At 38.2% G+C, this 72089-nt stretch overlaps 1 protein-coding gene across 2 annotated transcripts; it reads left to right on the top strand.

Annotated features, from left to right (window-relative positions):
* Positions 1–16562: 16562 nt before the first annotated feature.
* Positions 16563–48085, top strand: ZPLD1 (zona pellucida like domain containing 1). 2 transcript variants are annotated; one of them, XM_010720487.4, is made up of 12 exons: positions 16563–17797; positions 17888–18003; positions 27947–28060; positions 33030–33250; positions 35511–35692; positions 36341–36413; positions 38985–39082; positions 39359–39439; positions 40278–40449; positions 41813–41921; positions 45249–45278; positions 46406–48085. In XM_010720487.4, exons 3-12 carry the CDS (start codon positions 27955–27957, stop codon positions 46576–46578), a joined length of 1245 nt encoding a protein of 414 aa, XP_010718789.1. In that variant the 5' UTR covers positions 16563–17797; positions 17888–18003; positions 27947–27954; the 3' UTR covers positions 46579–48085. The 2 variants fall into 2 exon arrangements, with proteins under 2 accessions (XP_010718789.1, XP_085095094.1); XM_085238968.1 differs by having other exon boundaries at positions 17891–18003.
* The last annotated feature ends 24004 nt before the right edge of the window (positions 48086–72089 follow it).

The raw sequence follows: 72089 nt of genomic DNA on the forward strand, positions 1-72089 counted from the left end.
GTAATAATTGTGTGTGGAGTTAGTGCTGTTTATGGCACATGCAGTATTGTGTTTGCAGCACTGATGGCATTTTCAGATACTGCTTTACAAAACCGGATTAAGTATCTGTCTTCTCTTGTGAGCTGTCTAATGGAAACTGCTGTATTTTCATCATGTGGGAGTATTTTAAATCTCGTTTTACAAACTGAGATTTGTAAATGAGGTGTGTTTATGTAACTCCCTTAGGATTTACAGAGTTAATTGTGAGCCTTAGGGGGAGGGATTTATTTTACATATTTTTTTTATATGTACACTTTTCTTGTAGCCTGCCTGGTTGAGGGCACAATTGTTCCTAGAAGATAATGAGGTTCAAGCAGTAACAAATGCAGAACGATTTTTTGTTCATTTTCAGATGGTATTCTTGGATAAAGGAAACTATATCAGAATTTAAGATACTCATTCTTAACCTATGTATGTCATCTGAGCCTAAAAGAGCTTGGTATTGTCTAATGAAATACAAAGATTTGTTTGTTTGTTTGTTTTTAAAGAAAAAACCTGCCTCTACATCCAAAATTTTTTTTTTTTATCTTGGCTCCTTGATCTCTAATTTCCTGATACATTTTTTTCCTATCTCTTCTGTGGTCCAAACAGGACATGGCATTTTTAAAACAGCAAATATTGTTAAACTGAGTTTTGTTGCACTAACTGCGGTGCTTTACACTGTATGTTCCTATCTCCCTGCTACTGGATGCAAACTAGTTTTAGACTTTGGCCAGCATGATGCTCAGTTCCACCAAAATAGTTTTTCTGTGATTGTTGTTCTACCACTGTGTCTTCTGTTATGCTCAGCTGCTCTTCTGTTGCTCCAGTTGCTGCTTTGGTTCTTGCACCAGAGAAGTACTTAAACCACTAATAACGTGACTAAGTGTCGAGTCTGTCAGTGTTCATCTAATTACAAATTCTACATTGATCACTGGAGTGTTGGTATCAGCATTATACTGATTGAGAGAGCTATTTTGGGAGACTGTAGTTACAATTGAAAGTGGGTTGTGGAAGACTTTTATGCATCATGGACACTTGTTTTAGTATACGCGCCACGTAGATAATGTGAATAAATTCCTAAACATTATAGAAAATGTGTAGATCAGTGCAATTTTTTGACCATTGGTCCAGGTCTCTAATTATGGATTTTTTTTCAACCAGCACAAAGATCTTGTTTTTTTCATTGAAAATAACCTAAGATTCCTCAGGAAGTATTTTACTGTTATTTTTTTAAAACCTGTCTTTTATCTGTGCTGTCTTTTCCAACCACACAGCATACATTTTTGTCTGCTTTTATTTCTTCAGTTTATTTTCAATTCTATTTTACTACCCTGAGTTGGCAGTATTCAGTCTTGTGTTACTGACAAGCCCAGTCATGGCTGATTGATCAGGATTAGAAGCAGCATCCTTTTATTGCTTTCAAATCAAGACTAGATATGTTTCTAAACAAAATAAATAAAAGTAATACTGCTCAAGCAGGATTTGAAGCCTGATATAGAAAGAGATGGGGAAGATTTTTGGTCTGTCTTACAGAAGGTCAGGCTAGCCTTCTGGGCTTCAGTATTGATTTGAAGTTAAAAATAAGATTTATGCTTTTCTAGGGCTGAATCACAGCACAGAGATGGAGTACATAAATGTTGTTCCTGATTGGGGTGGAGATGCAAGTAATTGAATTCATACCATGGAATATGATATTGAGAACTCGCATCGTGGGTTTCTTTTGTGGCATTCATAAAAAACTTACAGTGGGTATGTGTTGCTGCCCTTTGGTACTTTTAAAAATTTTGAACAATGTAGATTTTCTTGTAAGATTTTGTTTCCCACCCCATTACCTGTGCTTCGCCTGTGTTGGCTCTTTCCTAAAAGCGTTTAATGATTCTTCCAGGGAAAAGACTTCCTGGCAGGAATGCTTGACACAGGCATAGCACAATGTCCCTGATTTCTGTAGAGGCATTTTCAGGACTCTGATATGGGCGACCAGCAGCTGGAAAGAGTGAGTGATGGGATAGGGGTCTTTAGTGGTAACTAGAGTAATCAATCAGCATGGCAAGGGATCCCTGGCATAAGAAGTTTATATCATTCCATAACAAGAAGTAGGAATTTTCCTGATTATTAAGTAATCTTAAGAGTAGCTAATTCTTTCTTAAGCAGAACTTTTGCATAATCGATGAATCAAACATGAATCTCAATCTGAAGGTGGCACACCTTCCATTTCTGCCTGCTGAGGGAAACAGCTTAATTACGGGATCCTGCAAGCTTCTGTGTTGTTCTCTGCCAGCAAGAAGGTGTACATGTAAATCTTCGTTGCTGGCAGGCTGAGCATCGCAGGGCTGCTGCGAACACTGGTAGGAAACTGGACTGCTACTTTCCTGGGCGTTGCTGGCATTGCTGGAAAGGGAGGTCTGGACTGACAGGAGGAAAACTTATGTCCTGCTTCCAAATGTCAGGGTCTTGGGCACACTGATCACTCTGACTGTCCCTGCCTAGCTTTCCTCAACTAACGAGTTCTTAATAAACCATAAATGCGTTAATGGTGTGGTAAACTTGACTACAAATCTTGGTCCCAAATATGATTAATTTAGATTCCATCAAGGCAAACCAGCAAAGGTGTGTGGAATAGTGCTACACGTGGAAACCCTCAAAACTTGTCCATTGCTTTTCTATGTGACAGGATGAGAGAAAGTGTCTGTGTGAATTAGCTTGGATCATCATGCTGCACGGTTATTTCAGATCTGAAAGAAGGCTGGGAATGGATTCATTTTTTTGGCAGTGTGAAAGCCTAAAGAAACTATGGCCTTGAAAAATAGGTTTCAGCTTGTGAAAAGCTTTTTTTTTTCTTTTTTTTTTTTCTTTCTGTGGCAATTTTATGCTTAGAAATAAACTGCAGGAATTAATTTTATTGATGTTGCTCACATTAATCTATCACTTAGACTTCACTGAAGTCTCCTTTATGCATCTCTCTAGTGCAGGACTAATACTTATAGGAGGTATATTGCTGAGGAAAGGGAAACTATGCTGATGGATGTCAACTACTATAGGCTTTTTTTGTGGTAGGAGGGACCAAGTAGTGGCGTAAAAGCAGTGTCAGCTTTGCTAACAACTCAACTTGCTTCCTAGCTGATTGTTCTTTGTGGAATCTAATTTTTGTCTTCATTTGTTTTAATTCTGTATTATTTTGCTCAGAATTCTGTGGGAGTTTATCAGACATATACCCAGTGCAGAAGCTCATGCTTCTGATTGAGAAGTGCGAGTGATGTTACACAGGAAAACAGAGGGTTGGAGTGATGCAATGTTCAGATGAAAGGGATGTAAGCAGGGACTTAACATTGAAGTTCTTGGGTATGGAACATAGTAGTATTGATGTGGGTCGGTCATGTTTGGTTGGAAGAGGAGGGGAACTTGTCCTTGGTGCATGTAATATTAAAGAAGACCATCTGCGTTGCTTTACACATTTAAGTTGAATTAGTCAGACAAGAATAGCACTGAAAGTTATGGAAATGCAGTCGAGTGGCTATGGTAGAGAGCGACTAGCAGAAAGGAGTAGATGGTGTGCATTGGGTGTAACGTCATGGATTGAGGAGGCTCCTAAAAATTTAATACTGTAACTGCAAGGAAGGTGGTAATGTGGATTTTACTTTTCTTGCAGAAAATAAAAACAAGTATTTGTTGGTAGTATGTTTACTTTCTGATTTTCTGGGCTTCGTTACCATCCAGAGTTCTTTGAGGCACTACGAAGTTTGTTGGGAAGTCTGTTTATTCAAAGGCAAGTCTCAGGTTGTGAAACACAAACTATTAAAAGTGTTGAGAAATTTGAATTTTTGAAGAAAGTAATCATGATATTGCTTAGCCAATTACACTCTATTTCTTTTCTACTCCCCACACTGTCAGGATATTGACTCGTCTTGCCAACTTCTCTGCATTATTGCTGCTTGCAGATACACACATTTTTTTTGTCCCTCATATGTTTGCTTCCAAACACCCATCTTTCTCTCCTGGTCTGTGGAATACTGTCATATGGGCACAAAGTAGGAACACCACAGTAGCTCGGATGTGCTGAAAAGGCCTTAGGCTGGATCTAAGACAAGATAATTTTTGTCCCAAATAGCTTAAAAGTAAAGGTGATAGTGTCCAAATATAATGTACCGTAATTTAGTAGAGCCACTAACTTGACTTATCAACTAATTACTGAAGAGCTTGAATACGAATATATGCACATACTTAGAAATAGACTGAAGTCCTGTCTCATTTTTCCCAGCATAAATATTTAGGCTTAGAAGCTAAATCATCTGAAAAGCTAAGATGGTTGGCAGGCTTTTTTTTTTTTTCCCTTATCTTTAGGGCATGCAAAAACTGTTTGGCTCAATTACTACCCAATTACTACTAACACTAGAGGTGTATCTTAGCTCCAATAGTTCTTAAATTTACCATGCTAACTTAAGTCGATAAATGAATTACCATGAAACTGCTATTGAAAGTTAAGTCTGCCTGCATCATTAACTGCATGCTGTCTCATATCCTTGAAACTACCATCTCTACTGTGAAAAGAATTTGCCCACAAGGTCAGCTGTCCTTCCAAAGTTACTGTGTGTAAATCAGACCTGGATAGTTTTGCAGATAGTCAGTTTTGTTCTCCTTTGGCTCTGCATAGTTCATAGGCTTTCCCGAGTTAACAAATCTCACTGAAGCTCAATATAAGCAGCATTTACTAGCTGAGGATCCTCTTCTAGTTCTATTTAATGTAGATTTTTGAAGTACAGTGGTGAAACAAATTACAGTGTATGTGGAAAAAAAACCCCAATAAAATAATACCATGTAGAGATGAATGAATACTGGGAGTAACAACTTCCAAACATACATACCCAGATGTACTGATCTGGGTTCATGTGATTATCTCCAGGCAGGGTGTAAGTACTGCAGATCCTTTCTGTGAAATCTCTGTGCTTTTCCTAGCTGTGCATGTGGATGAGCCTGTTCTTGTCCTTCACTCGGAGTAGTTGTTCAGAGGTGGAAGCTGCATCATTTTCTGTCTGCTTGCTGAGTGCACTGCATATCCCTAGGGTGCTAAGAACATGATTTTAACAGGGAGTACGGGGTTGCTTGTTTCCTTATTGGCTCACTGCTGCCTTCTCTTGTGCGCTGACTTTGTGTTTTTTGCTAAGGTCATTCACAGCCTTACTTTTTGTAGCTTATTCCTTTCTCATTCAGTGTGGAGATTATAATATTTTCTATAGTATCTTGTTTCTTTAGTCAGTGACTTGTCGTGATTAAATCTTCAAAAATTATCTCCTTCCTTTTGCTTCCTCTTATGCCAGGAAAAATTAGCAAACCTCTAAAGCCATTTCACTGCTCTTCTGTTCAGCTCTCTTTTGCCTTGAAGCCCAAATAAATATTTGCTGGACTGTTCATGGTCTAAGATCTTTCTTTTGCCAACAGGCCAATGTAGGTAGTCTGCAGAAAAGCATGTCAGTTTTAAAAATAACCCAGAGAGAAATCCTTGAAGATGTAGATCCACAGAGCAGGGAGGGCTGGGAGAAAAGAGATGGAGCTAGGTCTGGGAAGAGTTGAAATCAGCTTGTTTTCGCCCAGCTCCCCATGAGAACAGCCTCTGGTAGCACAGCCAAAAAAACCTGCAGTGTCTCACTCAGTCTGTGCAGTAGACTATTGCTTTTCCAGCTGTCCTCATGCTCACGTATACTTCAGATATGATTGTGAAGTCTGAGATCAGGCTATCTTTATGGTGTTTATGTAGTATGTGTTACATATGTGGCATTATTAGGGTGGGAATGACGCATAATAGTGGATTTTATATAGGAAGCTTTAACTAGACTATTTTAGCTGAAAGAGAATAGAAATAAGCTTAAAGAGAAGACTGGAAATGTTAAAATTTAAGAAAAGAATTTAAATCTCCTAGGAAAACTTGTGCATACTGTTGGATATTCCTTCTATATATTATTTTTATCTCCACTTGTAGTGTCTAGTATTAAATGAGACATTAAGTTCCAAAGCACAGTTGTTTTTCCAAATGTACTTACGTTGCAAGTAGCATGCCTTGATCGAGAGAGAGGAGCTTCTTGCATACAATAATGAAAAGCAATAATAATTACTCCTGCTTGGAAGTCATGTTGAAAACTATTTGGACAATACGGAAAAAATATTTTCTTGCAGGAATTGTAAAACCAGTAGGTCTTGTGTACGGCATGCTCGCTGGAGTTTGTGGGCACATGGACTTAAAAACTGACACAAGATCACATCCTAATACCTTTGTTCAGAAATAATGGTAATGAATGGGGATTAGAGTTGTACTGTATTTTACCAAGAAATCTTACTTTTTCTAGATTCCTTGAGTTTACACCTAATAGGTGATTTTTTTTTATCCTTTATGAGACCCACTCTCAGAGGATGTATGCAAGTCTTGTTGAGGAAAGAACAATATATTCTTACTTAGATTTATTATACAAGGATTAGGCACTGGAATGGGCTGCCCAGGGAGGTGGTGGAGTCGCCGTTCCTAGCAGTGTTCAAGAGGCGTCTGGATGAGGAGCTACGAGATGTGGTTTAGTTCGTGGTAGCAGTGGTAATGGGAGGATGGTTGGACTAAATGATCTTCCAGGTCCTTTCCAACCTTGTGATTCTATGAAATTCTGTTTTAGAGAAACTTTATGCAAGAATGGTGCATTTCTAAAACACATGATTTTCAGCTTCAGTGCCTATGCAATCTGGTGACAGGAGGTCTCTAGCTCCAGTATTTAATCTCAGCATAGATCTGCAGCATTCCTTTGCTAAAGGATGCTTTTGAAGCAGACACGTATTTTATTTAGGAGTAACACTGCTAAAGTTCTTGCTGCTTCTCTGTTTTGTGACCATTGTTATTCACGTGTTCTTTTCTTTGTTCTAATTTTAAATCTTCCGTATTCTAATTTAGCTGGAGAGTTCAATTATTTTGCTTTTTATGTCCCTTATGTGATTTTTCATATCTCTTAGTGGCTTGATGGCAGAGAGATATCTGCTACAACCAGTAGCTGAGAAATGGATTTCTCCTTTTCACAGGAAAAAAACCAAATTCTTATTTTAGGAAAGTGATTTCTTTTTCTCCCTGATTTTAAACAGAAACAAGACTGAACACTTTATGGAATTCAGATTCTGAAAAAAAAACTTTCATATGTATCTAGAAGTTTAAAAAAAAAATAAAAATCTGTGGTGCACTTGGCTTATTTAATTAACATTTTATGATATTCTCAATGTTCATTTTAATACAGTGATCCTCTTTAATCGAAATTTATTTTTCCGCATCAAGTATTGAGAAGGGAGAAAGAGAATAGGTACGTTCAGATGCAATAAAAGAAATTATCCCATCAAAATATGAGTACATGTAGAGCAAGAAATAAAACTTGTGCTGAGCATGGCTTTGGTAACACTTTTCCTTTTGATTTAAACTTAAATTTTAGATAATGCTAATAACGTCATGAAAAGGCAATAAAAACACACATCCTGCAATATTTCTTTCAGCCAAGTAGATTTAGAAAACAATGTTGTTGTCTTTTCTGTGTGAAGAAAGAGTTATTGATTTAAAGACCATTTTGAACAATGTATAACCTCACTACTTCTGACATGGTACTGTGCTTAGTCTTCATTGTGCATGTTATGATGATAACTCGTGCTTTATAAGGAATATAATACTACTGTTCACTGTAGCATCCAGGCAGCTCTCAAATCCAGGAGTTTGCCTAAGAAGCCTTGTTTTGAAAAGACCTGTAATGCTCCAGTGGCTGTAATGATGGTGGGAGCCAGGGGCTAGCCCTGCATTATGCAGCCACCTCTGCTCTGTACTTGGACAGCAGCAGCTCGCGTCCCCACAAGTAGGCCTGCATGCTTGAAATGTAAATTCAGTAGGATTGCGTTTTGTGGAGCACACCTTCTGATTGTGGTGGCTGATGCAGCGTGGCTCTCATGAATCCTGAGATCAGGCATAAAGGAGGAGGCTGTCTGTTGCAACACACAGAAGAAAAAAGGCATTTGTTTTTTATATCGTAAAATGACTTTCTCAGCTGTAACCATGTAATGTGTCCTCAATCCAGCAAGCTTTTTATGCTGCTGTACATCACCATGGGCTGCAAATTGCTGTTATCTCTTACTGCTACATTGAGCAGTGCACTCTTATTTAAAATGACTTCTGAGCAGTTGTCTTGATTAGAGCACTTAAACGAATAAATAATGCAGTGGACTTCACAGTGAGGAAAGAAATAGATCAACTGGAGCTGTAATTCTTGAGAGGATACATTTTTCCCACTTTCTGATTTTATGGATTATTTAAAAGAAGTAGCTCTGATCACAATGGTTCTTGTAATGTTTTCATTTGGTATAGTAGCATTGACTTTGATCTGTTGCTATTGTATGTAGCAGGCAGTCCTGATATTTGGCCTATAATATCTTTCATAATGTACAGACTAACAAAGGCTTGCAGGCATTCATTCCCTGCTTTTTTTTTTTTTTCCCCTCCAGAAAATGAATGTAAAGTTCAGAACTTTGTAGCTCTTTGTATTAGTTCTGCGTGGAGAAAAAGAAAAGTAAATGAATAAGAAGCAGATCTGCGGTGTAGTATCAGCAGTATGTTTTCCTCGTCAGACCTGAGATAGCGTTTTAAACATCTGGAACAACTATGATGACAAAATCATCAGTATTTCTGAGAATGGCATTTCAAAGGGGCAAGAAGTCATACCAGCTCAGTCATACTTGCTGAGGTCTGGGGATGGCATGTTCATCTAACAAAGAAAAGAAGCTACAGTTTCTCTGAGTTTTCTTATTGTATAAGTTGGATAAGGTCATTTCTTGTTGTGTGGGGTACTTTACTATTAAAAATGCATGTTCAAACACAGAGCAAGTAAGTAGCAGGATTCATTGCAGACAGCCTTTTTCCCTGTTCATGTCCTGCATCTCCGGTCTTATTTTACAAACTACTGAGATAAGGGTCATCTTTACTCTAACTTTTAGTCTCAGGAAAGAATGTCTGATTTTTTGCAGAATGGATGGAGGAAAAGTTGCACACGAATCCCAGAACCCCTATCCCTATGAAACAAGATTATTATTTTTTTTTAAGTAATGAACTTTTCAACCCCCTCCTCCCCCTCCCCCCCCCAAAAAAAAAAAAAATAAATAAATCACAACAAAAAATAACAAACAACTCCCCTATCTGTTCAGCTGTCCCAACCTGCCAGAAGGAGTTAGCATTAAGCTTTGTACATTTTGGTGCAAACTGCAAATAAGATATTAAAAAAATGAAAAGAAGAGCTAGGGGCTTGAGATGACACAAATGTTGTCTCTGATTCCAAACTTTCAACTGAAAAATCCCTTCTGTACACTCAGCATAACACTTATTGGTGGATGATGGTGGAGAGAGAAACAAAGCTGACTCAGTGTGGCAAGACTGTAAGTGGCTCTTCCCTACGTGCTGTGATGAGAGAAATCAAATGTGAATTTGAATGGGAAGACTCTTCTATGTCTGTGATGTCACTCCTGTGTTGCAATATGTAGTGAGTTTTAGATGCCGTGATAGAACTTGCCTCTGCAATGGCCCCTCCTGTTGGTCCAGTGGTCTGACTACTTGACTAAGATGCAGAAGACCAAGTTTAATGTATTTCTTATTCTGAGGGATTTTAACTTATTTCTCAGGGCAGTGATTTAGGCACTGATCTACAGCTAAGCTGGATTGTTCTCTCTTAGTTGTCACAACTGATGTTGCACGGTCTGTGTAAATATTTCAGATGGGGTGGGGACACCAACTTGTCACTAACTCAGGAATAAGTTTTGATCTTTGACCTAATAGAGCTGTCCCCAAGGGAATATGCTCCCTTGAGCTAGAGGAGAAACCTTCAGCCTACTCTCTCATGTACTAGATAAATGCCCTAGTGGTTACCAGGGTGAGGAATAGCAAGGTAGTGACTGCAGGGTTGGTAGAACCTGCAGTGGTGGCAGCATGGTTGCTTCTGCGATTGAACTGTTAAGATTAGCCCTTTGCTACCTCTGAAAATGCCTCAAAGGGGAAGCAGAAGGTTTATTCAGTATGCAATGAAAACATTTTTTTTTTTTTTTCTCAGCTTCAGCAAAGACCACAAAATATCCGTCTTGAGTAGATCCAAAACTGATGACCTTTCTGTACCTCACACAGCCATTAAACTTGTAAATCCTACTTGCGTAGGTGGTGTCTCACTGACTCATGCCTCTGCCTGGTGGGAGCCTGGGGCAGAAAGGTGCTCTTGTGCTGGATGCTCATAAATGATCTGAAGACCAGTGAAATCGATGCACCCTTGGCAAATTATGATTTGGGAGCTCATTATCTCTTTGTGAAACTCATTTTCCAGCCTACTGATTAAGCTTATAAAAGCACAGTTTTAATATGCCTCTTGCTCTGTTTTTAATTCCCAGGCTGACAGTAAAGAATATTCTAAGCAACTCTCAGGACAGTTTATACCATTCTTTTATCTCAATGGCATATTGATCCTCTTGAACATCCCCTCTGCAACATAATGAACATGCATCTTAAATCTGGTTCACAGAGGTCATGTAGTGAGCTTTGTTTCTTCCTAGGGGGGCAGTTTGCAGTTCTGTATTCTGGTACGGAGTACTGCCTAGGAGGAATGGTCAAGACTCTTACGTGTAAAAATCCTTCAGATCTCTTCTCACTTGTTCTTTCTCCTTGATTAGTTTCCTGGCGCTTGATGCTGTTGGGTTTTGAAGTTATTTCACACTAAATGATAGAAAATCATCCTAGTAAATAAAACGGGGACTGTATTGACCTAGGAAAAAGCTCATGGAAGGTAGTTTTAGAAATCTATTTGTGGCCTGAACAAACATGAGAAGCTCTGTATTTACTATGCTATTGAACTTGCATTGTTTTAAATAAAAGTAGCTCTAAAAAAGCATCAAAACAACATAAATGCTTATGCATTAAAAAACAAGCAGAAAAACAACTTAAAGGAAGCTCCTAGCGCAATGTGAACCATGCTTCAAAAAAGAAAAACCATCTCGCAGCAGAGGAAGGGTTCGCCCGAAGGACATGGGGAGTTTTGCTGGTATGCTAAAGTACATTAAACTCACATCCTACCTTATGCTGAGATCGTTTTCCTCCTTTGAGAAGCCCAAGCGTGTAGGTGTGCATGCAGTCAGCAGCAGCATACACTTGGGCAGATAGCCCCATTTGCTTTGGTTCCATTCAGACTTTTATTGAACATGAGCAGTGACTTGGGACTATCTCTGTAATTTTCCACCATTGTGAGTATGGACTATGCTTCTGAAAAGGAAATAAGCTTCAGGATTTGTCCTTGGAATAATGAAAAACTCAGGCATGTTTCTTTGCAATGCAGGCAAAACTACCTGTGTTTTTCAAACAAATAATTATTGCCTCACTCACCCGATGCTCTGGAGCCTAACAGTCTCCCAATCATATGAATGAGGTGATCTTTCAGCAACTTAGCGCTAAACTTGAGAACAAGTGAAAGAAGAAAACCACTTAGAGGAAAATAACCTCTCTGTGATAGTCCTTTCTCAGAAATACAAGATTTGCTGTTCAGCACCAGCAAGTGTGTAGGAACGAGCTGAATGGGAGAATCTGTCCTCTAAGTACTTAATGGGACGTTTACTTTCTTTTTCTAAAGAAAGGCTGGTGACATCTGCATTTAGTTTAAGAAACTAATGGCAGAGAAACAAGGAAGGGCTCTGCTGTAAAGCAAGACAGCTGGATTGATGTTGCTTTCAGATTGAAAATAGCCTTTCTCATTTGAAAATGTGCAAGCCTCTCTGGAGGATAAATGTTTAAAGTAATGAGAAATATTAGATATAATCTCGTTGTTAAAGGAAAGGAATATTGGCTGTAGATTTAGCTAAAATTTGGTAACGGGTTCAAAAATGAGCGTCTTGCAGTCAGATGTAGAACAGTATGATGTTCAGAGTTAATATAAGAGTAAGAAAGTGTGTGTATATTTAGAAATGCTGTTGAAACTACTATGGTTTTAAACTTTTTAAATTGTTTGGATAGAACATCGGTGACTCTGAAAGTAATACCTTCTACTTATTTTCATGGAAATTGCAAAATACACAAAGAACACAACAGTATTTGGTAGAGCAAGTTCTCAGCTACAAAATAATATTTTTCAGCACAGTCATCACCATTAGCTCTGCTTTTTCATCAGCAGTGCTCTAGAGTTTGCATGCCTAGCTCGTCAAAATCTGCACCTGTGCGGGCAACTCACTTTTGCTACTGCTGAAACACCACCCACCACCTCACTGTGCTCACATTTACTGTTTGGCCTCCATCAGCATTCAGCAAATCTTTATGAATGTCACTGGGTGCCATTTCTTCCCCATGGAGGAATTCAGTGACACACCTTTGCTTCATGTGCACTCCCATGTCAGACACCGTTCTGTCAGACTGCCCCTCTGCTGCCATCTGTCACACAGATAAGGGAATATTGGTGGGAAGATTCTACCTCTACTGCCATGCTGCCAACATTTGCCTCTGGAGTTGTGGGCCAATATAATAAAATAGGAAACATTGCTTTTGGAGCAATCCTTGTATAAATTTTTGTGATTTAAGTGGAAATAGAATGATTTTTACTTTTATTCGATTTGAGGAAAAACCAAAATAACGGATCTAAATCCAAAGCAAAGTGTAATTCCAGGTTTATTTTTAGATCTGATATGGTCAACATGAAAATTATTTTCCTGAGCATCCCTGGTAAACTGAAGCTCACATGCGTAGTATCCTACGGATCTAAAACAAAGAAACCAAAAAAAATCAGACAAGCTGTGAAACAAAATATTTTAATGCAAGAAGCTGACTGTTTTTAATGCTTTTTATACAATACTGTGAGAAATATTTGTTGCTGCAAATCAGGTTGTTTTCAATAAAGCTGGAGAAGCTGAATGTAGTCTCATGGGTGGTTGTATGTTGTTTTTTCTTTAGTCCCAATTCACAATATGTTACCACAACCATTTCTTTTGTAAATTTACCTCTGCTGTTATTGAAACATGTCAGTCCTTTGATGTATGTTGTTATGCACTGCTATGACTAACAGGGATTTATGTATCCTAGTTCTGTGGTCTTTCTGCAGATAAGACTGGTGCCAGGGTTATTTACAATCTGTTCAGGTTGCATTTTTTGCCTTTAGTAAAGATCTGCGTAAACTGGATTTGGGTTCTGTGTGATGTTTCATTACAAACATAATTTCATGATCATTTTTCTCACGTGCTCTCTGTTTTTCTAACAGTTTACATTAGGGAGATTTAAATTACCATTACTTTGGCAGGATAGGAATTGGTTGGTTCCGAGGCAGAATACTCTTCAGTTATTTAAAACTGGTACACGCTCTCTAGATGCCCATAGTATAAATAGTGATGACAGTTTTTAAGCTATGTGTTTGTGTGAGTGATTTGACTACTGCTAGGGAAGAATATCTCCTGCAGTACTGGTTCTTTTCAAACCTCTTTCCTTGCAGCTACAGCAGGTATTGACTGCATATTGTAAGAACAGTATGAGATGCTACACTGTGTTAACTGGATTCTGAAATACACCCGATCTTTTAGGAAAGAATCATAGAATAAATAAGGTTGGAAAGACCTCTAAAATTATCTAGTCCAACCATCAACCCATCCCTGCCATACCTATTAACCATGTCCTTCAGTGCTATGTCTACACAGTTCTTGAACACTAATGGATGGTGACTCCACCACCTCCCTGGGCAACCTGTTCCAATACCTCACATTCTTTCTGAGAAGAGACTTTTTCTAATATCCAACCTGCACTTCCCCTGGCACAACTTGAGGCCCTTTCTCTTGCCATATCAATAGAAAAGGGGTAGTAGTGCAAATCTTTTATGTGAAGGGGCTTAATATGGACATAATTCTGAGGAGTGGTTAGAAAAGTGAAAGCGTGAAGTTTTTAAAAAGCAAATAAATTAAATATGAGAGAAAAAGCAGTAGGGGAAGAGGCAGGAGATGTTTGTAGGGCTCTGCAACTTAGTCATAAGGAGAGCAGGAAGTAACATTGTAGATATGTTTGGAAAAGAGGCAGATAAGAGGGGATGTAATATATAATGGTTATTTGTTGAGAAGAATTCCATCAAAACACCTCCAAATGTAGGTCTATGTATGCCAATACATATCCCAAATATAAGCCAATTTGTATTTTTTGTTGTCTTTTGTTTCTCCTGTTTAACAAATTAACTATCTAGTTGGGCTTTGTGGAAATTCTTATTAATGTTGAAGTTGATATTGATGTAAATCTGTCAAAAGAAAATCTAGGATATCTCCAAAACTCTACAGAAGGGAATAATTGTGGTACAAGTAGCGGAGGAGAAGATTCTTCCTTTGGCTGATTAGGAATAATATTCTTATTTACTTTTCTAAGAGAAATGTAAGTCTAGCAGACTCAGTATTTATATCATGGGCCAAAAGCAGTTTAGCTTGCATATAAGCTGGTTAAGAATCTTTGGATTTCCCCTTCTGATTTGATTTTTTTTTCTTTTGAGTTATTTTTTCCATTCATTTGTATCCATTCTGTCTCCCTGTGTGTATTTAGGTATCAGCAACAAATTCTGGGTGAGTGGGAACTTTCTGCATCCTGAAGGAGAGGGTGGGAGAAATGGCTTTACTTATTTGTTGTATCTGTCTACATGAAAAGAGAAAGCTCCTGAGATGCTTTAGTCCTTCAGATCCTTTACTTGAGTCACTAAAACTTGCAATCAGATTGTGTCCTGAAATTCTCTAAAATCATTGCTTAGAAAAAACAGCTGTTATAATCTAAAAAAAAAAAACAAAAAACAAAAAAACAAACTCAGATAGCGTGACAGGCAAAGGAATTTATGGAAAGAAGACAGATTTTGAATTTTTAAAATAATATGTTTGGATAGTTATTCTTTGTTTTTCACTTGATATATTCATACTGCTGTTGTCTTATATCTGTTCTGACCAGAATGACTGTTTGAAATCATGCTGAAAAAAAAAACTTGTAAAATTGTTAAATATTTTACAGAGCAAAAGCCATTTTTCTACAAATAAATTGTGTAAGTTCAGAGAATTGAATGGTTTGGGGCACATCCTTTCGCATCCCTAATGGTGAATTACTTAGGCTTGTTTTATTTTGCTTCATGTTAATGAATACAAGGATTTCTTTTTATTTTTAAAGAGTAGAGAACATTATGTAGCAGTGGAATTACTAAATGCCATTATTTATAGAAAATTTGAAACAACTTGGGATTTTATGTGTACATGTAGCATATCCTTCAAATTGCTTATGGTATTGTGTGATAGCAGTGAAGTGCTATTTCTAGAAAGCACAGAGATTTGTTCTCTGCTTCCTTTAAATATGTGTCAACTAATTACTGTCTGAACACATTGTAGCTGTGTTCCTTCTTACCTGTTCTAATGGATTGAGGGTAAAGCTACTGCAATCCTAAACTGTGTGAGCTGTCTGGGAATGAGATAACACAGATAACTGTACTTTCATCTCACCATATGCTTCTCAGTCAGCAGTAACTTTAGTAGAGGTGTAAAATGATGGACTGCCTAGCTGACAGACCTTAGAAGACTTACGACCTGCCAGGATGAAGGCTGGTCTTGCAGGCTTTCCTGAACTGTGTTGCCCAGACAACTTTCAACCTATTTCTGCTTGGAGGGGGATGTGTTTGCTCCAGCCAAGCTGCTCCTGCAGCTGATGGGGAGAATTAAGTCTCCCGAAAGTGTGTAGCCATGATTCCTCAGAGTGCATAGCTGCTGAAATGGCTAGTTTTTGGTGTGAGCTAAAGTTGTAAGGACCTATCTTGCTGCTTAGTGCATTCAAACTAGAAGAGCTAACAGTGAGATTGGATATAAGGAAGAGGTTTTTTACAATAAGGGTGACGAGGCTCTGGACCAGATTGCCCAGAGAGATGGTGAATGCCCCATCCCTGGAGACATTCATGGTCAGGCTGGATGGGGCTCTAAGCAACCTGATCTAGCTGTAGGTGTCCCTGTTAGTTGTGGAGAAGTTGGGCTAGATGGCCTTTAAGGGTCCCTTCCAACTCAAATGGTTATATGATTCTATGAAAAACATACTCTGCAGCAAGAGAAAGGAGAGGTGAGAGCTGTGATGTTGAGGAAGGACTTGATTATGTGCGTGTCTGTATGGAAGGAAGCAGTACAAACTTTGCAGAAGTTGTACTTGCTGCCACTGGAAATGGAGGGAAATTGCCTACAATGTCTTAACATGATTTGATGTTTTTTAATAAACTCATCTGAAGGCTATAAGGCAGGGGATAACTTTTGATTTTATAGGCGTCTTTAACTGAGATTCCTGCTTTGGAAACCTACTCAAGGGTAAGACCATGCTTTAACACTCTTGTTTGTGAAATTGATATTATATTGAGATATTTCAATGTGTTCTTGTGATTTGAGGTATCAAACCTGTCTAAACACTTAATATGAAGTAAAGGTCTTGTCATTGCTTCATTTCCCTTTGTTTATCTTTTTATTAATCCAAGGCAACCCTAGTCCTTGTATTATTATAATCCTATAGTATTGTACTATTCATATTGAAGGGCTGGATTTAGTTTCTTGAGCCCCCACCCAACCATTAATGTCATAGGATACGTGTCTGAAAATAGGATTAGAAACTTACAAGTATAAAAAGCCTTTTGATGTCTGATGACTTCAGAGTATATTATAAATGATTGTTTCTGGAGCAAAACTGCTGGAAGAGGCAAAAGCTCTGTATGCCTGCATCTGGAGCAGCCAGGGATGATCCACCATTCCCATGGGTACAGAACACATGGCTTATATATGTGGGAGCTTGTTGTTGAAACCTGCTTTGCTGCTTTCCTTTTTCGTTTACTTGATAGAGCAAGCCTATGAGGTGGGAAGGTCAGCATTTTGGGCCACCAGGTTGCTGCTCATCCAGACTGGCCGGGGTCGCTGTGGATGTACTTAGCAGCACTGATTTCTATGAGCAGCTAGTGTAAGTGAAGACATGGCAAAGGCCAGGCTTCACTGTTCGTGCTCTGCCCCAACAAATCCAGGCACCTCAAAGCTTTCTCTGGGATGCCAAAGCCTACAGACTACAGTTTTACCTGCCCCAAGGCATACTGAAAGTTTACAGGCATAGATGGCTGTCACAAAAACTAAAGGGAGAAGGTGAAAAGAGGCAGGAGAGAGAAAAAATCTAATGCAACAAAAGGGAGTGAAACATCTCCCCTCTGCCCCCTCTAAGGCCCGAGGATCAGGGAGTAGATGTTATGAAGCAGGTTTAGTTTCTAGCAGCTTGATCTTGCCTTTGTATGCAGTTGGCTTTGTGTGCATTGATGTCCTGTTGGTAATTATCATTCTGTTGTCACCTGTATTCACAGTGACACCCCCATATCACATTTTCATCACAGCGTGAAATGTCGCTCTTTTTGCTTTTGTTTTGTGGGTACTATGAATTTAGCCCAGAACTGAAAAAACTAGACACTTCTCACAACACACAACGGGGCATTGATAACCATGCAGCTTAGTTACTGATCCTATCTCAGTGCTTCCATCTGTCTCCTTCCTCCCACCCCTCTTTTTAAGCAAACAAGGTTTTCCCTCAACAAGCTGATGACAGAATAATTTCTTCACATTGATTGTTTGCCCCACTTGGACCTCTGGAGATCTTCGTACAAGTAGAGAGAAGTAGATCAAAAGGCTGCAAGAAAAAAGAGGCAGAGGATTGAAAAAAGGCACCATAAAGATCCTGCTCAGATTTCAGCGTGGTGATGAACAGACTTGTAAGGTATTCTGAGACCTGTCAAATTTTCCCATCTAAAATCCAGACCTATTTTTAAAAGAATTTTCATAATGAGTGTCTCTTTTCCCCCTCCAGCAGGCTCAGAATGCTTTCTGAAAAGTTCTGCAGGATAGAGAAGTTGAACACTTGATCACATGCAGGAGTACAGGATAGATGGAGTACAGCTGACTCAACAGCTTCAGGGGATTTGGGTAAGTGCCCACTATGTCAGCCAACTAGAACTTGCTAAAATATTGCAAAATTTCAGATTATTTTTTATTTTAAAAAGTTATCATTTTAACACTTGTTTAACAAATTTAAACTCACTAGAAAATTTCAGAGGGAGTTGGTTGGGGAAGAACTATGTAGGGAATGGATAATGAAAACAGAAAGGCAAATTATCATCCAGCTGGGAAAAGAGGTGTTATTTTTTTTTTTTCTCAACTTAGATTTTAACTAAAGGTACCCAGACCAGACCCACATCATTAATATGAGGGGAGGAAGGTTATACGCCTTTGAGTTACCAATGTGTGTCAAACCCATTCGTTTTGCTTTCAGGAGGAAAACAATAAATTTCTTGAGGGAGATGATGTTATCCAACTTGTGGTGTCAGTCTGCCTGTTCCCACAATCATTGCATTGATGGAAGAAAATTTTGATAAGCGAGACTTCTTATCTGTCTCCCTCCACAGTATAATGACATGGGTTTGCTGATTGGAAATGACATTGTCTGCAGTAACAAAGCTGGCTGGATGTGATAATTGCACCACCTTTCATTATTTTTTTTTAAAAAGTATTAATAATGACAATATACTCATGAGTGAAGATAGTGGGGATTTGAAATCAAGTCTTTAGTTAAGCTGATGAACTGATACAGTCCAAATTGACATAGTTATTCTAATTGCTGTGTGCACTGTGAGAGGAAATTCTAGTATCATCCTAGAGCAGCAGCAGAAGAAACTGTTTAACCTACTTGTGGTCTTTTGATCAAAGAATGTTTTTTTTATCAGTGCGTGATGTTTTGTTTTCTTTTAGCTCGGTCTTGAGCAATATCCCTCAGGCTTGTTTTAGAGGCTGGCTTAAAAATTACTTCAAGCCGTGCAATAAGTCCAAAATGGCTATAAGAGAGACTTGAAACATGGTAAAAGAAATATTCATAAGCACATCTTTTTTTATTTCATAGTAAAATAAAATAGCTTCTCTCTTTCTGTTTAAATGTAATACTTGGAACATTGCGAGCGCTCTCTGATTTCACACATTTATGAAGCCTGTGGGTTTTTGTACTTGTTTAGGCCAAGATATCAACAGTGTTATTTACCCCATATTTGTTTAACTTTTAAGGATTAGATAAGATTGTCCAATTCTACAGTGGCATTCTATAACTTTACTGCTTAATTTCTATTCCTAAAAGTCAGGAAATTGAAGTCAATTTGATAGCATAAACTGTTGGTGCTTTTTGTCAGTGAAGTCTTATTTTAATGGTAACTTTTCAAACTGCAAACAGATGGCTGCACTATAATCTACTTGCCAGTGACATCAAGCATTATTTACTGAAGATTTATATTTATATTGCTCTCTTCAAAAGCGTAAAAAGAGTAATTAAGGAGAATGATACTCATTTAGATCTTCATCTGCCCACGTGACTGCAAGGCTCTAGGGGCATGCTATAGGATTAGAACTGTCTCATCGCTGTATTGGTGTTTTTGAATCCAGACGATAGTTAGAGGCAACTGAAGGCCATTACCATGTGACGAGTCTTTAGTGGCCTATATCAAATGATTTGATAGTCTCTGTAAATTTGCTTGCTGATGGAATCCTCATAATGATCAGTGATGTGAAAAAGAAATCAGTAGGTTGAATGTGCTTGTGCTGAATATCTTTAAACATAGAAACAACCTATTCATTCCAGGCTTTAGGGATGGTCCCTGTCTGCCCATATAGAGGACTACATAACCATTGCTTTTGTTTGTCTAAGATGATCCTGGACTTGCTTTAGTCTCTTACTGTTTTTCAAATTGCAATATCTCTACTAAAAGTGAAAGACGAACACAATGTGGAACAGGTGCAAGAGAACAAAATCAAACCATTTTTCTACGTAGTCAGTGTAGTTAGCCAATGACTCAAAATTCTGTTCTCATTGCATTCATCGCAGATACTTCTGCATGTTGTAGTCAGTCCATAGGTAGGTGCTATTAGTTATGTGATTAAAACTTGTTTTGTAAGTTCCCAGTTTTCAAAAAAGACAGGGATCTCTTGGAAAGAGTCCAGCGGAGGGCCACAAAGATGGTGAAGGGCCTGGAGCATCTCCCCTGAGAAGAAAGGCTAAGTGAACTGGGTCTGTTTAGCCTTGAGAAAAGAAGACTGAGAGGGGACCTGATCCAGGTTTATAAATATCTGAGGAGTGGCGGCCATAGTGGTGAGGCCAGTCTCTTTTCAGTGGTACGTGGAGACAGGACGAGGGGAAACGGACATCAGCTGCAGCACAGGAAGTTTCGCACGAATGTGCGTAAGAACTTCTTCACGGTGAGGGTGACGGAGCACTGGAACAGGCTGCCCAGGGAGGTTGTGGAGTCTCCTTCTCTGGAGATATTCAAGTCTCGCTTGGACGCCTACCTGTGCGACCTGGTGTAGGGAACCTGCTTTGGCAGGGGGGTTGGTCTCGATGATCTCTAGAGGTCCCTTCCAACCCCTACAATTCTGTGATTCTGTAATCAGTTTTAACTGTTAACTATAGAGTTCTTCTTCTCTTTACTATAATATTCTGTGACCAAGCTGAGAAATACAAAATGATTTTCACTTTATGATGCAAGTCAGATATGCAGTGACTATAATAGGAAGTCTGTTTTCAGTTGGTTTAAATTCTTGGCTTTTTGTGTTGAACCCACCAAATTTGCATGAAGAATCTAAGCTCTAACTTCAGATTAATGAAATACACAGCAAAACATCAAATTATAAATTTAAATAATGAAAAGGAGATCTTGCTTTGTCAAGGATTTCCAGATTTGGAATAAAATGATCTTTTCAGTTCACTACAATAGTCTATTCTGAATTCTATTCTGAATTTACTTTTTTTTTTTTCTCAGTCTGACCCATTTTTCTGGTTATGTAGTAGACAATGTGAAATCAGAGAAGAATTTTTCCAAAACTCTTTAATTCTAGTCCAAAGATTTGACAATAGATCACTTCCTTCAGTCCTGTTTTCTTCTAAAATCTGAGCTCAGTGCCAACATTGCACAATTCATAGCCCATAGAAAACCATAGTAATTCCTGTAAGTTGGAAGGGCAGCACAGAAATCTGTCTTTCTTGTGTGACTGAGAGATGCAGTTGATTTTGGTGGTTTTTTGTTTGTTGGTTGGTTTGGGTTTTTTTTTTGTATTTTTTTATCTGAAATTTAAATTCATTTATGTTCTTACATTTTATTGAATCAAACATTTCAAACAGAAATTTGAATAATTTTATTGGCTTATCTATCTGGTACATAATGTTTTGATACTTTCTTTGTATGATATAATACATATGATTATTGCTATAACACTAATGTTCTCAAATGCCTTAGGATGTCAATATAAATATGTGGGAGAGGTTTAGCAATGTTTTCTGTGAAATGCAGCAAGTTCTAAATCACTTATTCGGATCATTTCCGTGGGAGGAAAAAAAAAACACCAAATATTCTGTCAATACTTAAATAAAATTGAACTGATCACTAAGTATAACTACAGTAAAAATAATATAGAATGGCATGAAGGAAAGGTAGCCATTCCATTTGAGGAATATCAGTATTTCAGTCATGGATTTAGGAAACAACTAGAATAACTGTTGTACTGTTGTTTAGCACAGAGTAACAGGTAAACTGCTTGCATCATGATTTTAACTATCTTAAGCGGAGAGTTTAAATATATATAGACTGTCAGGATCTATGACTTGTTCAAACATATCTTTTTAAAGTGCTTTAAAGATTGTTTCACTTCTAGTTTGTTATCTCCTTGGAAGGTATTGTGTTATTTTGTACAAATGCATTGGAAATATTTCATATGGTTGTACTATTCATTTGATCACTATTTCTCTTTTTACTTTGTAAATAAGCAGTCAATTTCTTTTCAGAACAGAATAATAATAAAAAAACCTCAGTGCATTCAAGGATTTGTCATAACAGCAAGTTCACAAAAGATAATCTGAGCTGTGTCTTTAGGAACCAGATCTAGATTTTCAGCCTCTTGGTGTTCAGAAGGGCTTAGAATGGTTATATCACTTCAGTTCAGAAGAAAGCTATGTATTACTTCTTCATTAATACTTAATGGTCTTGAATTTCCATTGCCTATGTAGCATGCTGGTCCAAATTTGATAGCTTTCTGAAATGACCATCTTCCAGATTAAATTCTAGGAATTTTGGTATGGATTACTTTTGTGGAAAATAATGTCTATCTCTTTAAAAAAAAAAACAACCAAAAACATTATTAGTTTAAGTGAAAGAAGTTGTTGTAGAGGGACTAGTTAAAAAAACAAACAAACAAACAAACAAACAAACCAAAAAGTTTAGAATAAAACCAAAAATTTGATTTATTTTTCTTTATTAAGAAAAAAAGGTCCCTCTCAAATTTGTTTCCAGTCTCACTTTCTTTGGACACCTTAGGCAACTGATTAATTCTGCAAATATCTTGGCATTTGAGATTTTGTCTATGATTTGTTCTTTATCAAGTACAGTTCTTGTTTGGTTTAGTTGGTGCTCTGAGCTTTGACCCAATATTAATTACAAAGCTCATATAGTATAGAGACAATCCAGGATTTCTGTTTTATATCTCAAGAATAGAGTCTAAACGTATGACTAGAAAATGTGCATAAATCATTTTTGGGGCCAAATAATTGACACTGAAAGTAACTATATGCCTAAGTACACCTGTACATTTCATGCATCGTCTTTCCTGCATAGTCCACCACTGCTGTTTGTATTCTGAATAGTCAGTAGAGAGATCAGCTTGCCTATTTAAAACAAAATTATTTTCCCATTCTGTTGAGAAAAGAAAAATCAGATGCATTTTTTTTACATTCTGATGAAGCGATTTCTAGTGTTCTTAGTTTTATTATTTCCTTGTATGTGTTGTCATTATTATGCTTGTATTCCTGTGCTCAGTACCTTTAAATGCTATAATTTTGGGAACATCCAATCTCTTTTGCAGGTTTATGACTGTCATCAGCTTTGTTTTGAATAGAAGATACTAATCAGTGTGTGTGTGTGTGTGTGTGTGTGTGTATATGTTACGTATGTGTGCATCTCTGTACATGTATTTTCACCTTCGCAGCTTTTGCATGATGTCAGAAATAGCATGGTAATGGGATCTGAAGTCTGAAGCATTCATAAGAAAAGAAACTGTGTTTTTCAAAGTCTTGACACCAAAGATTATTCGCTAGCAGACGGAAATATTAAAGATGAAACCTGTTCCTAAAAAGTTTCTTGCATCTCAGGCGCCCATTTTTTTTCTGTTACTATTAGGAAGAAAACAAACAAAAACAAATAAAAAAACACAAAACCCAGGAATTACACCATTTGGTACCCTTGTCTTCAAAACAGATACTGTAAAGATCCAAGTCCTGTTTTATCTGCATCAGAAGAGCCAAAGATGCAAAGAAGGTGATGACAGAGGTTGCATGGTCTGGATAATCTGTCACAATGGGATGTAGGAACTGAATGAGAAAGTTCAGCTGAAGGGCTGGGTGCAGAGAGTTATTATTCTGGATTTGTTTATCACATTGCTTTTAAGTGCAAATGGTCTGGTGTATGTCTGGAAGGAAAGCAGTTCTGAAAGCTCCGATGGAGGTACAGCTAACACACAACTCCAGCACAGATGCAGAAGCAAGGTAAACAGTGACACAGACATGAACCAAAAGGAGCTATTTTGTCATGAAATTACTGTAAGAAGTAGCATTCACTGAACAATATCATGATTACTTCAAAACATTTTAAAGTAAAACCTACATTTTTCTATTCTATTACTTGCAGAGACCTAATGTATGTTGCTAGAGAGCCTTTAGTCTGTTAATAGATCTATATGAAAACACTTGTAAATGGAACACTTATTCTGCTAGTTTTATTATGCACAAGTCAAGATACATAAATATCACTGTATTATTTTGTAGCATTGCCACTCCACAAATGGAAAATGAAGAACAAGCATCAGATTATAAGCAGTTCTTATAAAATATAGGATGAATATTTGAAATGAAAATTAAGCTCAAAAGTCAAAATTAGCTCACAAGTGAATTTAAATAAAAACGAAGGACTGAGCCAGTAGTGAATGCTGCTCAAAATGGAAAATTATTGAAGATCATTTAAAAATGAGAGGATGAGAGAACGAGCAAATTGAGTGTCAGGTAATAAAAGAAGGAATTTAGGTTAGTCACTTCTGTTCCACAGTATTTCTAAGCTGAGTACAGAATGGCTTTCATTTAAATTGCAAACATCTTTACTTTGAAATTTGGTGTGGGTTTTCTGACATGGCAACATTTGTGAAATCAGGGACAAGGGCTTTGTAGAATAATAACAATTAAGTTGAGGGATGCATGTTGCAACTGTTACCTCTTTGTACTCTTCAATGACATGCAGCACAGAACAGCAAAACCTGCAGATATGACTTGGTGCTGGATATACAAACAAATTCAGTTGCACAGAAATTCATACCCTGTCTACTTCAGCATTCTGAAAATTTGGTGGATTGGAACCCAAGTATATTGAGCTGTTTTTCCACTGAGTTGGTTGTTTTAGAAATCTAAATGACGTACAGTCTCTGAAATGATTAATTAACCATGTTTGATAGGTCTTCAAATCTCTGTCTCTTTGTCTGTACTCATCCTTTAGATCTGTTCTACTATGAATGCTTGAGATGGCTGCCGTGTGAACTTCTTTGGTATACGTGGAAGTCCTGTACACAGAGCTTTCCTCCATCTCCAAATTAATGGAAAGAACTGTTCGCTTGATAAATAGAATATATGAAATCTTGTTTGGAAGATATCCTTTGGTATAGGAGCAGAAACTAAATTAAATTATTTGCGTGACTTTGAAAGTATTTTTTTCCCTTGATTTGGGCATTTCAGTGAGTCCAAACACTACATTGAGTGTCATAAACAAACAGTAAATCATGTAAACATCAAAAGATTTTCAAAGATGCTCAGCAGAGAAAATGGAGAATGAAGGTTGAAGAAAACAAAAGAGTACTTTATTTACATTGGTGAAACCTGGAGTGAAGGAAGACATTTCTTGTGCAGTTTATGTCTATGGAATCATGAAAATGTCTTTTAAGAGACAAATATATTTGTTTCTGGACCACAAAGCACTTTTTTTTTTTTTTTGGAAAACCATGAAATGCTGTAATCTTCAAAAATGGCCAAAGGAACTCCATTCCATGTTAAAGAGCAAGGGGGGAAAAAAGCAAATGTATATCTTTACTATCTTTCTTATGAGCATGTTGATTTCTGGGTTATAAATCACCTACTCCTGAGGCTTGAATTTTACCTTCCTTTTGTTCTATGTGGATATTTCATCATATTTATGTGGATATTTCATTTTATAGGCATATACAGACAAGTGCCATTTTGATGACATAACTGGATGAAATATTAAGCAGTGTCTGTATGGTTGGTGGTTGGAACTTGATGATCGGGGTCCTTTCCAACCCAAGCCATTCAATGATTCTGTGGTACAAATCTTTTAGATTGGATGACTTGTACAATTGTTTGGCTAAGATTTTAGCATTTTTTAATGAGAAGTTGCTGGAAATATTTTAAAAGCAAGTTGGGAAGGAGTGGTTGCCTTGATCCTTACAATGGTAAATGAATAGATGAAGTTGGCCTCTCAGGGTATTTTCTAGCCCTGCAAATCTCTTGCAAGATATAATAAAATAATGCACATTCTTAACTTATTTAACTGAGAGCAGGAGTCATCCCAATTGTGCTGCAGATCTGCATGCTAATCCATATGCAGATCAGTCAGTAGTTGGAGAGCAAGAAGAACATTATTGGTTGTGTTAAAATCTGACTTGCTCTGAATGCGGCTAGAGAACTAATGCTATAAATACTTAATGTCTTAATTCAGTTTTGGTCTTTAGCAATCATCTCTCCTCCCTCTGAAGCACAGCAACAGAAATTAAGTTTAATAATTAACATTTTAGAATTTATCTGAAGGTCTGCTTTTCATCTAAAATAATAGTTACAGCTTTGCCAGTGTGATTTCTCATTAAATTCTTTTCAAACTTTTTTTTTTTTGGTAGCAAAAAAATATTGTAGTAGTTAGGAAATTGAAGTCAGACTTAGATCTTTGTAAATTGCCCTTGATTTATCAGAAACTAGCTCAATTACAAGGCAACAGAAAGAGACATTTTATCCAAATCACAGTTGTACAAGCAGAAGTAAGGCTCCAATATACTGGAGAAAAGTCAGTTTTCCACAGTAAAAAATGTTCACAAAATAAAGGTTGAATTTTCTTGATGCCAAAAAAAAAACCAACCACCATCAAAACCCGAAACACCCTATTTCTCACGGAGAGTAACGGATAAGGTAAGGAGATCATGAAACTGTAAAGGTTTCATAGCAACCCAGTTAAGAATTTTATTTTCTTTGTTCTCACTTTTTTTTTTTTGTTGTCAGCCTTAGCTGTAAGTGCTGTCAACTTCCATAGGAGTCTAATTGAAAAAAAGATGAAAGGATCAAAGAATTGTTTTATTTAGAATTTTTATCCACTTGAGACTAAAGGAAGGTTGCATTGTTGCTATAGGTGACACTTGGATCAGGAAGATGAGCAGAAGACACACAGCACAGCTGCTTTTGGAGAGGATGGCAAAAGTTGAATCTGACTTATTAAGAATAGAATAGCTTCAGTTGGCTGGGAACTACAAAGATAAAGTCCAAGTATCAATATGGGTGCCTAGCAGGAACTTGGTGCTGCCAATTCTGTTTTAATCCCAGGTACTTACAGGCAGAATTGAGTAGGAGTGAATGACTGGACTCATCTGGTGTCACTGGGATATTCCTTTATTTTCTTCATGTAGTGCGTGGCTCATGCTTTGTTCTAGTTGGCTTGTTTGCTGCCGAGGAGCATTTGGGAATGCTCTGTGAGGGTCCCCATCTCTCAACACAAGGCTTTAAACCCCACACTCCTGTACATTCATGACTGATCTTGATAAAAAAAGCAGGAGTTTGTCCCAAACGTTCTCCCCATGTGCTGTAGCTAGCTTCTTCCAAGGCTGCATGAAAGTGTGCTGTGTTTGTGAATATTGCTTCTCTTCTCAGAGAAATGTGATGATCAGCATCTTTTGCTGTCATGTTAGAGGTAGCAAACCACCTAAATCTCTCAGAATTGCCTAGTCCCTTTGTGGGAAAACAGAGTATTGCTTCAGATTAGCAGAGGTTTTTCTGTTCATAAAATAAATAAAAGAAAAAGTAAAGCAATTCATGGACAAATCCCTGGTATTCTGAGATATTTTTGATGAATATGTGAATCAGATATTTATTGATTGTTCTAAATATTGTAAGTATGACACCTTGGAGAATTCTTCCTAGGAAGAATAATTATTCAAGACATTAAAAATTTATGTGTTCTGACCTTCTAGACTGGTTGCCAGGTATGATTCAAGTAGATGTAATTTCTATGCCAACTCCTTACCTGAGCTCAATTCAATTGCATGCATGCTTCAAAGAACAGATTTTTGGCAATTAGATGTGGACTGATTTTATTCCAGGGCCTTGAGCCTGAGAACTGCTCAAAAAGACATTTATCTGTATAGTTTTCAAGGACGTGGCTGAAATAAAACGTTGTTCTGCTTAATTCATCTTTCTCAATGGACTTTTACACTGAAATTTAAAAAAAAAAAAAAGCTGCTAATGTTCAATTGCATAAGCACTCTCCTAGTCTATCAATAAATTTTAGGGGACTTTTTCCCCTTTTCTTTCTTTTATACCTTCCATGAGCATTTCTTTGCTGCAAGTTGTGATTAAAAGCTCAGAAACAGAAATGGGCCCAGCTGCCCGTGGCCTCTTTCTCATATGGTTGTGAGCTTTATCCACGATTCCTTTGCTGGAGGCCATCACCTCCCGAGTGGTAAGTGTCTGCAGTAAGCATCTTCAACGCAACGAGCAGATGTGTGTAATAACCACCTAATGTTTTGCTAGGTTTTGCAATGGAACAGGTATGGTTACTGCTCCTGCTGACGATTAAAGTGCTTTCGGTGACTGCTCAGTTCAACGGCTACAACTGTGATGCTAACCTCCATAGCAGGTTTCCTGGTAAGTGTTTAATAGACTTTTTTTTCTAAATGGCTTCTTTACTGTCTTGGTTCAAAGCAGCGCTTATTTTTAAATACAGAGCTTTAAATCTGTCTGGGACCTACGGGTAGGGCTTCACATTAAGTGAATATTAACTACCTCAATGACAATGAAACTCCTATAATGTTACACTTTACACTCTTCTTAATTGCACGCTGGGTCAAATCCAGCCTAGTATTAATGAATACAACTACCTTCACATCAGTGGGGTTTGACCTGCTTTTGCCAGAGCTCTGTCCCGTTCAAGAAATTCACCAGAAGTCATGTTGTTTGAAATGCTCTTTACAGGTTTAAGAGTCTGAAACTTCTAACTGGGTTTTCTTTCAAGTTTTATCCAAGTGAGGCAATTATGTCCTTTTAATGAAATACAGAAATAGATACGTATTTTTCAGCAAAAATGAAGTTGATGGCAAAATTCAGTGCCTCACTTCACCATTAAGCTCTTGCCTGAAGGCAGGTGAAGCTGTGCGATGCGTCTACAGATGATCTATATTCATGCCTCGAGAAAATAGGGACTAAGTTTTTCTAGGGACATCAGATGTCCAAAACTGTTAATGCACTGAGAAACAGATATATATATCAGAATTTACTCAGCTAAAGAATGTTGTTAGTCTTTTACATGGTTTATTTTTCTTGCCTCCATTGGTTCTTGGTCAGAATAATAGTAATGAAGGGCTTATTCTGACTGATTCGCATCTTGTGTTCCTGTGGTAGTGATGGAATCAAACAGTAAAGTGATGAACTCTCAGAATTATGTTATAATACTCTTTGTTTGTTTGTTTGTTTTCTTCTTTTTTTTCTTCTAAATAAAAATAGTTCTGATTCTTCTTCAGGAAAGATCAGTTTTATTGAATCATCTGTTTTCACTGTTTCCTATTACTACCACACTTCTAGGTGCTTTGCTGATATAAAAGACCACCAATGTTTTTGAATCTTTTCTCCCTTGATTGATGTGAATATGAAAAATAGAGAAATACAGGACATGCAAAAAGGATAAAATATATTTTGTTCATTCCTGGCAAAAATCACCATTAAGCTGAGTTTTTCACAAACTATTTCCATATTTCTATTCTTAGAGTTTTACAGGCTTGACTAAAAAGTGTGGGTTAACTGTGCCCACCTATCTCAGATCTACCTTTCATCGTTGTCCTTTTTTTTTTTTTTTTTTTTTTTTTTTTTTTCCATTTCAGACTTCTTAGGAGGGTTGCAGCCACTAGAGGGAAGCTTAGATTCTTCTTTCTGTGCTTCGTGAAAACTTCTCTGGTCGCCTTTTGTACTAACCCCATGCCATGGTTTTATATTTGCTGTGTGATACCCACAAAATGAATCCAGCTCTTACTGAGGGTATTTAGGGATTACTTACAGTTCTGTCTCATACTAATGGCTATATCAGATTCCATACCTGCTGAATACCAGAGACTCGGGCACATTTGTTTAGGTTACGAGCAAACATTATTATTATTTTAAGTAAATTCTAATCATGCCACACTGTCCATAGCACGTGAGAGCTGAGTCCTGCTTGTTCCTGTTTGTGATCTCAAGCAGTAGAAACTCAAAGGCTGAAATTTAATCAATGGTCTTAGTGCTGATTTTGAGAGCTAAGAAGGAAAAATAATTTTGCTTATGTTAGCATTCAGGTATAAGGGAAGAATGAGGGGTCAGAACGAAGAACGTGTCAAACAAGTGTCTTTTGAGGCTGAGATATTTCCCTGCAGAGCTAGGTTGTGGGTAGGATTTTCTTCCCCGTTCTTTATTTGTTCCTTGTAAGAGGCATTTGTTTTTGTCAGCTGAAATTCCAAATACAAGGTGACAGTGGACTTTCTAGCTGAGGTCTGTGGTGTGCAGATACCTCAGAAGCCATTGATTTTTTTTTTTTTGAAGTTGTTTGCTCTTTTATTTAATGCTGAGAGGAACAGAAGTTTAGGAAGCTTGTCTTCAGCAAAGATGAGAAATTAAGCCTTCCTAAGGACCCTCGGAGCTCATCCATTTTTCATTTGTTTGTGCTTTTATCGTTCACTGCTTAGATGACTTTTGCATAGGGATGGTGCTGCATAAACAGGGTGATAAATAATCAGACAGGACTTTTTTTTTTTCCTGCAGTTTGCCGGTTTGTTTTACAGCATAAGCGTGCAATAATCAGTAGGGCTGTAGACAAAAACGTAGTTGGTTGATCAAAAATTCAGTGACTTTTTGTACTTAAAGGCAGATGTGTTCTTGAGTGTGGAACAAGGTCAAATCCTGCTGTCCTTCAGAAAGCTGCCTGAAGAAAGAAGCTTAAGTTCTGCATTGTAGTGGAGCATAGCTTTTAGAAGGCTTTTGGAGTATACAGCCATGTTAGTGCAGCTGTCTTCAGATGGAAATGCACAGTTCTGATTCAGGGCTCTTGCTGAAAGTACTTACTGAAACTTTGTAAAACTAGTTCATCTCCAGAATGTGCTGCTGCTATTTCACACACTCTTGCGCATTTTAATTCACCTCTGAAGCTGTGACTTAATCAAAGAAGAGGCTTCTGCAGAAAAGCTGGTTTGGGGCTATAAATATCCACGCTTCTTCTGGTGGAATGACTTCTGCCAGCAGTTTTCTGGCAAGTTCTTGTCTTCCACACATTTTCACTGTCAGCTCCATTGCAAGTCTTGGTGGTATGGATGGACACCAGGCAGAAGTGGGCACTGGAGCTATCAACATTTGGCCCATGCCGCCATAAGTCCATCCTTGACTCAAGATGGTCTCTGTTACTGTAGTTAACACTGTACCCCATGGGTTGTGCTGTTTTGCACGTGACATTCTTGTAAGTACTCTTGCCTATGGCAAGCTGATGTAGTTTGAGTCAGAGGCCAAGTGCTTTGCCTATACACAACAGCAATAGAGGCCATTGTATTGAAGGCCCCATCAAGTCTCAGCTGGGTGACCTTACCTCCAAGCCGTCACAACTATCTTTGTCAGAAAACTAGAATCTTTTACCACAGGAATGCAACTATTTTTGTCTCAACATACATATATAGGAGTAATATTTAACTTTCTAAATTCACAAAAAATTTGCTAGATGTTTAGCATCTAAAGGGGCATTAGATCTGTTTGTATTTAGTTTCAGAATTGCTTCTAAACAAACGCTGTGCTTTTTGAATTGCAGAATGGACAGATTTAATAACAATGTGTCCTTGAAAAGCAGTTAGCAAAAAGGTTCAGTTTAGGAAAGCAGCTTATCCTCCTTTATAGTGCAAAAGTGGCTATTGTACCGTATGGTCCTATTTCCATTAGTGTCAAATGAGAATTTTGCAAGTTATAAAGGTACCATAACAGGAAAAATAACACCCTGCTTTTAAAAAGGCTTGAAGTGAGTTATAAAATTAAGTGAGCTATTTTATATTATATCCTGCAATTTATTACAATCAGTGAATTGCTCTGAATAAGTGAAGAAGCATATCCTTTGCTATTTACGTTTTTTTGTATTGTCCCCTCCACCTTAGTATACCTATTAGCTGAATTACAACATTCCTCTAGCAGTGAATACCATAACATGCTTCTTGATCTTTGTACATTATGTTAGTGAAAATACGTACATGTACAAACCAGGAGAATATCACACCACATCACTTCTACTTATGTTTTGCCTCCAGTACCTTTCTGCCCAAATTTACACCCAGCCAGTAGCGTTTATCACCGCATTAGTTCAGGTCAGAGTTTAGCCTGTTATTTTCTGCACTTGATTGTTTTGGCTTTAAAGCCACCATTACAGCTGTCTAAATTAAACTGTTTGTGCTCCTGTACCATGGGGGAAGAGCTAGTTCATTATAATGGAGATTTCATTTCCTCTCTGTTTTGTCAGCTCAGTGAAACAATTCATTTCAGCAGGCTTAATGGCATAGTATTGACTGAAGTTGTTCTGCAATTTTTAATAGCCCTTAATGTTTAAGCAGGTGTAATAAATGTGTAGTTCTATAAACGAGTAATGACTGTGTTTAACATGATGCAGTACACCTTTTGCAGAGCACGTAAGGAAAAAAAAAAAAGAAACCCCAAAAAATGCCCTCCATTGTCTAAAGGCAAGAAGAGCTTGTAGAAAAGTTATGTAACAGCTTTGGGTTTCTCCACCCGAAGAAACCGTCCCTCATCCCTATAATCTCACCCGATGCTTTGCTATTCAAATGCCTAAAAATCCTCAGTATATTCAAATTAAATAAATACTCATTCATCCAAGAAGGACTTTCATAGAATCGCTAACGTTGGAAAGACTACTAATATCATCTAGTCCAACCATCAACTCATCAGTACTTTGCTGCTGTTCAAAAACTGATTAGTTATAACTGGTGCCATGTTCTAAGCAATCTACCTTCTTTCATATTGTAATAATGTACCGAATGAAAGATTGCAAGACTCTCTGTGGTTTTATTCATTGTCTGCTGCACAGCCTGAGACTGTGGTCTGCTACAAAGTAGACTCCAGACGGCCTCAGATGTACCCCACTTCCATGCCAGCTGCCATCTGGAATGGATTGAGGGGCAAAGCTTCCCTCCCAAGTTTTCTTAAAAGTGCTGGGAATTTACTGTTTCAGAAGAGGGCTGTTTAATCAAACTCCAGATATTTAACCACTTTTCCAATCCTTTGCAGTGCTTCAACTTACGAATGTGCTACTAAATGACTTGCTGGTGAAGATTGGAATAGTGGTTCTGCTGCATGGTGGACACTACATTTACTGCATTAATCTTTTTTTTTTTTTTTTCTTTAGTGAAGCTGTAGATTCAGATATACTTGTTTTTCAGAACAATGCTCTTCTGCTCTTTATATTCCATTATTTTGCTGTGACAGAGGTCTAAAGATTGATTTAATAGGAATTTATAACAGCAGACAAATTGGTGCAATAATTATATGCTGTTTAGTTTAAATACAATTTTTTTTTTATAATATCTTTTACTATTTTTTTTCCTTGCAGCTGAACGAGATATCAATGTTTTCTGTGGAGTACAGACGATTACTATGAAGATAAATTTTTGCACAGTTCTTTTCTCTGGTTATTCTGAAACAGATCTGGCACTGAATGGGAAGCATGGGGATGCTCACTGCAGGGGGTTTATCAATAACAACACCTTTCCAGCAGTGGTCATTTTTATCATCAATCTGAGTACTTTGGAATCCTGTGGAAACACTTTAGTGGTAAGATGAAATCAAAGTGAAATTGTAGCATGGCTGTTTATGCATAGGGTCAAGTGAATTGCCTGACAGCATTACATCTTTTATGGATAATGTTTGCATTGTCTTTCCCAGTGAGCAATATAATGCATACATCAAAGGAAACCAGAGAAAGCTGGAAATGTATCTTGATTTCTAACCAGAAAGTGTGATGGGACACATTTGCCCTCTGATTAGATGGTACATTTCACATAGTAATTTTTTTTTCACTGAAAAAGATGTTTTCACAAGGCATTCTTAAAACCTTTGAACATATTTTGTTTTCCTGAAACTTTTCAAATAACTTCTTGTGGAATAAAAGGAAAATATTTTTAAGAGGATGAGAGTTATAGTCTGGGTGCTTCTGAGATCTGGTGTGAAAGGGCTTGTTGATTGATCCTGTATATACTGTGATAAGGTAGGGCCTTCAGGCTGAATGTTGCAGGGGAAATAATCTGGCTAGAGGACTCAGCCCTATGAGGCAGGAAGCTCACAGCAGGCACCTCTACAAGTAGTGCTCTCATGGCATTCACCTCCTTGTAGGATCTCATCTCTGTGGAACTATCTGGCAACAAACTAAGGTTTTCAAGCACACTTGGAATATTACACTGGAACAAACAAAAATTCAACAAACACCCACAAAATGAATGGCAATTACCTATGTGCTCAAATTTTATATGTGTATATATATAAAGTATACATATATACATATTTATATATTTTATATATGTATGTATATATATATATAAATCAAGATGTGGGCCTGAAGATCAGATTTGTATGTTCAGCTCAGGTCTTTTACTTGGTGCAATGTCAATCTGTGCTATGATGTTTTGTCTGACTATGACTTCAGAGCCTACATTTTGTTACTGTTTTGTGCATGAACAATGCATATCCTTATGCAACTAATGATGAAATGTAACCTTTAGCTAGTTTTTCAAACCAGAAATCTTATCCAGGAGCTGACTTCGAACCCTGTTTCCTACCGATATGAATTTCACTCCCTTGAAAAGGAGTTATCTACCAGTGAATGACTGACCAAAAAAAAAAAGTCTTAGACCTTCTAAACCAAGGAAGAGTGAGCTTGCACAAGTTGTGTATGTTGCCCTGTACAAGTCTTCACTGTTTGTATCAAACTCCTATGAGTAAATAACAGAAATGTGTAAAACTGTATTATTTTTAAGGCTTATATTCTACCTAGAATTCATACAGTCAAAGTTAGCTGTCAGTTTTCATAACAGCCCTGCTGTTTTCAGTTGCTAATAATTTTGTCAAACTGTGCTGAATTGTTCAAAATGCTCTCTGACCTATTTGCCTCAGGCTGAGTTTTCTTTAAAAATTTCAACAAAACTGAGTTCACCAAGCTCAAGATTCGCTGTTCCCAGTCTCTGAGTACTTTCTATCACCTGTGTTAGAAGTTAACAGGAAGGAACCTTTTGCTCTTCGTGTGGAGTCAGTCACACTGTCAACTCCGAGAACATGCTCTTTGATTATAACTTTAAGAACACGCTGTCTGATCAATCCAAACAACTGCAGATTGGAAATTCCAGTGGGGCTCCCACAAAGCTGCACAAGATAAAAATTTAACCAAAAAATTCTCCTCAGCCTGTCTGTGCATGCTGTGCCACAAAGAGGATGAAGGAACTAGAAGTTTTAGGGTCCCCACAATGGAGTAGAAAATCGCATGCAACTTTTTGGCTCTTTTTCACAGTGAAGGGCTTCAAACTTGCTTTTCATATAAGCAAAGGGAATACAAACCTTTTTGATTTTTGGGAGGATGTGTTGGGAAGAAAGCCAAATAGCAGTAACAGGTTATGCTATCTGGGTGCTCCAGGTTGTGTTTCTTAAGCAAGGGACAGACTAGGAAATCTGATATTTAGCATTTTCCTGCCATTGACTGAACAATTAGTCACCTGCCATTGGCATTGTCATAGAAAAGTTCCTTCAGCATTGTCCAAAACACACAAATTCATTGGGAATGCTCAGAGAAAGTGCTTACCAGGATTCATCGGTTTTACTCAAATGTCACTCAAATCTGTGTTTTAAGAACAGTGATATCCCCTATGAACTGTATTTGCTTGATCCTGGGGAGGTTAGAGACAGAACATAAGCAACACGGTGTTGATAAAGCAAACTCATTTTCAACAGATCTTCCTGAAGATATTTCTGGGTAAATGATGGGTCATATACCTCTTATTTCATGTTCAACTTCCTGGTAAAACTTGTTTTTTATCTCCCTCAATAGGTGTCCTCAGCTCGAGGTGTCAATGCTTATGGGAATATCTCAGTGGTACAGATAGGTAATGTTTCGGGCTATATAGATACACCAGACCCACCAACTATTATCAGCTATTTACCTGGGCTTCTGTACAAATTTAGCTGTAGCTATCCTCTGGAGTACCTGGTTAACAATACCCAGCTTGCTTCGTAAGTGTCCTTTTCATTCCTATGTGTTTCATTCCCATGTTTGTATAAGCCCATATTTATTTATATCTGTGCATACCTAAATATTTGCATGCCATAGCAATACTGTCAACATGGTGATACTTAGCTTTTTATAATAGTAAAGAGAATGAAAAAAAAAATACACTGAAAGAAGAGGTGATGCAAAGGTAAAAAGGGAAATTCATTACTATCACTGTATGAGATACCATAGTGTTTATGAAAAGCTACTGTGGACTTTGTTGTAAAGCTTGCCTTAAAGTTATTGTATTCTGATGACAAAATGACAGCGGTAAACATGAAAATTCTTTTTGAAATTGTTTGGAAGAAAATATTTCCATTAGTAGATCCTGTACATCATGAAAAGCAGGTTCCTTTTTGTCACTTTACTTCTCTGCTAATTATTTTTCTGATTCATGTTTTTGACAGTATCCATTATTTTCCATATAGTTAAGGTTCTGTCAGTGTTTCCACTGTAAGCTTGTATTTCTGAGGTTTATAACCCAAAGAGATAAAATTAACTTCTTTGCGATACAGCTCATTGAATTTTTTAACAATAAAGAACACTGAAGTGTGTAAAGACAAAAATAAAATGCATTTTTGATCTTCATGATTCTTTTGGTTCTGTTGTAGGTCATCGGCTGCTATTTCTGTAAGGGAGAACAATGGTACATTTATCAGCACTTTGAATTTGTTGCTTTACAATGTGAGTATGAAACACTGTAACACGACCTGGATGAAATCCATCCCTGCATTCTGTAGGTGCAAGCTGGATTTGTAGAGAAAATTGTAAAGTCCTCTTTGTTAAGTGCTGTTCTCCTCCCATTTCTCCGATGAAGGACCAGGCCTTCAGTCTGGATAGCTTTCATCTAGGTTCTCTGGTCCTTTTTGTTTGCATGTACCTCTTGCCTTGTGTTTAGGTAGCTGGTCTTTGAGGACACACAGCCTTTTTGTTCTTTGTTTATGCAATTCATCAATTTACAGCTCTGGCTTTAAGGTTCTAATGCCATGCAAATAATCAGTTGTAGTAGTTATAGTCATACTTCAGAGTGCATAGTTGTGTTTTCATTCATTATGTTTATGGGCATATTTCTATATATCTGTGTGTATATGTGCATAGGTACATTGCACTGATACAGAGAATAGTCTGTAGTATTCTATAAAAACATTATAGACCTGTTCCCTTAGCAATAAATGGCAGCTCTTTTGCTGGAGTATTTTTATGTTCAAGGCTCATAAAAGTGTTTTGATCATCTTTAATTGTCATGAGGGATGTGGGATTTGTTACAAACCTGAAGCCCACAGTACTTGTTACCTCATTTTGTGAACTTACATGATTTTAAGGGTTAATAATTCTAATAAGTTTTAGCTAACCTCTCTGTCATACCCTTTTAGATAATTTAACTTGGATATGCATTATTGTATAAGCTTTTCCTGTGTAAATATGGATGGTGACAGTAAAATGTGAAAAACGTGTGGACCTCTACTTAACAACAACATTAATCCCTGAAATGATTTTTTCCCGTTGATTAAAATTTTTATTCATACATTTTAAATACCTGATTTAAATATCAATTTCTCAATCTATCAGGCAACATTTTTGTAAATTATGATTCCGATTTTTTGCATTATTATTCATGTCATCATGACATTGAGTTATAATTCATGCAACTGATTTAAAAGTCAATGCTTTAAACTTTGAACATAATGAGCTATAAATATTGTAACAGGACATTTTCCAAAGGCATTCTTTAAAAAATCATGTTTGTTTGGCAGAGCTCTGAATAGCAGTTCTTAATCTGTTAAAATGAAGATTATACTTCTCTGATTTTTCAATAATCCTGACCAAAAAGATGAGGAAGAGGGAGTGTTGCCAAGCTTCTCTGTAAGAACAGGATCTGACCACCACTTGTTGGTGCCTTTCAGGACCTAATTCTGAATTATGAATGCTATTAATGCTTGTACTGAAAGTGCATTTATTTCTCAGTTAATTCTCAGAAAAATGCGTTTTATCTTCTCTACCCCAGTAGGTTTACAAGTTGATTGTGAATCATAGAATCATAGGATGGCTTGGGTTGGAAGGGACCTCAAAGATCATCAAGCTCCAACCCCCTGCCACAGGCAGGGCCACGAACCTCCATATCTAATACTAGACCAGACTGCCCAGTGAACCTCCAAAACTTACAGAATGAGGGACTTACTGTAGAATGTTTTTCATTATTTTGGAAAATTTGGTGGCGTTTGATCTTAGAAATATGTATAATTGACTTTATAGGTGGCAAACTAACTGTTTAACATCCTAAAGGATCATGTGTTCATGCATGGCTCCCAAGGCCTCCAGTAATAAAGAGGGTGGATATTGAGCAAGCTGTGATTTTTGGCACTATTTCCTTAGAAAAATTACTCGATTTATATACTTAATTTTTCTTGTTACTGTCGACTGCTGCTCTTGCCTGCCACACTGGTTCTATTGTAGCACTTCCAAAATTCTACTTGAGTGCTTTGACCTCTCACAAGAGGTATTAACATGCTGAGTTTCTATTCTTTATGGATTAGCAACCTTATTTGACATAGGTGACATTAACAGTAAGTGCATTTTGATATGTTAAATTAACATCTGTCATTCTAAATTTGTTTCATGGCATCTGTGGGTCATTGCTAAAGAGAAGTTAATGATTCAGCCTGTGAACAAGAAACTAGCAAAGCAGCTATGTCTATGTACAGTCATTGTTATATATGGTGAATTTTTAGCTGTTTTGTTTCTTGAAACAGAATTCTTGAAATATTAGAATTTAAAAGAAAACTTTTGCTACTTAAAACCTGAGAACCTTTCCTGAGAAAGGGTGCTCTCTGACAATATAATTATACTAATTATACTCTTCCTTTAGAAAACCACAGCAGCCACTTGACTGCATGTGAGCACTGGGAGACATACTGAGGTGTTCGTTTGCAGTAACCTTGTTCATAAATAGTACCTTTTCTTCAGTCACTAATCCAGCCACTTCATTTAATGATATTCCCCAATAGCTGCATGGAATAAGACATATGAAGTGTTGGTCTTTACTGACAAACTGCCTAGACAAACTGCAAATGCCTACTATGCAGTGCTGGCACTGCTTTCTACTTCCTCCCAGAAATGGGACATAAAGAGACAGTCTATTACTGTCTTATGTGCTCTAACACAAGTTGGAAAAATTAGATGAGAGTTTATTTTGTGAATGCAGATGATTTGTCACAGTGGGATTTCTGGTATATTGAGTCAATGTTTATTTTTCAGGACTCAACCTACAGCCAGCAGCTCCTCATCCCAAGTGCAGGTTTACCTTTGAAAACTAAAATATATGCAGCTGTGAGAGCAACCAACCTTGATGGCAGGTACCATAAAGGATGTTATTTATTTCTTGTTCTGTTGCCTATTCAGCTCTTGGGTTTTTAAGTTATTCCGATTTAGAAGCAATTGTCTGTAAGCTTTTGTGCATTAAAAGGGTGGCTAGTGTTTGACAATCATTACCTTAAACTGAAGGATATAAAATCCTCGATATTGAATGCGTGTCTTGCAGTTGTCCTCATAATGAAAGTTTTCCCTCACTGTCTATTCCTGCTCTTATACTGCCAGTTCCCATCATCATCTATCACTTTGCCTCTGTACAGGTGGAATGTTTTGATGGACTACTGTTACACTACACCATCTGGTAATCCAAGTGATGATCTTCGATATGATCTTTTCTTCAGGTAAGCCCTGTGCAACTCAGTAATTGTAGGTCCTTCTTTTAAAAAACACGGTTATAAATTTCTCAGACAGTGGTTTCTAGTCTACTTGAAAACTCTAAGAAATATTAGTAGAGAGGCCAAGGGCTGGACTTATAGATAACATGTCAAGACTCAGCTTTTTTTGAACATAAACATAGAATCAATTTCAGAGTAATGAGAATCATGGTGGAGAAGTGTATATCTAAAATGTGTCTACTAGAGACAACAGACACACACAAACTAAGTATCCAAGCTGGCCTTTGTTTTACCAAAGATACTCTTGCAGTGAATGACAATAGTATAAAATATTGTAGATTGGTATTTAGGAAAAGAGTCAAGGAAATGATTAAAGTTAAATAGATGTTCCTGCTACTCTCAATAATAATATTTACTTGAATTGGAACTTTGAAAAACGTAAATAGTATCTTGGCAGTATCTCAGATTAAATCTCAGCAATGAAGGCTGCTAGAAAGATATTGTCTTCATGTGGAATTACCTGTCTATACCAGTTAACATAACTAGTAACTTATTGCTTCTGCCTTTAGGTTTTTATTATGTCACTGGAATTAAATGGTACCTTGGTTTACAACTGTGATGTTGCAAAACAAAACAAAGCACAATGTTTCTGTAGCAATGAGCGCAGGACTTCGCAGCCTGTTGAGTGACTGTGGCTGCACATGTTGGACATCATGGCACTATGTTCTTTACAGTGACCAAAGCACTGACTTGACTGCCTAATTGTCTTATTCTCACCTAATAGCTTTAAAAAGTCAGCCATCTATCTAATCATCCTAGTTTTAATCTTCTCTACAAAAACTAGCTGTGACAAGGACCCTCAGACAACTATCATTGAAAATGGCAAGAGTCAAATGGGACGGTTTTCATTCGAGGTATTCCGCTTTGTGAAGCACAAGAACCAGAAGATGTCTACGGTCTTCCTCCACTGCGTGACAAAGCTGTGCAGAGCAGATGACTGTCCCTTTCTTGTGCCAGTAAGTTTCAATTGATGGAAATTGATGCCAATTCTCTGAATGTAAGACAGTCGCACTGGAGTTAGTCTGCATCCAAAAGTAACAGATGCTTGGAATGCACAGAATGAAGGTGACTTGTATAGTCAAAATAAGATGGGCTTTGTGCATTTGAAGGAGTGTAAAACAACTTATGGTGAATGTGGTAATGAATGTGGTCATCCATAATAGATGTGCAGGTTGCAAAGGTTGTTGAACATACAATCAGTCAGCTTTTTGTCTTTTGATCCTTAGCTGCTTATTAAAAGTCATGATTGAGACATTTTGAGAGATAATAGTCTAATATAGCATCTAAGAAACAGAGTATCTGTAATCATTGCAGATTAATATAAATATTTTATAATATAATTAATATAAAACTTACAGTAATGGTAAGCGCACTTACTCTGATGAGGGATATTTGAAAGTATTCCTGATAGTGGGGAAAAAATAATGCCTTCCCTCTTATTTATTATCATCTTCCTTATAGTTACAAAACTGCTGTTGTGTTGACATTCAAACATTCAATTCAATTCAAACATTATTTCCTTCTGGGGGCATTGCGAACAACAAATATATTTTGGAAACTAAAGCACTTCAGTATGTATATTGAACACAAAATATTCTGTGCTGATAACTTCAAAATGCAGTATCATTACCTGATGACTTTCCATTCAAAATTTTAAAATGCTCCCAATTCTGACACTTCGTGCATTATTTTATTACTTAAATTATTTAAATGCAATTCTTTGTTTCTCTGGAGCTGCATGTTCTATGGGTTTTGAAGTTCTTTCACATGCAGTTGAAATACAAGAAATAATCTTGTTTGAAGCATTCTTGGGTAACCAAGATTAAGATAGATAAGAGAGATGCTAATTAAAAGTGGATTCCAGATGGTAGAATGCTGGGAACGGTTTTAATGTGTCATTGCTATTTAGGAGTCCATGGAAAAATATGAAGTTTAACTTAGGAACTCTGCTAGAACAGGAACTGTAGCATGTTGTCTATCCCTAGTCAAGCAAAACACATTTATTGCAAAAACTGACTGTAAACAAAGCACTGGGAAATTAACTACTGAAAATTTAATAAACTGTAAGATGAATCTTGTACACAACAGCAATGTAGTTCTGTAAATGAAGTAAGGCAAACTACAACGGGAAGCTAGACATTTACAAGATACTCTTCTACAGAATATTGCAGTTGTTTTTATTGCAAAGTAATTTAATGCATACTAAGAAATAAAAGTTGTAGTATTGCTTGTAAAAGAGCTTCCATTAAAACAGAAAGCACAGAAGGGCAATAATTCCATTCCAGTCTGAAACAGTGATTGTTTTGATTAACTACTCAGATTTGCAGTCACAGAGAAAGAAGAGATGCTGGTAGCAGAACAACTTGGAGGCCTCAGAGCACCTCTGGCAACGCTGTGATCACTGCTGGCCCCATCATTACAAGGAGTGGTAGGAATGAGCAAACTTTTTCTATGCACGGCTGAAATTTCAAAAACCTGGGGATATGTTTTAACAGTTTAACAGAAATTTGCAATGACTTAGAAAAAGGATGGATTCTCCATGAGTTTGGGTAATTTTTTCTCAACTACTGGAATCTTTGGTAGAAAATATGAGCTAGTATTTCTGCTTAGCACTCGCACTTTCTCTTTACCCATGAAAATCACTGTGGCATACTGTTATGCATGTAACTTCATTATAAAAACCCAAACTCAGTGACTTTTTTTTTTTTTTTTTGAAGATTTCACTGAAGTTAATGGAATTTAAGGTACTGCATTCAGCATCACAAGTTAATTTGGACAGCTAATGAATATTCACTGTCCATTTTCTATTCACCATTTCTTCCACCTTCACCTGCAGGTTACTACTTATGTTAATACATGCTATTAGCCTTCATCTTTCAGATCCTGAGTGGAACTCTAAGGAGGTCCATTTTCATTGTCAATATGTGGAGTTTTTTTGGTTGATTTTTGTTGGTTTTGTTTTAAACTAACCTGCAGTCTCTGAAAAGTACTTCTGTGACTGCTGTAGACAACATAATAAAAATAAAACATTTTAAAACTGTTGAAGAAATTTGGTTTGCAGATTTCAGCAGCCTTAGATTTAGGAATGTGAGAATAGGACTGAGTCTTGCCTAGGAAAGATAATTGAAACACTTGAGCATAAAATCCTTCTTTACATGCCCACACGTACAAGGAGAGCGACTGACCCTCCGTAATTTGGAACCATCTACAAAGAGATTACTTTTTAGAATCAAATACCCTTTTACTTTTTAGAATCAAATAGTTATAAGCAACATTTCTGCAAGGAAAAAACAGTATTTTCTTCTGTATTATAAATGGTCCCAATTGAGTATCCTTACTGTCATCTGATTAGTCAATAAAAAGAGGAAAAAAAAACTAACTTCAGAGTTGCGTGAATGAATGCTTATTGAAAATAAATGACAGATTTGCTTAAACACATGCTAGAGAAACACTGCCTTAGGCAAGGAATGAGAACTATATAAAGCTTGGCATGTGAGCAGTCCCTATTAAAGAAAAAAGTTTGATTCAAATGCTGTGAATGCATTTTTTTTTAATAATAATAATAATAATAATAAAAGATATTCATCTATTAGATTTAAATAATGCATTACTTCAAGCAAATCAAGATCTTACCATGGGTATTTAATGATCCCAAAGCTATGATAAACTGATATATATAATTTGTTGACTGTTCTTGATTTTATTTTATTTTTTTTAATGAAAACACTAATAAGACTGAGAGAGCTGGGGTTGTTCAGCCTGGAGAAGAGAAGGCTCCAGGGAGACCTGATAGCAGCCTTTTAGTATCTATAGGGGGGATATAAAGAAGAAAGAGACAGTCTTTAGCAGGGTCTGCTGTGACAGGACAAGGGGAAATGGTTTCAAACTAAAAGAGGGGAGACTTAAACTAGCATAAGGAAATTCTTTACAATAAGGAAGTTGAGGCTCTGGAACAGATTGCCCAGAGATGTGGTGGGTGCCCCATTCTTGTAGACATTGAATGTCAAGTTGGATGGGGCTCTGAGCAATCTGATCTAGCTGTAGGTGTCCCTGCTCATCGCAGGGGTAGAGGACTAGGTGACATTTAAGGGTCTCTTCCAACTTAAAAATGATTCTGTGATAAGGGAAGTAGTATTTTTTAAGTGCCTTTTAATTGAGATATGTGACCAAGGCTTTATTAGATTAGACAGATTTCTTCATACAGCATGCTTTTGGACCATCCTACTCCCATTGACAAAGGCATGTTTTGCTGGGATGTACTTTGAAAAGCAGTGATTTAGTTCTGAAATGTGCCACCAATTTCCCGAATGTTATTGGTCAAGTCAATCTGGCTTAAACTTCAATTTTCCTTCTGGAGCAAAAAGAGGGAATTGCTGTTTTCTACCACTGTCTTTTCCTGTTGTGAAAGTAAGTGATAAGTGCACTGGTGATGTGAGGTTTGTGAATACTGTGGTCAAAGAAAAAACGGGGGAGGTCATGGGAAAACTTCAAGCTGAACAGAACTGACTGCTTTGTGGATGAGGAATCCCATAGGTGGCAGTGCTGTCTTCGACACAATGCTACGCAAAGGTGCTTAATACTATTTTCAAGAACAGATCTGCTCCGGTTTTAGTAGAGAGGCCATAAAACCCGCTGCACCTGGCTGAGCATAATACATATGCTGCAGTCATATGGCTGCAGATGTGCAACCCCCTGCTTTTCACATCTGAGTTGGTGCTGCATCTATGCCAGGACTGGTCCTGTGCATGTCAGTGTCTCGCCAGAAGACCTCACGTAGTTAGCCAGGCCTTCCCATTACTCTTATCATCAGTTGTTCTGGTAACAGCACTATTTATGTAATTACTTTAGTAGGAACTGAATATCGCTGCTTCTCCTGTGTATTTCTGAACTCTTATTTCTAACACTGCATTCTTTTCAGAGAAACTTCATTCATGTTTGTTAAACTAAAATAAGTCACTGCAAGAGAAATACACAACAGAAAATGTTTTGGTCTCTGTATTCAGAGTCAAAGTAAGCACCTATCTGTGAAGGTGAGATTGTACAGCTTTTGATGGTTGTCTCACTTAACCATAGAAGACAGCTGCTCAAAATAGATGTATACATAAGCTGTGATTACAAGGTGCATGAAAAAGCAAAAACAATGACAAAAAGTGCAGCTTTGAGATGGACAATGGTAAGTTTGGGGAAAAAAAAAAGAAAAAAAAAAGTAGATAGAATATAAATGTTTCCCTGAGTACAGTATGTAGGAGCCAAGAGCAAAGGGTGCATTGAGAAATGGTGTTTTTGTTATTGCTTAAGGTCGTTGCTTTAGTTTTCCTTGGAAAAACTCAGGTTAAAACATTTTTCCTGTACAGATCATCTTGTAGTATGTTTGTAATAGAAGAACTTGTACATAATATCATGGCTGTCATTGTATTTTTATTAAAAGGAACAGAATAGAACTGGGACTCTTTTCAGCTAAATAGCTCCTTCTCTTAGGTGTTCTTTCTTGTTCGTATGCTTTCTTTTTTCCCCCCTCAGAATACTAAGTAACTTTGTGTTGTTGCATTTGCCTGAAAAATGAAGAAACTTCATGTAATTAATGTTGTCATACTGATATTACCAGAGATACTAAAAACAGCTAGTCAATGTTGCAAATATAGTTGATGTGTTTTGAAAATAAAGCCGTCTGCTAGCCTTTGTATGCAAAGAGGGGAGAGGGGCAGGTACCAGGTGTTTGTAAAATATAATGCATCTTTTTTTTTTTTTAATGCAGATGAGACACCAACCAACAACTCACAGCTTGGTAAGTTAATCAAAATTCCAAGAAACACAAAAGAGATGGTTTATGATTGAAACAGAACTGAGGAGAATGAGCCCTTTTGATTCCATTTGAGGCACTGAGCTAGAATGTTTTGTTTTTTCTTCTTTTTGGCTTTTGTCTTTTAAATATGTTAATACTGATGTCCTGCCATAAAGAAAACATTTGGTGAATTTGGATTGCTCAGTTTAATTTGTATATCCAACCCCACCAACAAAGCAGCTTCTAATTCCTGTAGTGGAATTGAAGTGAAAATCTGTTGCTATGACATATGAGGGTGAAGAAGCATTGCAACTGCCAGAAGCAAAAATCAGACTTAAGCAGTAAAATCTGCTTATGCCATATGGGAGCTGCACAGCAAAATGGTTGTTAAGGTGCAGTTTACTTCACAGCTCAAACTCAGGAGAGTCTTGCCTTAGTTCTTGTTCTGGCATTTAACCACATGAAGAGCCTATGAAGAACTTTGCCTAAAACTAGTGGTCAGTGGTAGAGTGAGGAAGGAATTAGGCTGCAGGGAGATCTGGGCTTTAAGTTTTACTATGCTTCTCCTATGGATAGTTGGAGGACATTTTTCAGCTTGTATGTTATTCTGCTGGTAATGAGGAGTTGCTAATGATTAGTAAAGAAAGGATGGTCTGTTAAGCCATCTTACTTGCTTCTTACTTGCTTGTAACAGGACCCAGTGGCAGAAGCAACTGATGCTGTCCTCAGAACTGTACTAGCTATCTGTTCCCTTCTCTTCTTGGTTTGGACCGCATAGAAACAGCTGCCTTTCCCTCCTGGCATGGAAACAGTTATCTTTATTAGCCTTGATAGCTCTTGGGCGGTGGCAGTCTTCTCCTAAATATAAAAGGTCAAGGTTGGTCACCCGGTGTGAGGGATTGTGTTAAAAGTATCCTCATTGTCTTTATTCCCCAGTATGATTGGCAGTGAAAGAACAACTATTTTCTAAGTACACTTAGATAAATTTTATCTAAGTAGACAGGTACTCATTCTGAAGTATAATTTTAGTCTCTTGCGGTAATTATTCTCTATTTAAAATAAAGACAGCAGTGTTTGGCACCGCTGAGAATTTCTAACTAGAGATTACCTGTGCATTTTTATTCTTGCAGCTCAACATGGACCTCCTTTCCAGCTGAATTCAGTCACCAGTGCACTGATTTCAGGTGTGGTTATCCTCGGAATCACAAGTGTTTTCTTTTTTGTGTGTTCCCTAACTCTTCTGCACAGAAATTGGCCCAACAACTCGGTCTTGAGTGGCATCCGAAACCCAGTTTTTAACTGAAAGTGATTTACTTGCACTTTTTGTTTGAGGTTGCCTTTCTTGTTCACGAAATATGCTTCCACTAAAAAAAGAAAAAAAAAAAAAAAAAAGGCAACATTCCATCTGTATCCACCTTCTATTCCAGCTATTCTTTATTTGTAGACATGTTAGACGTTGTTGTATGTAGATAAGTAGCAGTGATATTGGTGACAATCCTAGGAAACTGAGAACCTCAATTGTGTTTGTGATCAGACTATATATGACATAATGCCCATGGGTGTGCTGACAATAGAGTTTGTGTCTCCAGCTTTCCAAACAGGTCTTAAAGCTGAAGATGCTTAAGGTGAGAACCTATCAAAATGTGCTATGCAAAACCTGATGCATTCCCACACTCATAAATATCAGTTGAGAATCACTTACATTTTTTCATGTTTCATCACAAATTTGAAAAAACAATTGTGGCTCAGGAGGAAATTGTTATTATCTGTCTTGGCTAAAAAGAAACATACTCTTAGAGTAATTAATGATTTCTGCTTATTATTCATTTGAAAATGTTTTCTTAAGATATGTCTTCCATTGGATTGTGGTGATAGTACATAAAGTAATAGAACAGAATTTGGCTGGGTACCTTTGAGTCAAATTGGCAAATTGCTGTAGGTGCCAGGAAAAATGCTGCGAGTTTTGAGGTTGAAATCTTTTTTTCCCAACAAAATCATCGAGTGAGAATATGAGTGAGTTTTAAATCTAACTAATATTCTGCAGAAAATTAATTATGCACAGATTCACCACATCTACAACTTTCAGTCAAATTCTAACCCTGGGAAATGCTCTAAGGAGAGAAATTATTCCTTTACCCCCTGCCTCCCTGAAGAGACAAGCAAATAAATGAATAGTAGATCAATGCTTATTTCTGTAGCAGATTCTCCCCATGGATTAGACTTCTTCATTGCATGGATGAGGTGAAAAGAGTAACTAGAAGAATAACAGGCCACAGGCAGTACCATGCTGTTGACTCTAGTTAATCTGATAAACAACAAATTTAAATGAATTTGAGAGTGACCAGATGCCTTCAAACAGGAGCATGGGGCAGTGGTGTAGCTGTGTAGAATAGACAAAATTCTGGTATACAAGAGAGGCCACAGTAGACATGACATATACTAAGCTGGACTAGATAGACAGTTGGGATTTTAGTCACAGATTCATCAGTTAATTTGGAATTTAATTTTTTCATGTACTGTACATACTGGCCTAGCAAAACACCTCTTTAATATTTGTCCTCATCCTATTTCAACAAAGTCTGTGTTTTCATTGATGTAACACAACTGGATAACAATCAGGGCTTCTTGGTTCTCAAGTCTGAAGGTGTACAGACTCTCAGTTTTCTGTGATCCTACAAATGCTGTATAAAAGCCTGGTGTTCACAAAGTCCACTGTGCTGTAATGTGGTATCCCTAACAACCAATACTGTGCCTGTTTTCCTCCAGTCTTAATACCTCAGAAACATTTTTGCACTTCAGGGGTTAGGTCTGATGACATGTAAAACATGATCATTTAATAAAATTATTTGAAAAAAATTCAGAATGAATGTTTTGTCTGAAGCATTTTTTTCTTCCTTTTAAAATACGGAGTTGGTATATTCATGCAGTGACCTCATCCTGCAAAGATGAAAAGTGAAAGTTTCTTTAAAGTCAGTTTATAAGAGCTTTCAACATAGATGATAAATTAATATAGATCTACTGGCCCTTGAAAGGTAGTGATAAAACTCAAGAGATTTCTATCCCAGTCTGGGTAGGAATAAATTCAGAAAATCTGTTGTAATTAACTCAGAAACAACCACAGAAATTCCATAAATAAAATTCATACTACATAACATACTACAGCAGCTTTAGTTGGAAGTTTTCAGCAATGGAGATAGCCATTACTATCCTCAGGAAGCTGTTCCAACAGGTAATTACTGTTCCTGGTACTTTTAAAGACTATTTCTTATCTGTTCTAATTGAACTGATGGTGAGTCTTTTCTAACCAAGATCTTCTTAAGACCACAGGAAAATAATAGTAAATGTTGCCACAAAAACTGGAGAAACAAAAAGCTCTGAAATAGTAGACCTGTCCTATTTCAGTTTCTATTACTGGTAAGAAATTTGTTGCTTTTAACAAAGTCTTGTTCATTGAACTTTTCAAGGTTTGGTTAGCCTATTGCAAAAATTGTGTTGTTACTCAATAATGTAACATGCAAACTGTGTTTTTCTTATGTAAAGTAAAATTTCTGGAGCTGTTTGTTTTTGTGAAGAACAAGATTATATGTTCTGTGTTGTCTGTGCAACTTTTCCTCATGTGAAAATTACTAGGTACTAAAAGGTGATCCCACGCCAGTTAAGTTTGTCAAGTGAGTTCCTGCAGTCATCTGAATGTGGCATGGATGGAAAGTATCTCCATTGTTCATAGAGGTAAAATTCACTGAGGTTCACTCAGAGGGCATAACTCATAACCTCACCCCTTTAATGAGTTCCAAGAAGCAAGGTAAGCAGGTGCAGGGTGGATGTGCACAAAGGTTACGCTTTATGGAGAAGCAGAACGTAAGGTGAGAGAGGAGGGGAGATGGCTTCGAAGTGTGAGTTACAGCCAGTGGGAAGAGACTCCTGGTGCTTGAGATACTGGGTTTGATATGAAGCAGTGAATTAAAAAGACACTGTGCACTGTATGAGAAGGAACTCTTCACACAGATGCATAATCCTTTCATGTCTGTAATGTCGGCCTCGTATAGGCTTTTAAGTGAAAATATATTACTTAATATCTCCTCTTATAAAACCCCTTCCATTAGCACTGTCCATCAGCAGTGTTAAAACACTTTACACAGAGGTCAGATTTCTGCAGGTGAGTGCGATGTACTGAAAAGTACTTAGATTGGTGACCCAGACTGTGGAGGAAACAAAAGAGACACCAGACAAGCTTGGTTTAAATCCAATAGAATTTAATAAAGCTATACAGAGGTAGAAATGCTTGCAGGCTTCCTGTCTTTGGAAGAAATAAATGGCATATCCAGGCTGGAGCTAAGCACATCAGTGCTGGGGATAAATTCATTTGATATTTGGCAAACAGGCCTTGGGAAGTAAGGCGGAAGTTATTCAGGTTTCCTGCTTCATTTAGCAGACAGTATTTCTTACTCTTGGTATCTCTTAGGGTCTACAAATAAGCCAGAAAAAGCAGCCTTGCCCTGTTAAACTGCTTATCTCTCCATCTGGCAGGAGTATCACGATAAACTGAGAAATGTTCCAAGTGTGGCAAATTGATCCTGCCTCAGGTTACACTCAGTCCTTGTTTTAGTACCATTTAGACAACTCCTTTGGGGCCTTTCAGGAAGAAAGATAATATCTTTTTCAGATAGGTTGGAAGTGGAAAGCTTGCAGAAGAGAGCTACTATTGGCTGGCCTGGCCATTTGATATGCAGGGCTGTAATGTGGCTCTTTGCCATAGTGTCAGTTTTGAAATGTTTTTATAACTGCTCTGTTACTCACTCTTATTAAATCTTTCCCATTCTTTAGGAGAATGTTTGTACAATTAGCAAACACATCCTTGAGATGGTGGAACTGAAAGTATCAGGGAGGAATGTTGTTCATTTATGAAATTTTTCATGTGTCACCACTGGCAAACTGAGTGGGGTTGCTGGCTAGTAGTATGCTCGTGATCTCTGCATTTGGACTTCATGGTATAGCATGAAAACTATTTTCCATCAGAAAGGACCTACAGCAGTCCTTGTAACCAAGATGTACTGCTTAGTAGGAGCTTAAATGTTTTGATAGATTGCTTCCAATGTACTGCTAAAAGGCAAAATCTTCAGTTCTCTGGATAGACAGGGGGGTCATTCTACAAATACAGTATCTAGTCTGTATCAACCACTGTGCACAACCTGAACTAGCTTACTAAAAGCTGGGCCCCTGAGGTGCATTTATCAAGCCTGGTTATTTTGCATAAAAATGTCATTAAGAAAAAAGGCTTCCGCATGTTTTCAGCCAGTTTCCCCAGACTGGAGAACGGCTCAGAAGAGCCCCATGTTCCGCCAGCTGCTCACTCACCTTCCAGTGAAGGTGGAAAGGCTGAGTGATGTCCACTGCAGGTATTGCTCTGGGCAGGTGACAGCACAGCTGTTGTTGTGACTGGTTTCCCCTCAGGGTTTTAATCACTTGTCTCTGAAATCAAGCTAATGTCTGCTTCCAGTTAGTAGCTTTATTATTTATTCTTAGCAGGTGGTAATATCTGGCTATGCAGTAGCTGTTTTGAGGAACAGGAATAGTTGTGGTCCTTAAACTGTTTGGAACACTAAAATCCTTTTCATCTTATGGACTAAGTAAAATTCATTAAACAAGGTTCATCTGTGTGTTCACTAGTTACTTTATGTAGCAGATATTTCTGATTTCTTTTTCTCTCCAGTTTGTAGCAAATGAAGATAGCGGTCCTCTTGATTCAAATGCTAAGTTGAATATAATGCTAAATGAATGTAAGGGCCAGAGTTGGGTGTGGGACATTCACTGGCCAATTCATTGGGTGCACACAGTCCTTCCCATTCACCACATATGCACACTCTGTGAGTGATGTATCAGGGGTAAATACATACGGTGTGCCCACTGTTAGCATCTTATCTGCACCATCAAATCCTGCTGGCCAGTGAGTCAATGCCATGTGATGGAGTGGTTGCATATAGTCATCACAGCACTGTAATTCATCTGGTCAGAGGCATGCAGTGGTGCCTTCTAGGCTGTGAGATAGCACTTTGCATGCACTCTGTAACTTGGCAAAGCATGAATGTAGCCTAGGTAATGCTCTTCATTTATGTTGCTACCCATCTGCATTGCTGAGTAGCTTGTTCTGCTACAGGCAACGAGCACGCAGACTTGCTCTGATGGGAGTGCTGATTACATACACTAATAGAAGTGCATGATTTAGTGGCAAGTCAGTGCATTATGGTCCTCTCTGGGTAATTGTGTTTGCTTCTGTTAAGGAAGACAGAGCAGCAAGAGTGGAAGTCAGCAGTGCTATAGATTTGAGCAGGAGAGCTGCAACACCTGCAAAATGAACTGTTGAGATGTCATGGTGCAGGGAGGAGATGTGACTTTATTCCCTGCCTGTAGTCACCTGGAACTCAAAGGCTAGTGCCTGTGTGATGAATTAGAATTCATCAGAATTAGTTACTTTTTAAAGGTACTTATGAGGCAGCCATGTGTCTGTTCTGGTCTTGGTACGTTCCTGGGGCAGCTAGTGCTAGATTAGGCTCTGTAGCATACACAAGGAAGTTCTGTGTCATCCTAGAGAAATCTCTTTTGATACCGAGCTTGAAATGGGATCAGAAACGGGCAGAGCTGAAGCACTCACTTTCCTCTTGTTCAGATCTTTTCTGCAGCAGGAATAGGCTTCTTGCTTCAGCAACATTTTGACTTCTTCAGCATAGGTAGCTGGAAAATCTATCAATACTTACAGAGGACCGCACTTACATAATGCTTAGATAAGATCCTTGCTGCAAGTCTTTATTAAATTAATTGCACTTAATAAAGGTGTTTCTAGTCTGCCAGGCCAAATCTGTGGATGTGGCTTGGCTCTTAAATTAGATAACAACTCACACATGCTTTGAGCATGGCTCTGTTTCAGTACATATTCCGTTTTAGCCTTTTAGTGTAGAAAATGCTATGAGCTTATGATGGCATTCTCACTTAACATTTTTCAGTTAGCAATTTATAAGTTCTTTAAACCTACTTGGTCCCCCAAAGACTTCTCGCAGACTGAACAAGTGCCATTCGCTCAACACTTTCCCACAGGGCAAGTGTTCCATACCCTGGCCAACTTAGTCGCCCTCAAATAGTCTTGTTCCAGTCTATTCATGTTTTCTTTTAATTGGAGGGACCAATAATAGATGTGGTTCAACAAATGGTCAGTATGAGGGATGACTGCTCCCCTCAATCTACTAGCCATGCTCCTTTTAGTACAGCCAAGGACACTGCTGACCTGCCATTCTGCCAAGGCCCACTGCTGGCTCCAGTGTGCCTCACTGTCCATCAGGATCCCCAGGTCCTTTCCAGCAGACCTGCTCCCCAGAATATGTCATTGAAGGGGTTATTCCTACTCAGATGCAGGACTTTGCAAATGTCCTTGCTAAATTTTCTAGGGTTCCTATTGACGCATTCTTTCAGCATAGCTTGGTTCCTTTAGATTGCAGCCTTGCTCTTGAGTGCAATCCCACCCATTTACTGTCATGTGTAAACTCGATGAGAACACTCTGCCACCTCTTCCAGGCCATCGATGAAGGGGTTCAACAGGGCAGGTCCCAAGACAGAGCACCCACAGTCCTCAGTTTTCTGCTATTATCAGGTAGAAGAGGAACCATTAGCCACTGCTCTCTGAACACAATCATCCAACCAATTTTTTCCCATCTAGCTGCTCACTCACTCAGAACACAGCATTCTAATTTGGATAAAAGAATACTTTTGGAAACCATGTGGAAACCTTCCTGAAGTTGGAGTGAATGACACCTGCACTGCACTCACAAATCTATTCATTTGAACAGATTGGTCAAGTACCGTTTTGCCCTTAGTAAATCCATATTTACTATTCCCTGTTACCACTTTCCCTTTCATGGGCCCATAAACATATTTCATGCCATGTGATTACTCCAAATGCTGAAAAGCACTTGGAATTCAACCCAGGAGACCTAAGCATTGCTCCCTGCACATACGTATGAAACTCATAGTTGAATTCTGTTTCCTACCCACCAGTCACTGGCTTGACCTGCCATTGTACATAGAGGTTCTGCTGCTAGTTTAAGGTCCATCATGAGTCTCATCATGTACAATAGGGACAGTGATGCTACACAACATAGATTGTCCAGTTTGTTTGTTCTGAAGCAAGAAATTACATCAAAAGATAAAATCCTGACAGAATGCTGATGTTGTAAAATGAGGCAGGAAGGTGGTTTGAGGTGATCACATGATTTAATTGGTTGATTCTGATCTGCCAAATTAGTGCATCTGGGTCAGTCCCTTGCTAGACATAGCTGGGTTCAAGTGACAGACTGAATTGAGCCTGTGCTCTGTGCCTTAATTCTTAACATCGTTCGTGTATCCTACTCAAATCAAAGAAGTAATCCTGGGCATTATTCCTCATGCAGCTTTCCATCACTGTGTCTAACATTACTCTGACCTTGCTCCTTCTCTAGGACTGCCTGGCACTGTCACCTTGTGCTATCTCATGACTGCAGTTCTTGGTGTTCCAGGTGAGTGGATACCAGCTGTCTTTCACTCCTGACATTGGCCCAGCATCCTGACTGTGACCCACCTGTTGCTGCCCAGCAGCCTGGCTCAACCCTTTGCCATGACCATGGTAAGAGCTGTGGCTACCTACCATACTTCTGGGTCCAAATGCCAGTGTTCTTCCTCCTGTGGTGGGGAAGGGTTATACCCATGGGTGTCTGACCTTCTGGCTTGCCTGGGTTGCATTGACTGATGAATTGTCTTGATCCACATATAAAATAAATAATATAGGTAATGTATATAACAAACAAAACTTTTTATAATACATATTTTTTATTAAAACATACAAAAAATAAGCAACAGAAGCATAAAACTAGAAGGTTGTATGACTCTGTTTTTGTGAAACTGACATCTCAGTCTGCTGCGATGGCAGTGTCTGCAGTTCTTTGTGAATTCTTGAGGTGTTCTTCAGAGATTTTTTATGAGATTTTACACTTCTGTACTTCATCCTTGACAACAGCTGTTCGCAAATGTATGTACTGCCAAAAGTGACGACAAGAATAAGGTGTGACTGTGAAGTGATCAGAATTTCTCTCTCCTAACGTGGGATTTATAAAGGTCTGGTAAAGAGGTGTGATGAGATTTTTCTTTTGAGTTGAATGTTTGATTGCAACTCTGTACATTCCATTTGAAAATTCACAGGTCATGTATTAATGTTGACTAAAAATGGAGTTGCAAATATGCAAAAAAGTCAATGGTTTCTTTTTACAGCAATTTTGAAACCTATTCTTGAATTCCTTTACTAAAATGGAAAATGAATCTGCATATTTTTCGTTGTTCACAGGACTGTGTTCAGCCAAGGTATCAAAATGTGAAAATGTTCATAGAATCATAGAATGGCCTGGGTCAAAATGGACCACAATGATCATCTAGTTTTAACCCCTCTGCCATGGGCAGGGTCACTAACCACTAGACCAGGCTGCCCAGAGCCACATCTAGCCTGGAACAGTTATGTTATCAGCCATCAGTTGAGCTTGTCTTTTTAAATACTGTTATGGTTTGACACAGAGCACGCATCACAAAAGTATTGTGGATATTTCTTCCAAAGTGCGAGAGGGTGCAAGCAGCAGAGTCAGCACCTCACTGTGCCCTACCCTCCACAGTGTTCTGTTGTCTCTTCAATCTGTGCTCAAATGACTCACAATCAACTCATGAAATATATTGCTAAGAATCACATACAGATATTAAAAGCTTATGATCAAGTGGGTCCACGTTACTGGCTGAGCTGGGCTGCGTGAGGCCTGTGGACTGCAGGTTGGGCATGCCTGGTATAGCTGGTAGAGCTGGAGATGTGGGCTTGATGACCTAAGAGTTCTATTTGAACCCAAATGATGCCACTGAGGAACAGGCAATGGCATCCCCAGGTGATAGACTGTGACTGCTTGGCCTGTGCTATTTATACTGGGGTGCCAGTAAAGCCTGGTTCAGTGTAGCTTATTCCTGGATTGTGCAGAGCGACTCTGAGAGGCTAGGAGGGTGAGCAAGGTGCTGTGCTGTGCTGTGCCTGTGGCTGATTGCACATCCTGTGTTTTCAGCCCCATGCTGTCCTCTCTGCACCAACAGCTGTCTGCCATCCCTGGGATCCTCTGGTGACTGGTTCGGTCTACTGAGATCCTGTTCCTGTTCTGCCTGTGTCACCTGGGAAATGGGCAGCCTGGTCTAGTGGTTGGTGACTGCACATAGCAAGAGAGTTGAAACTGAATGATCACTGTGGTACTTTTCAACCCAGGCCATTCTATGAATCATTGTATTAGCTGGGGCTGGATAGGGAGGCCATGGTGCAGTGCATCGAGTCTACAAGCTGTGGGTTGAACAGGTCTTGTTATACCACAGTTCTATCACAGTGTGCTTCTTTCTCACTTTCCATTTGCCTCAGTAAGGCATGTGGGACCACACAGTGAAGAAAGTGCATAGCGACTAACACTCTAGCAAATGAGTTCTTGTTTTGGTAAATGTTAAACTTACTGATCCTCCAAGTAAGTCTGCAGTAAATAAATCTTCATGCTCAATATACTGAGCATGCACTGTAGCATGGAGGAAGCAAAAAGTTACAAGCAACAGTAAAACATATGCTAATATTTTTGCTTTTACCTCACAATCAAAAATAAACCAAAACCTATGTGCTTAAGTAGCATTTCTGTCCCTTATGTTTTGGTCTGAGTTTGCACAAAAAATAAATAAAAAAAATAAAATAAAATCACTGATAGACTTTGACTTACATGTAAAACCAGCACGTGGGCCCTCTACAGTTAATAAAATAGAGCAAGCAGGATAGTTGTGTTTTCAGAAAACGTCCCTCATGCATTTCCCCATCTGTTTGTTCAAATGATTTGTAAAAGTTGCTCTGATGCTGCGGAGGTTATTTGCTATTCTCATTGTTTTATGACTTTTGCAGAGGAAGAAATCTGGAGAGACTCTTACATCCTGCTTCTTGTTCCTGTTTCTGTGATTGACTAGCTTAAATCTGCTCACAGGTGTGCTGGGGCTGCCAATAATCTCTTATATGTTGGGTATGGTGATCATTTGTCTTGTCCTGCCTGCAGACAAGGAAGCTGAGCTTTGCTGTTGTTCGAGCCGTCTCTAAACAGCTTCCCTCTGTGAGAAATACATCTGTAACAACTGCAAGGCAGTGAATATGCAACAGAATATCCTAATAGGGTCTGTATCCGTGGATTTAATGTGGTAAAAACAGCCCAGCCTCTCAAATATATAGTTGCCACACAAATTAATCCCACTTGAATTGCTGAGTGAAATGTGGAAACGTGTGTGTTCTATATAGAAAGGTACATTTTGTACTGAAAGCTGCATGCTTCCTTTTCCTCATTGTTTTCATTTTGTTAATAGTTCTCTTTCCTCTGATGCTTTGGTTTCCTGCCTCAGAAGCTTTCTGAAACCTTTCCCTCTCTATCACTTAACTTTCCAGACCTTCCTCAGCACTGTCTAACTTGTGCTATAGGCTCACTGGAGTAGGTAGCTCATTTCTTAGCCATTTTTAAAGCAACAAGGGACAGTCGAAAAGAGGAAAATGACAAGCAGAAACCTGAATTTTCTTTAATTTTTGCTTGACTATGTATTTGCTGAAGTATACAAGGAAAGACCAGGTTTGTAAAGTAGCCTTTGGCTGGGCTTTTTTTTAGAAAAAAGCTGTATACTCTTCCAGCTTTCCTGAAACTCCTCTCCTGTCTTCCTTGACTTTGAAACATGCTTTAGGACTTGAAAGTCTGTTCTCATTTTACTGTAATTGGGTGACATAGCTCATCAATGAAATATGAGTGTTCAGTGCCAGCGTACAGAGGGCACAGGAACTGTGAAGCTTGTGAGAGCTTAGAGAAGTTTATTCTCACTTTATTCACTCTATCATCTTATGATTGATATTCAAAATAAGGGAGAGACAAAGGGATTTCAGTGATGTTGGTCTAATGTGGGATGATAGAAAGAGAGTATGAATGATTGCTTAAGGTATATTGCAGCATATGGCTTGAGTAATTGACTGTGAGGAAAGCTGAGGGTACAAAGTTGTGGTTTGGGAACCATGCTGTGCTGACTGCCCAGTTCACCTGCTTCCATGGCTGGTAGGATGCCTGGCACATGTAGCTACCAAAAGATAACTGAGGTGCTGTAAAGCACTCAGCTTCCTGAAGCAACAGGAGGATGATGGCCTGCTTTTCTTAGTAGGTCTCTGTTATTTCTATTATACTTGAGCAACATCAGAGTATCTTGTGTAGCATCTTTCTTGAAAAGCATGTCCTGATGGGAGTGAACATTTAACACTGAAATGATGACAGAAAATAAGGAAGGAACCAGAATTATGATCAACAAGCATGAATGAAGCGAGGTTTTGCAAATGAAAGCTGAGAAAGCATCAGGCCCAGATGCTTTTCTGAATCCACACTGAAATTTTGTTAAGAAGGTTCTGCAGCACCTTCCCCTTATGAACACATCAGCAAGGTAAGCTACGGCCAGAGAGGCAGAGTCAACAGGGCTCTGAAGTTTGTGTGTTCCTCTGGCTATGGGGGAAGATATGACACCTGTGAAGTAGCAACTATGATTGATAAGCAGATGTAGTGGGATTGTAGCTGTTGGGTTATTTTGCTTCTGAACCAGCACATTTCCAAATCAATACAAGCCAGCAAGAAGGATTTCCAAGCTGCTGCTGTTGTAAGTTAATGCTGATATATTTACTGAGGCATCATATAATGGGAATAATTAAGGTTAGTATGCATAATGCTGTTGTGTCAGTGATGTAGATGCAAACTCCGAAACTGCTCCTATCAACTCTGCGTATAGCACTGATGCATGAGACAGCTGCTGAGAATAGCGTTGGGTGAAATACTTCTGCAGTTGTCACACTTCATATCTACCAGTACGGAGAAGACACACAAAGATATAAGGTTTACGTTGAAAATGATATAAAGCATATAATATATCAGAAATTTCTGTATTTGTACATAAAGAGGTGACCTAGAACTCTTGATCTGATCTCTTGCCTTCCGTTGAAAGATGTGGAGCTGCTTTTTCTGCTGTCCTGCTTTTCTGACAACAGCTCAATATCTCTTTTCTATTGGGACTGACTCATCCCATGGACGGTGGGAGGATTTGGAGCTCTGCAGTTAACGTTATCCACCTTGGTACTTTTTATCATGTCTGTCAATCACTGGAGTATTGAACAAGGCCATTGCATGTCACCTGGATGAGTTCTGAGAAAATGACTTCATGCTGCAAAATAGTGTCATTTTCGCTTTTATGCTCCTGCACATGGTACTGCAATATTATGAGAGTTTTTTCTCTTAGAACATGGCATTGTTGTTGTTGTTTGTCTTTTCTTTTCCTCTGGATAAAGACCAAGCAGATGCCCTTTGTTATCTGCATAATAAGCACCTTGATGGTAGCATGGAGGAATCAGTTGCTTTTTCAGGGGTAGTGACAGAGCAGTGAGAAAGCCAGCAACAAGTGCGAAAATCAGCCCTAGAGCAAACTCCCTCAAAGTGGACATCCCTCTGCCTTGGTGTAAAGGCAGGAAAGCTGCTGTGGGAGCTTGGGTCGCTGAAATCCATTGCCAAAGAAATACCAACAAGTGGCAAGAATTGGTTCCTCAATACATCTCTTTCAATGAATACAAGTTTACGATCAATTAGATGCATTGCTTTGATTTTTTTGACCATCTGCTATCAATTATTTGCAGTCATTTGCTTTGTACCTTTAGTTAATGAGGAAACTTGACTTGTTAATGCACTCATGTAGAGTGGCCAATGGTCTGCCTGAACTCATTTTAAACTCTTGATAGCAGACCTAGGAACTGCTGCTCTTGCTGCTCTTATTCCAATGAGGCATTTGGGTCTAGGTGCCCCTCTGCATTGGTCTTGCAGCACCTCACATCTGACCATGATTTTTAGAGACAAGCTATGCTGCCTGAAGGTGAGTGGAATGTAGCATCATCAGCATCATTGCTCTGTTAGTATTGCTTTAGAAATGCTGCCATGTTGTAGGTTAAAAAAAAAAAAAAACAACAAACAAATAGGCAAAATTCTAATAGTTACAGCAGCTTTCTGACAGTTTTATCTCAGATTGGATTCCTGTAATTGTCTTCTGTCTCTGCTGTCTACTCTGGGACCTGTGAAGTTATCTAAGAAGTAAAGCAAGAGCTTTAATTCCAAGAAGGCTTCTTTGTAGCCACCAAAGACTATAACTAAGTGCCTATAATTAGGATTTAAGTGTTAATACTTTGTACTGGCCTGACATTTCAAATGACTTACTAAATACCCAAGCTCCCTTAACCTTAGAAGAAGCTGGTGAAGAAGACGTCTCAAAACTGTCAGAGCAGTAATCCCTTTGTACTCAGACTGAAGCAGTGGTCACTAAGGATGACCAGCAGGTGCCTAAGCATAAACCTCTAGTGACATTTTAGACATGTTCTAAATACGTGTTTAGACAGTTTAGACATATTCTGCCTGGTCTCTGGTTTCTACTCCATAAAGATGATCATCTCCTGTAGGTTGTGTGGTGGATGTCTTGCTCACTTGAGACCCAAATGTCTGTGCATAAGGGCTGATCACCAGCTCTCATTCGTACAAATGGTTCAGTGGATAAAAAGCAGCATGAGCAGATAATGAGAGTACTGAGCTTAGCTCAGCAAAGAATACTGACACGATATATTAGTATTCATGCTGCAAAATCATGGAGACAGGCAGGACTGTGTATAGTAATGTCAAAAGATGTAAAAAGTGTCCATTATTTACTTTGGAATAGAAAATGCTAGAGAATCCAGTGCCAAGCACTGATGAAACAATGAAGTATGAAGAATATTCCTACATTCTTCTTGTTCTTGCCTCTTTTATTTATTTATTCATTTCAGGGACAGTTCAGATGCATTTGGACTCTTGAACCTGCAAGTCTGGAGGTGTTGTGAAGTGCCTCCAGGAGCAAGGAGATGCCTGAAGCAGAATGGCAAAGAACTTTCAGCTAATTAAGAGAATGGCTATTGCATGTGTCCTGACACCTGGAGATGACTCACTGAATTTTCTCCTGTGGTACCAGATAACAGTTGCAGCAAAGAAGCTCATAGAGCAACCATGGGGCTGCATAGAACGAGGAGCTTCTGACTGCTGGACTCCTCAGATTATAAACAGACAGCTTCAGGGACTTGAGGTAATAACCTCTGGTTTGCTGCTGTTTCTTGTGCTAGCCTAACCTACCTGGACAGGCAGGAGATGACCTGTGAGCTTATTGCATTTCGCATTTTTCTCATATTCTTGATGTCCTCTGTGAGAATGGCATGTGAAAAAAAAATACAGTTCAGAGACCTGTTAATATTTTCAGACATTCCCTGCTAAGGAGGGAAAAATCTCTTCCTCCATGTGGGAGGAACGGGAATATTGTTTTATTTATAAGATGGTGAGAGCTGAAGGGTGGGAGAACAAACAGCTTCAGCGATAACACAGACTTAATCTATGCTTAGGCATAACAGGGAAGGTATTGTGGAAGAAAAAGGAAAAACATCTTAGTGATAAATAACAGAAACCAACTAACCTCCCTAAACATTAAATGATGTTTGAGGAAGCTCAGAAGTGTTATTTGAAGATACCTTTCTTCTTACTATTTCTTATAACAATTATCTATCAGCAGATAGGGCAAAGCCAGTACTGCTTTATTGAGATGCCATTGATGTTTTAGGAAATTGCTCCTCTGTGTTGCTGATTCTTTTTCCTTCTGTACTGGAGAGATTCCTTTTACTAGCCAAGATCTGGCGGTGATTGATGCTTGGAAGAAAGAAGTGATATTTGAATAGTTGGAGCTGCAGTGACCTACTTCTCATAAATAGCTTGATAAGAAGCTGCACAGTGGATTGTTCTTCTGGGTAGCTGTATCTTTCAAAAACACTTACTTCATGGGAATTTTAATCTCATCTCTGCCCCTTCCTAGTTTTCTCCACGTGTGGAAATACAAAGACTTCCCTATGAGTGAGCTTATAAAACTACTCAAAATGAGTTAAATTGTGCAGTAAGTAGGTCCTGCCTGATAAGTCAAAATGTGAGAACTGCTATAATGTCACAGTGTGTTAACTCTCTAGAGGTGGTGTTCTGTGCCTGGGACTTGACACATCGTTTTTGCTCACATTGTCTGCTTGCTTCTGTCTTCAGCTGCCAGCGTTGCTCCTTCTGCCTTCCCTGCTCCCTGCTTTCTTCTTCCGCGCCTTTCTCTTCTTCTCTATTTTTCTTCTTTTTCCTTCTCTCTTAATTAATGTGTCTTCTCTGCAGCTCCAAGATCAGAATGAAAATGAGTCTATATCCCTTTACTGCTAACTTTAAATTGTATCTTAATTTTAAACTTAAAAATGTGGAATAGCATTTGCTCTGATTAGAGAGTAAACACAACATGGTAAAAATGTATTACAGGAAAAGAGGAAAAGCTAAGCATATAAAATCTTGACTTTCCCACTTATTTTTCTTTCTTTCTTTCTTTCTTTTTTTTTTTTTTTTGTCAAAGAATGTTAAGTTGATCATCCTAGAGTTAACTCTTCAGTAGTTTAATACTGAAGCACTTTATGTCGATAACTTCTATGTAGCAAATCTGCAGTGGGTTTAAGACAATGATCTTTTGGCTGCTTTTCAAATCAATAGGAATAAATGAGGCATTTTCACAGTTATTCTTCCATTGAAATAAAGCTACATTTCACTCAGGAATAATTTCATGAAAATAGGCTGCTACAGTTAGAAGTAACTTAGATTAGTAATGATCCATTTCACAAAAACAACCTTTCCTCAAAAGAGGATGGCCAAAATCCCTCTTCCCAGTTGAAATAATTCTACAGACACAACAACAAAACTCTCTGTTGTTGCTTATTCATCTGAATAGAGGAAAAAATCAATTTGGTGATCACAGGTTTTTTTGTTTAGAAAAAATCCACCCTCTCAAAGGAATCAAGTTAACTAATGGGAAAGCTATTTTTTCTGCCAAGAGGCTGCGTCATTAAACTGGGAATTAGACAAATGAGTTACTAATGCACTTTAATAACAACAATGTATTTCTCTCCTCATTCTAAAACCCTGTGGTCTTGCAAATTTTTTGTACCTTGGCCTCCAGCTAAGCAGAGCTCAGTTACAATTGCTCACCTTGTAACTCCTTCTGACACTTATACCTGGAGCTGATTGCATTACAAGAACACATGTATTTGGGTTGCATGAAATGTTTTCAACGTATGCTAGAATTGTGTTCAAGAAAAATGAAAATAATTTTGGATGGTTCTTCAACCACTGAAATTATGTATCTGTACTTATTGTACTTATCTTGTTATTCTGCGTTCTGTTACAAACAGAAAAGTAATGGCAATTTGTAGAAATAGCATTTCGTCATGTAACAGTTCTGTTTTGTAAGCATGCCTAGCCATATTTATTTACTTTTGTAAGTAAAACTAAGATTACTACTATTATTTCTCTTACTTGCAATTAACATTGCAGAAAAAGCTAGTAAATACTGAGCTAGATACCTTTCTCACTCTTTTGCTTTTACTTTAAGCCATTTTACTAAATTCAGATTTCAGAAACCTTGCTGACAATGTGTTGACTGAAAAGAGCATGGTTGGCTTTCAGGTCCTAAGCTGGATTGGATATCCACTATTGGCAGGCTGTGAAAGGCAGGGAAAACTGGTGGAGTGGGAACTCTCCTATCTTGTAAATAAGTCAGATGTAATTTGTAAATTGCGTTCAGATGGGAATGCCTCCCACATCACAATGTTTATAAAAGCCACTCTTCAGTTTTTATGTCAGCATGAGAACATTGTTAAACCACCCTTCCTAGCTGTGCTAATGTGTAGGCTCAATACTTTTGAGATCTCCTCTTTGTTTTCTGTTTCTTAAGCAAATTTGTTTGATGCCCTTTCTGGATTATTCATTTCCCCCTTTAACATGCTTTTTCTAATATATGCAGCTTATGTGAAGTCCTTTGGATTTGCTTACTTCTGGAAGTACTTTCCTGCTGGATAATGGAAAGGTTTCAAGTAGAAAACCAGTCTACACACTGTTAGAACAACGTGGTTATTTGCCCCATTAAACACAGTACAATAAATGCTAGTGAATTTTTAATTCCTCTCACAAATCTGAGTGGGCTTGCTTTTCCAGTGGGATGAAGGACTTGAAAACATCTGTTACTGGAGTGAAGAGTGAGCAAACACTGTACAGTGAAGTTTTGCCACAGTTGTTTTCCATTTCTGTTCGTTGTTTTCTGATATCAGCACCAGCTATTGGTGTTTTGCACTGTGTAAGGAGGTATGGATATAGCCCTCAGCTCCTTCAATTCCCAAGCTTGCTCTTTTCTGGTACCTGCTGCGGGTACCTTCTTCCAAAATCTCTGCTCCTCTCCAGCTAAAAGGTTGCTATAATGAAGCCTTTGCTATAGTTTGCAGAATGTGCTTTTGCTCTTCACTGCAAATACAATCAGAACTTGAGCCACAGACCTAAGCAAAGCATGCCAGGAGAGAGCATATTAAGCACACCGATAAGCTATGTTGGCAAAATTACTCATTTGAAATCAGATGGTGAATGCAGTGCTGGTCTGACAAATATTTGTCTGAGCTCGTTTTATTATTATTATTATTATTAGTAGTAGTAGTAGTAGTAGTAGTTTGTTTTTAATTTAGATGGTTGTGGTGTTCTTTGTTTTGATGAGCAGTGAATTAAAGAGGTGCAGGACTGGAGGAAAAAGGAAATCCCTAATGTTTCATGTATTCATATAGTTCTGGTAGCAAGTGCATGATAGAGTCCATTGAAGAAAAGCATTCCATTTACTTATTTATTGGGAGGCAAAAATTTAAGATCAAACATGCATTCAAGCCGTGGCTCGTGCTCTCCTTACTCACCAAGACCCCCAAGGACTGTGGATTTGATTACAATGCTGCTGCATTTCTGTTTGTGGTTGGACTTGATGATCTTGAAGGTCTTTTCCAACCTGAGCAATTCTACAAAAATAGGTGAGGCTTTGTGGCTGGTATCTGCCAACTTTTACTGGGTATTGATACACAAGTGAACTGCTCTGGCACTATTTGTACTTTCTGTGGTTTTTGAATATTTGGTACACATTTCCCCCTATGCTACCAAGTTGTACAGAATTTAACAATATACTTTGTACTGTGAATTGTAGAACTTATCCATTTGTTTCCTTTTGCACTGAGCCAGAAGTGAAGCTGTTGATTCACTTTGTCATGCTTCACCTGACACAGTAGGAACAGAGCATGGTCTTGATTCAAACCAAATATACGCATGGAAATGGCCAGCTAATTACTACCAATATCAAGTCATTTTCTCCTTTACAGTAGTTATATTTATTATGTATGTTTATTGTAGTCTTCTGGCTAGTGTCATGATCAATACCTAAAAGTAAGAGGATGTAGAGAAGCCAGGCTGTGACTAGAAAAGCCCTCTCAGAATTACCATGGTTGAATTCAGCCTGAGAAATGTAACGTGATAATATTTTTAGCTTTGTAATCCTGTCTCAGGTTTTCAGGTATAAAATTTCCTTGAGTATCTGAGGGACTTTATCTTGTGAAATAGCCTAAATGTATGACATTACTATTATTCTTAGGATAGTTTTGTAATTCCTCTTTCTCTTGCTGTCCTCTGGTGTAGCTCTGAGCATGAAGTTCCCTGTTCCCTCCTAGTCTTTACTTGTGGGCAGTTCTGCCAATTCTGTGTTCTTATAAATCCACAATACTTGCTGCAAAAATTTCATTTCCTGGAGATGTACAGTTAGGTGAGAATCTCAGGCTCTGCTTAGAAATTTTCCAATAGTCTCAGTGTTGAGCTGATTTTCGAAATGTGCTCCCTTACTTATTGAAGGCTGAATGAATGGATATCAGAGATTTTATTTTCAAATTTTATTCATTCTGATATGTGCTGTATTTTCTCATAGCTTGAGGAAGGCATTACTGCCTTAAAATGCCTGACCCAATTCCCATTACAATGAAAAGACTACTATTTTGCTGTGCTAGCAAAAAAGGCAGGTTGCCACTGAGGCTCATGATTATGCATTTTGGGTGAAAATTGTTTGTTGCTGTTGTGGAACTATAATCTTACACAACCAATGTGGATAGCTTTTCCTCCACAGTTTTTTGGTAGTGCTGGATTTGGAATACAATGTCTTCACAGGAGTTGCAGTAGGACTGATACAAGGTGCTTTCTGTTCTGCTGAAATACCTCATGCTGCAATAGATGTGGTGAGAGATATCCATTTAATTGCTGGTGTGTTAGCAGACCTTGACGCTTTCACCTTTATCAGTAATCCAACACATTCTCTGAACATCTCCCCAAATATTGTCTGTAAAAGTGACTCATCAGCTTGAATGAATTCCGTGAAAAGACAGAGTGAAATTGTGATCTTCAACCAGCTGACTGGTCCTAGAAAAATGACTCAAGACCCTGCTGAACCCTTCATAAGAGGTTTTATTTGTAACAGAGATAAGATATGGGCTTTGATTTTTGTTTACTCACACGTGCAGTGGAGCCAGCAGTACTTTCCTATAGTTCAATTTCTATTCTTTTCCAAAATGTAGGGCGTCTGTGCCAAGTCCAGCTCATTTAAGAAAAACAGCTCACAGGACTGAAGCCCGAATTCTTTTAATCTGTGGTGTTCAGAAAAGCTCCCCTTTGCTGAATTTCAGCAGGGGCTGAGCTCTTAATTAAGATATGTCCCCACAGCTGTTGAGAGCTGGCTAAACTTCCCCGCCTTCAGGTCTTAGAATGAGAGGTGGTCCAGAAACCATGTAGGTATAAGAGTATAGCAAATAAATTCTGCTTAAGGATGTCTCACTCAGAAGTGATCACACAAGAAAGCATCGTACTATTTCCAAAGCATCCCACAGCCTTGGAGTCCTGGCAAAGCCATTGCTGAACACTGTACTACTGCTGATGCAGATACGCCCTCCAGCTCCTTTGAAATCTCAATATTCAACTTTATAAATCCCTTGGTGATCCTTGTAAGAAAATGCCTCTGTCAGAGCAAATTATTATTACTGCTGACATGATAATAAAAGGTGAAATCAGACATTGCTTAGAAAATTGAATTTCTGCTATAAATGCCTCTGTTGGAACTGCACGTTACACAGTACCTGCTTTTGCTCATTTGACTTAGTATGTCGTCTTCAGCTCTACAGCTGGATTTCAGCTCTTTTTTTTTCCTTCAAATAATTGGCAAATGACGGGGTGTGATTACATGGCCATTTACAGTACTTATTAGCATTTCATTTATAACATTATCATATAAAACTGACTTAATTGCCCCTTGGGTGTAAACATTTAAATATCCTAAATGGCAGCTCTGTTCAATTCTCTGCCACTGAGGAATACAGTATATTACTACTCAGAAAAGAAAACACAAATTCGTCACAGATGGCTACATCCACTGTATGTGAAGAAGAAAGAGCTTAAAAGATGCTTTGGCTCCTCGGGAGTATAGGCAAGGATAACAGCATAATTTGCATTCAGCTGTTGGCATATATGGTACAGTATTTTGGCATGGATTCTTTGGTTCTTATCTCATAGGAAGGAAGGATTGTCTTTTTTTTTTTTTTTTTGGTTAATTATTATCCTAAAATCACAAAATCTAGTGTTGGAAAAAATTCTTGTAGAGCATCCAAAGCCTTGCCATTGTGCAGCTGTTCTCAATAGAGTATTTACTAATGCCTTCCAAATTTGTGTTAAACATACCAAGCATTAGCTTGGCATTCATTTCAGTATGGAAATATTCAAGAAGCAAAGCAAGTATACGTTTGTGGAATTTCTTCTTTCTGGTTTTTGCTTCTAAATTTCTTTCCAGTTCTGTGCTGTTCTTACCAGGTCTGTTACCTGTGTACTCATTCAGCCAAGCTGGACATATATTCAATTACTCTGTTCACACTTAAATCTTGTGAGGAGCATCTGAAATACTTTAGGGAGCTGTTGCTTTCTACTTAGCAGTGCTTTTAAATTCCCATTCCTAATCTCTCCCATCGCGCTGCCCCTGCCCTCAAATATTGGCCATTTTCTTTCAAATCCTGTTTTGATAACAGCTTGCTCAAATCACCAAGCAATAAGCTAGATGCTTCTGAGGCCACTCTGGTCTGGTGCACTGGGGCTGGTAGAAAGGCTCCACTGGACTTGGATCAGGAGCAGAATGATGAACCAGGCAGTAAGATAACGGTGCATAACTCCAAACCCTGAAATGTGAGACTATGTCACAGTATGAAGAGGGAGAAATTAAAGGCTGACCTTTCAAAGTAACGTTTTTGCTCCTGCAGTGCTGGGTGCAAGGGTCACAGAGGTGAATGCTTCTTCCAGCAAAAGGCTGTGAGCACACGAGGTGGGGAGAGGCTGCCTGTTGGGGAAGAGCCTTGCCTCTTCTGCCTCCTCCACCCCTGTGCCATGCTGCCTGGAGTGCTTGGCAGCCCTGCCACTTTTCTGCCTGTGGGTTCAGTGTCTTTCCTGGTATCTGGGGCTCCTCTCCTGGTCTCACCTCTCCATCTGCTTTCATGATGTATTCATGGTTTTCTTCCTTCTGGCCAGATATGATCCCACTAGCTTCTTCTGTCCTCAGAAAGCCAGCCCTTAGTCTTTCCTGCCCCTGAACTGCTGCTGCCACATCCCATTTGCACTTGTGCATCAGATTTGTGTACCACAGCCAGGACTGGAAAGGTGTGGTGACTTTGACCCGTGTGGGGGCATCTAGGGGTCACTGCAGTCCCTAGAAAGAGCCTGTACCCACAGACTACAATCAGAGCAGGAGAAATGCTCTGGCTCTACAGCCATCCCCATAATGTGCCTTTCCTCAGGGTCAGTCTGATTCTTTCCTAATTCACCATCCAGCACTGGGTCTTTGGAATGAAGTTTAAAAAGTTCCTCAGAACTTCCATCGTTTTCCTTCCCTGCCTGAGGTAAGGCCATGTAAGCATGGTATCAGCAATGAGCTTCTCCCCTCCTGCTGGGTATTCGGTGTCTTCTGGGCTTCCTGCAGAAGTCAGATAAATTTCTTCTCTTCGATCAAAGACCAACAGTGTGCAGGCTGAGCTAAGTGGCTGATCTGGTTTGCATCAGCAAGTTTGGTAATTCGGATCCCTTCTTCCTTCAGCTGTTTGAAATAGCTCGATTCGTTTTGGAATATCTCTTACTGACCTAGGATAACTTTTTAAAATCATCATGAGGAGAGCAGTATCTTTAGGAATAAACCAAAAACGTCACTCTAATGTGCAAGAAGCATAAGGAGCTGCAACAAATTATTTTGTTTTCTATAAATGTGGAAAAAATATTTAAAATAAAAATTAAGGAAAGAAAATTATCAGAAGGAAGAAATATGAAGAGGAACGATAGAAGAAAAAGGGTACCCCCCACCCTGGCCTCCCAATGATGGAAACCAAAGGTAATGACCAAGGTTCCATAGCTCATTCCTAAGGATGCACTGCCACCTGCCAGCTCCAAAGCAAAATGCATACCGAGAAAAAGTGGATTTCATTCCTAATTTCGCTGTTCTTTCACTGCCTGAATTAACACGTGGCCTACAGATCCATTCAAAAATAAATCTCTTGTCGGGGATTTGCATATGTATTTGTACTTCTGCATTTCCTCATTATGCAGAGAAGGGGAACACGTTGACAAGGTGAGGTACTGCTCTTGTCGTTATGAACAATTTCAGGGAAAGACACAAATAACAGAGGCATGGAAGGGAGTCAGTTTATGTTTCTGGAAGAGATTAAAGCTGTGAGATATGAAGGGATTATTAAATGGGAGCAGAAAGAGTGGGTTGCTGAAACTTGAAGGTGACAAATAGCTGAAGGAAAGGAAATACTGCTTTAGGGTGGCTGCCCAAGAATAGCAGGATAAAATTTCAAAGGGAAACATGAGTGTTGTGTATTAGGAAATGCCTCCTCATACCTAGCTCTATCAAGCTGTGAATAATATCCCAGAGGAAGCTTCTTCACCCCAGGCACTTTAGAAGTAGACTAGAATAAATGCTATGAAATTGTTATAGAGTGAAATCCTATAGTGGTAAGAGGATGAAACAGATAATCTAATGGGTTTTTATTTCTTCTCAGATTTCTTAGCATCCTTTGTCTTTGATTATGCAGCATGCACAAGTTGTTCAAGTCTGGGTACCAGGCAGTATACTGCTGTTACTGTGTGTGCTACTGTCTGGTGTTAAGTCCATCATACAGCCCCAGTAAGGGATGTGGCAGGTACGCCTTTATCCTCCACTTGATGCACTTCGTTTTTTTGATCAGTCAAGGTATTAGCTTTGCTTCAGTTTTAGCTTTATTGTAGAACTGTGTATTTTACTGTAGAACTGTGTATGGCTGGTTACTGTGAAGAACATCATGTTTTCTTTGCTCAGAACATTTTTATTTTTATTTTTTTAGGAAAAAAGTCTCCTGTCATGTGAGACAGTACATCACCTGAAACCTTGTTGAGTTACTGAGTCAAGAGCAATTTAGTAAGCACAATCTAGATACCTCTTTCTGAAGTGTCATTGTCTTTTCTTGGTAGGGTTGTGTGGGATGTGAAAATTCAGAAATGCCTCTGGAAATTAAACAAACCTTACATCTCCCTGTTAAACTCTGAATGCTCTTCACCAGATTGAGATCAAAATAATTGTCTTGTGTTCATGACTGACTGAATACCTGTTCTGCTTAACATAGACCCTATGACAAATGGCAAACAAATAAGTGTTTAATTTCTTGATAGCTCGATTATATTTTCGCATTCAAAGGTGAAAATTAATAGAAATAATGGAAACACATAGGTGAACACACGCTGGGGACAGAATCAAACCCTGATTGTTATCATCTGGTTCACTCCAAAATATTGTCCAGAAAGGTTGTGGTTTTTTTTTTTTTTTTTTTTTTTTTTTTTTGTATTCATGTATCTTGAAATGCACGAAAACAACAACAACAAACAACACAACAAAACCCACTTTTTTTGTCAAAAGGGTCTTAGTTCATATAATAGCTTCCTATAAATGTGCCTTGTGAGCTGAGTGTGACATTATGAGCCACATGCATTAGCTGTCATCATTACATTGCAAGTTCAGATTTTTTTTTCCTTGTGAAATTGACTGTATGTATTTTTTAAAATATTTTTATTATTGTTTTCCTCCCTGGGAAATGTTTCAAAATGAATAATCTAAGGATTATTTTGAGTCTCCATTATAGATGGGTTAAAAACCTTCTGTGAGAGTCAGAAGAGCACAGGGTACAATATGTGGAAGTTCATGATTCGCTTTGTATTTCAAACATAAACAACGATCAATCCAGAAGACACTTCTCAAGGGCACAGAAATGAAAGTGTGGTCTTCTGAATGAGTGGGTAACAGAAAACACAGAGTCATGGTAGAGCATGTGCAGGTTAAAGCTGGGACTGAGGAGCAATTTGTTGTAATCTACCTTAGAAGTTGTTTTGAGAATAGGCAGCTGAGAAATGAGATGGTCCTTGCTGCAAAAAGTTTTCATTAGCTTTCCTTCAGGACAGAGTGACTGGATGATGAGTGGCTGGGCAAGGAAGGGTCAAGTCAGTGAAGAAGGGTGCCACAGTAGGTGGGGAGAATGTGTAGGGTGGAAAGTAAAGCAGCTGTAGACGTTGAATAATACACTGAAAGAAAGAACAAATCATATGGAATGATTTGTTGCCATTATTTTGCCTTCTGGGCAGACCATTGTATGGATTGAAATGCTAGCAAAATGAATACTTGATGAATATAGAGTGTTTGTTACAGCTTTCTTCTAGCTTGGTTATGCCCAAGTGTTAACCTATTAACCTATCCAGGAGACTGATTTATTTGTAGTCCCTGCAGGACAGGAGGAAAAAAAAAAAACAGACTACCCACCTTGTTAATCCCTTTTAAAGTGGGTTAAACTTATGCAGTTATATTTCTTAACAAACAAGGAAATTATATGAAAAGTTCGAGCTTTGTGTTGTTTAATCATCTTCATTGTTTTACTCCTATTGCATATTTGAAAGAATAAATTAAAATAAATGACTCCTTATGAAAGTTATTTTTAACAACGTTTCTGGAATTTCTCCACCAGCTCTACAAAGCTCTCTAAGTTTCCAGGTTCTTAGAATGGTCTTCCAGCATCTTCTGTTTTTGCATAAATGCAGAGATAAAAAAGAAAACTTCGTTCTCTTAGAAATGCCTTTTGGGACTAATTACACTCATTTGACTAGACTCCAGTTAGATCTGAATTATAGTTATGAATAAGTTAGATCTTAATTAAAGTCATGTTTGGGTGCAAAAGGCAAAGTCATACATGCAAAGTAGCTGCTCTGTAATATGCGAGAATTAGTGTTCGTAATAATTTGTGTATGAGATTTGGATTTCAGTCTATTCTTCAGATTACTCTCTCTGGTGGTTTACCCATACAGTAGTACATCCTGCTCCTGTTTCCATATTTGAATACTCTCAAAGTAATAAAAGATAAAATATAGGTAAATAAATTAAAACAACAACAACAACAACAAAGTGACCCATTCGATTAACATCAGTATTTAAGAAGATATTTAAGTGTAAAGACCTTATTAGGTGTCTGATAATGTCTACTGGGAACATGTTGAAAAATTAACAATATTACAGTGCAATAAAATTACTGCATATTGCCAGGATTTCCTAGAAAGACAGCCTAGTTGCATGTTTTTTCCATTTCTTCTTTGTGCTGCTCTTTCCCATAAAGTTACCAACAACTCATACATAAATAATACTAAGTACTTTGAAAACAGTGTTGCTTGTGGG

This window comes from Meleagris gallopavo, chromosome 1, assembly GCF_905368555.1.
Source record: "Meleagris gallopavo chromosome 1, MGAL_WU_HG_1.1, whole genome shotgun sequence".
Classification (NCBI taxonomy): Eukaryota; Metazoa; Chordata; class Aves; order Galliformes; family Phasianidae; genus Meleagris; species Meleagris gallopavo.

Excerpts from the sequence above, each read along its gene's own strand:
- ZPLD1 (XM_010720487.4), top strand. The coding sequence starts at position 27,955 with ATGGAACAGGTATGGTTACTGCTCCTGCTGACGATTAAAGTGCTTTCG. Across the intron at positions 36,414-38,984 it reads TGAATTTGTTGCTTTACAAT|GACTCAACCTACAGCCAGCA; the intron begins GTGAGTATGAAA and ends TTTATTTTTCAG. Across the intron at positions 40,450-41,812 it reads ACTGTCCCTTTCTTGTGCCA|ATTTGCAGTCACAGAGAAAG; the intron begins GTAAGTTTCAAT and ends TTAACTACTCAG.